Here is a 72,089-nt window from a genome sequence, read left to right as displayed (position 1 = left end):
AGTTTGAATTTGAGCCCTCCAGGTGCTGCAAAGCTATCTTTATATTCATTTCAGCAAAAATCGAGTGGATTTCTACAACCTGTTTCAATTCCTTCTTAATTTGTTACATCTACAGGGTGGGGAAGCAAAATTTACAATGAACATTTAGTTGTTTTTTCTCAGCAGGCACTAAGTCAGTTATTTTGAAACCAAACATATATTGATGTCATAATCATACCTAACACTATTATCCATACCTTTTCAGAAACTTTTGCCCATATGAGTAATCAGGAAAGCAAACATCAAAGAGTGTGTGATTTGCTGAATGCACACGTCACACCAAAGGAGATTTCAAAAATAGTTGGAGTGTCCATAAAGACTGTTTATAATAGAAAGAAGAGAATGACTATGAGCAAAACTATTACGAGAAAGTCTGGAAGATACTATTAAAGAAGAATGGGAGAAGTTGTCACTCGAATATTTGAGGAACACTTGCACAAGTTTCAGGAAGCGTGTGAAGGCAGTTATTGAGAAAGAAGGAGGACACATAGAATAAAAACATTTTCTATTATGAAAATTTTCTTGTGGCAAATAAATTCTCTTGACTTTCAATAAACTAATTGGTCATACACTGTCTTTCAATCCCTGCCTCAAAATATTGTAAATTTTGCTTCCCCACCCTGTATAACTAGTTACGTCACAACATTTGCACATATAAGATCCAGACTTCCGATGAACATTTCTCTGAGTACGCCATAATTGCAGCGGTTGTAAGTCCATACTGAAAATATGTCCAAACTTCAAGCCAGTTACCTAAAATATTCAATTGTTGGTTGACCGTGACAGAGCAGCACAGCCAACAAGCTGGAGGGGGTGGGGCCTGAAGTGGCTCATGTGCATTTAAAGGGCCAGCGCTCAAAATGACCTTTCTGGTGTCATTACTCAGAAACAGGGTTAAAGATGGACCTGTGGAGTTGAATTAATGAAGAATTCAGACCCAAGCAGAGCATTTACAGTTTATGTAGAGGTAGAGCATTTAAAGTCATAGTCATGGATAAAACACAAGACAAAATTAATGTTGAGAGAAATTAAGTAAAAACCATCTGTGAGGCATTTCAGAAGCAAAGACAACAATTTAAACCTAACTAAACAATGCAATGCAATGATATCTGTATTATAATTTATTTAAAACTGATAATTAGCTGAAATCACTGTTTTTATTTTTTGGGGGTCTATGTAATTTAAAGTCATAAAGGAAGATGTGGCTAGAAGGGATTGACTATTTGGCCTATTTTGTTCCAAACTTGAGAATATTTTTCAATTAGGTGGTAGCAGTAGAATATTTTGAGAATATTATTATATTCTATATAATAAATAAATATATCATATTGAGAATATTTTGTTGTTTACTGTAAAAACAAACTTACGATCATGTAATATAATTGAAATGTTAGTGTCTTTTAAATATGGATATTTTGTCTACAATGCACAATCAAATGAAATAAATAAGTATATAACCATATGCATGTCACTGAATACTATATATGAACAGAATAGAAGACATTGTTTTCATTTTGTCGACAGTGAGATGTGAACCCTTCCTCTTTCCTCTTCCTCTTTACTCCCATTACCATATAGTGCAGCTGTAAAGCAGGCAGGGTCTGTGAAGTCCTGTCAGTTGTCATTTTCCAGGTGTTAACAGAGCTTTTACTACCTGTAACTGTATGTAATGTGTGTCGTCCTTTGTTTGTTTGCTGACATCCTTCCTCCATATGGCTACAGTCAGACACAGTTAATCTGACCTGGGTCTGTTTGTAGATGAGATGACGACCCCCTGTTGTGGTTTGTCTGCTTCCAGGGTCGCATTTCAGGAAACTCTGAAGGTTCATCACATACCTGCAGAATGAGAAACACCAGTATCAGTAGAAGTAAGAGATGATGATTCACCATGGCAATGGGTCATCACAAGGAAGACGTTCATTCTACGGAAGTAAAAAAACAAAGTCCTTACTCATGTTTGCACGATATCTTGAAATTTGTCTAGAGGACTGTTTGCAACAAAGGAGAATAAATAACTTATTTAGCACTAATGATTCTTTTTTAAAACCATTATTTACCTCATATATTAGATTCATTCACTTTTATTCAAAAATGACAGCAACAAAACACAGGAGGCACCAAAAGGTTAAAACATAGAAAACACAGTGAAACCAAGCACTCTAATTTCAACGTCATTTAAGTTTAACTTCAAGTTTCTTTAAACCATCTTTATAATAATCTGTAAAGCTGTGTTTTCAGTCATAATAACTTTTTTATTCTATAAGGAATATCCAGTATATATATATATATTATTACACTATCACAATATGCTTAGTTTACTTCACTGTGTAAAAAAATAAAAAAAAATAATAAATGAAATAATTCAGATTCATTTTCATCACTGTTACAGTTGAGTAATTTCAGTGTATGCCTCATTATTATGATTTAGTCAGAGGCATAATCATGTAAATTCTACAAAATTATCTTAAAATAAAATATGATTTACTGAATCATTTTTTAAATATGTCTGGTATTATTTATTTTGGAAAATGCTGTGTAACAAAGTAAAAATGGTATTATACTATCTTTCAAATAATAATAATAATAATAATAATAATAATAATAATAATAATAATAACAATAATAATACACTTATTTATTTAGCTGCACTTATTTTTTATTTATTATATTTAACCTATTTCTTTTTATTTTGTATTATTTTATTATTTAATTTATTTGAGGTTTTTTTTTTTTTTTTTTTTTTTTTAATTTCTTGATACATTTGTTTCATCTCTTTTGTGATAAAATATTGATGTTACAGTTTCAGTTTATCAGTCAGCTATAGATGTTTGTGTGTTTGAGCAGATGAATGTGGATTGTGTTGATTAATTTCCATTCATTTGCAACAAATAATAAAGAAACTGCCCTTAAAAAATGCCCCAACATCTTCTGGAAATGTGGTTTGTACATAATTGACCTTGAAATATTAAAAATGAAGTGACAACTGTTTCTGATTGTTTTCTTTTCTCCCAATTATTGACATTGAATGATTTTCTCGAAAAAAGTTTCTATTTGACAATTTTGAGTTGAAATATTTCAGCTTGAGTCTAAAATGTAACTTATCCCATAAAGACCCAGTGTTACTTTTATGTCAGTCCCATTATGATTTTTTCTCTATATTTAACTTTTCTGAAGTGATTTATCACCATTTGTTCTATATTATCCTCTGTATTTTGCATTTTTAAGTGAAAATCAGGTATTTTCCTTTATTTAATTTACTGATCATGTAGATGTTCATGAAAGCTTAGATGATAATTGAGGGTTATTATATGAAAAACAGAGAAAAAGTGACTTCTAGTAAAATATGTCATTAACCAAACATAAAAGTGTCTCCATCCATTGTCATTTGTCAAACACCATGGGTTTTACTGGTGAATTAACACTGTAGAAGATGACTTTGTTTCCATGCTCGCTACGTAGCCTCGCCTGATGACCATGAAAAAACGACAAATTGCATTTTACACCAATTATTTACATGTATTGATTGGATTAATGGATCAACAGATATTAAACATTTTACATCAGTAAACAATTTTGGTCAGCAGTGGATGTTTGGGTCTTTACAGGTTACAGTTCCATTTTCAAAACAAAATCACACTGAAATTGAAAGTAATTCTCAAAAAGCACCAGAGTTACATCTTCTTCCTCTTTATCTAATAACTGGTTTCTGTCAAAAATTACCAGTCTCACTTCTTTTGTAGGTGGCTTGGTTGTTTTTCTGTGTTTTGTCCCAGTCTTGTGTCTGTGTTTTCTGTTTTAGTGTCTCCACCATAAATCACTGCAGCCCACCCAGTGTGTCGCCACTTTTCACCTCCATAAAGTGTACAATGATGTTCGTCTGTCCATTAACCCTTTATCGGGCGGGCGACTATTTTTGGTCATTTCCGCACACATTACAAGACAGTAACAGCAACAGTTAGGGACCAGCTTTGTTAGGTACCATGAGGTAATGGTACTAATGTAAGGAATGATGTTCAATGTAATAATGTGTATGTTGACAGGTGTCTGGATCAGCACTTATGTTGTTGTAATGTTCTGACAGTGATGTTCTGATGTTCTAAAATCCATGTTCCTTTCACCTTACATGTGTTTTTCCAGTATTTAAAAAAAAAAAATACACCTCTTGAATTGTTTTTTTTGTTGCCACTTACCGGTAAGGAATCAAAGGGTTGCTTCATTAACCTTGATTTTCTACATAACAATACAACATTTTGAAAGATTTCACAAAAGTAATAAGTCTCTTTATGTCCTTCAACAACACACTAAAGCTGAAATTCTGAATTTCAGAGTATTTCTATGAGTGAACTGTAGAGGCTTAAAATGAGGAAGACATAAACAAAAAATGAGACAAACGTGAAGCCTCTCGGCTCACAGTACAAACATGTCCTCCATACATGGTGTCATGAGTGGGATCATCACACACTTTTCTCCCACAGACACTTTTTGGAGTCTGTGTTCGTGGCGACACCCTGTCAGCCCCGTGGATTTGCCTATTGTGCAGCAGCTTTAATGAAAGAACAGCCAGTCACTGTGGAATGTGGAGCTGCTGTGACTCACAGTTTCATACATTTGCATCTTGCTTGAAGTGAAGAGGCCGTCACTCCTTCACGCCAACTCACCCCCCTTTCCGTTGCCTCGTGTTTAATTAAAGTTTTTTGTTATTGTGTGCAGCAGGTTGGAGTTAAGCCTGTGTAGCCGTGGGGCTGGAGCTGGAGCTGGACTCAGGGAGATGGGGGTGGGTAGGTGTGGGAGTAGGAGTGGGTTGACTGAAGCATTCATCCAGCTGCCATGGAGGCCTCCACCTACCAGAAAGATGGTGGATAAGCCTCCCAGAAGGTGGGGGTGGGTGTTGGAGCCAATGATCCTGGACTAACACTCATAATAATCCTGGGCTGGACTTAGGACTCAGAAGGACATGAAGCTAGAGTTTATTACCCACATATCCTGTACTGTCAGTATATATCTGTATATGTTGTACATGTTTCTTATCTGTAGTAGAGAGTTAGCTTTTTGTATATTTTAGAAGTTTTTTTGTGGCATTTTAGTAGTATTGGTATATTTAATATTTTATCTTGTAGTTTTTGTACAATGCCAATATTTTTCAATATTTTGTGATTCTATTCTATTCTATTCTATTCTATTCTATTCTATTCTATTCTATTCTATTCTATTCTTACATTAAAAGCTCAAGTCACCCAAATTATATAACACTTTACATATTTTGGCACTGACTTTAATTGTACTGATAACACAGAGTATGTTTTTAACTGACTATTAACTGCATATTTCTATAAGTAAGAAACCAAAAACCCACCACTTCCATGTGGAATGGGAGGACCAACATTGATTTATTCTAAAATATTTTTTAGAGATTACTTATTTTACCATTTCGTTGCATTTCTGTTGCACCGTTTTAAGCCATTTTATATTGTTTATTCTCTACTATCTGTTTTATTTACACTTTTATCTGATTTTTTTTTTTTTTTTTTTTTTCATTTTATTACACTTGTTCTGTCTTCTTATCAGCCTTTTACCTATAACACTGTGAACTGAGCTAGAAAAGATGCTATAATTTGAATTGATTGTTTAATCTTGATTTGTAAATATACCTATATGTTTTTAGACTTCTGGCTGTAAAGTCAAACACAGTAACAGATTAAATAATGGAAAGCTTTTAGTTAGAATGTTGGATTTATGATTTACGCTTATTATTATTATTATTATTATTATTATTATCATTATTATTATTATTATTATTTTTTTTTTTTTAGTTTATGTTGCTCAGATTTTGCTTGGATAAACTCTTCCTATTGTTTCTGAATCATGGGTCAAACATCATTTGATTCAATAATGTCTCGATTTCATCCAGTTCATTTAAAGCCACAATTCTGATGAAAAATAATAATTGTGTCAAAATGTGATTTCTTTAAATTTATTTATTTGCTGTACAACTGAGATGAAACCTATGTTTTTTATGTGGAAAATTGTAGACTTCCAATAAATTACAGTCTGGTCAATTTTATTGTATTTTATTTTATTTTATTTTATTTTATTTTTTAGGAAATTCTGATTAATTAGAATAAGAATCTATACACGTTCACTATACAGACTCTACATCCAAATACAAACTCCACTTCACTTAACTTTTTTGAAGCATATGCTTGGATTAGTGGCTCAAAAATTATTAAACATTTAAACAAAGAATGATGATCTCAGTCTTTTAACTGAAAATCCAATGTAGAGGTTAAACTGAGAGAGTGAGAAATGGACCTGGATGTCAAATGTAGAGCTAAATTGTTCAAAGTGGTAAATACAGTGTGAATGCCCACTTTAAGTTGCTACACCCAGAAAGATATTTCGGGTTCCTAAGATCCACAAAAATCCTCTTTCATATGAAGCTAAATGTTGAATTGGATTAATTGCCTGTAACTAAACCTAAACTCTCCATTATTTTTACTGTATTTTTTTTTTCTTCCATTCTTTGTTTATTTGGAAAAGTATGTCATACAAAACTTCCCTTTTGGGTACAATTCAATATCCACACATTGAATTTGAAATGTGAAGATGCTAATCCGAGATCTTTACTCAAAAATAGAACAAATTTTAAAAAAGAGTGGGCGGGAAGTTCATCTTCTACTTCATCTACAAGATAAAACACGCTAAGGTGTGTATGTTTACTCTAACCTAAACAGAAATGTATATCAAATAAATGCTTTCACATCTCCGATATATTCAATTCAAATCAATTACAGCTTTTACATAGTTTGTCTATTTTGACCAAACAGTGAAAAAAGATTCCCTCTGACCCTAAAACAAAATGTCAGTTTCTCCAGAATGTAAATGTCCTGTACGATATCGATCCATTCTTCAGTTGTGGGTGCTTCAGGCTTTAACCCTTTTCTAGTGATAATCTTTTTGCTTGCTGCCAAAAGCATTAACAACAGTTTTATATCTTTCAGAGTCCAGTTATCACATAAAATATCTGCTAAGTACAGGGCTTCACATTTACAAGGAATTTTTTCAGCAAAAATGGTATTTAAATGTTCACATAGCTGCTCTCAGAATGGTTTGATCACTGAACAGCTCCAGAAAATATGATATTGATTGGAGTTATTTGTCCCACAGAGTCTCCAACAGGTGTCTCCACTGCCCTGATGTTTTTCATTCTATTTTTTTTTTTTTTATTGCTGATGATGATTTTGTATTAAGTTTCTGTGTTTTTAGTTTATTCTGTTTCTCTGTGGAACCAAATCATACATATCAACCAAACTGTATATAACCTAACATTTTTCAAGATTTATCTCATCGTTCAGTGACTTTGGATTAGATATTATGCGGGTGTTCAGCTGATGTGGTTATCAGTCAACACAACATTAATAAAAAAATCAAACTATGCCCCACATGATTGGATTCTACTGATCATATTCCAATAATTTCCATAAATCTGACACAGCTGATACTCAGACCACTGTCCTGATGCCAAAAGGATAGGTCATCTGAAGCTTTGTCCATAAAAACTTATTTTAAGTCAGAACATGAGAGGCAGCAAACAGCAGTAAACAAATAAGTAAAAGAAAATGATCCATGACGTAACACAGAAGGACAATGATGTTGATCTGGATGAAAGTTCAGAGTTAATGTTAATTTAAAGCTATGATATAAAATATTTCCACAATAAAATATCCTAAAATGAATTCTGTAAAGCACTTTGGGTGCCTAGAAACACACTATAGAAATCTAATCCATTATTATTATTATTAGACCAAAGTTATACTAACATTAAATGTTTGCAACAATGACCAAATTCAGGGAAATCTGCCATTTTACTCAGTTTCATTTTCTTACTCTTCAGTGTCAAATCCCCTTCACTAATCACAAATCCCCTTCAGTTCAATGCTACTTGTGCTTTTTCGTGAGAAAGCAGCTGGAAGTGTGGAAATCTTTAAAACTACCATTGTTTAGCAATTATAAGTATGTATTTTAAACATTAGGCCTTCTTATTTTACCATTTAATTATATGCAGGGGCGATTCTAGGATCTGACCTTTGGGGGGGCTCAGCCCCCAGGAAGCAGTTGACATCTGTTCTTGACAAAGAATTATTAGGCTATTGAATTTAATCCAGTTTATAAATTTCTTAGAAAAGGCAAAGATTTTTCATAACAGCATATACAACAATAATCTGTAATAATCCAACCATGATCTATGTACAAGTTCCACTGACATCCAGTTCCACCACTATATTTCAGCAGACTCTCACCTGCCATTTCAGCAGATGAGAATCTAATATCATCTTAAACCTACGATGTATAATAGTAATGATTAAGAATGAACAATGATCAAGTTTTCTCCAACATTAGTGAATGTAAATGTGGCTCAATTCACCACAGCTGTCCCTTATATTGTGTCTCAGTTTTTTTGGCCTATTAAGGGATAAAATACCATTTTGAACTTCAGGCTATTAGGCTTTAGGCCTATTTCTAAAAGCGTATGCCTTCCAAATGTGATTTAATATGTATTGAGACATGAACTACCTTCCTCCATGCCATGGACAGCTCATAATTCCATATCATATTTACACAATACTAAATCAAACTGATTATTTTATTTATCTATTCATCTATTTTTTACATTTTATTTTATTGTCTGTAATTTGTTGCCCCCTCCAGCAGAGGGTGCCCTAGACAGCCGCCTGTATTGCCTATACCCAGAGCCAGGCTGGTCTCTAAAGTTGTATTATTAACATTCGCGTTAACATTAGGGTTATTTTCAAAGGCTTGAGCTAAATATAAGTGAAAGTTATTGTTGTTTAGTTCCATTTCTCTCACCCATTCCTCCGCTCTATTGTTTCCACTGTCAAAGCCGCAGTGAAGCTTGAAAGGAAGTGGAGGCTCCAGTTTTTGTTTTTCCAAATGATGGTTTACAGAGGTATTTTCATTCATCCTTTTTTTCTTAACCATGCTGTGCACTGTCACATCTGATTTGGGTCCGCAGTGAGTGCGGTCCGAATACACGAGTACGTGCAGATATCCGTGGAGTATATGCAGCTGACTCAGTGGGTGGTCTGCCCTACGGAGCCGTACTGCCCCTAGTGGACGGACTTATCAGTGCATGGCAATGTTTATGGACAGACGGACGGACAGACAGATGGATGGATGACCAACTGATGACGATATCGTGCGGCCAGTGTGGCCGAGGGTAAGGAGTGCAAGCAAGGTTGCAGGGAAAATGTGGACTGGATTTTCAGTGACGTGGGCGTACTCTATTTGGACAAGTGGAACTGACTGGATAATGACACACTGAAGGGTCTCTACCTTACACTATGAGGTGAAGGGAAAATGACAGATGTATGATCATATTTAAGTTAATAATGACAGTTTATACGATTATTTATTCAAACTCATACTCTGGCCACATTATATTGAATTTGTCAGAACTTTTTTGTAAAAAAAAAAAAAAATAGTAATAAAAAAAAGCACCAAATTATTTAGGGGGGGCTTAATAATATTTTAAAATAGGCCTAATGATGCCACTGATCTAATGTTATTTTAATTCATTTTTGTTTTGTCTCTATTAATTATTTTACTTACAATTTTAATTTATTTTTTTTTCTTTCTGTTACACTTGTTCTGTATAACTTTCACCTTATCCATTTATAAAACATTTGACCAACAGATTAAAGGAGTTATATGTAGGTTTGTGGCCTAAACTGGTACTGCAATTACATTCAATTACTGTAGAATGTGGTATCCCCTCCGCCTCCACCCCCAGACTAGAGGTTGTCAGATCCAGCAAGAGTGTTGACCACAAGGAGCTACTATGGCAAACAACAAGTCCTACACTATAAGTTTATCGTCTTTTAAGTATGTTTATGCTTCAAGTATGATGGTCTGCGAAGTAATTAAAGACTGATACTACTGACAAATAACTAACGTTACTAATGTTCATATTGGTCAACTTGCTCTTTACTTTCTGTGTGAATAGTCCACCAAATTCTACAGGAGAGACAGTGGGCGCATATCGAGGCACTGGCATGGACTCTGTGGCAGTCACTTGAGTACTGTGGCTACATGCCACACCCTCCGCTGTCCTTCTTCCACAGGCTACAATGCTATGCGTAAAGACTGAAAGAGGACTCATTTGATCGATGTAATGTTTCAGTAACGTTTCATTTTGCCATGCCATGCTAACAGTGTCTCAGCATAAGGCATTCCTAATGTTAGCAATAATGAGTCACTGTTTTTGTTTCTAAAACAACTTATTACCAGGTCAATTTGAAGACCCACCTGCATACGGGGTAACATATAATGAACGAACATGCATAACGTTATTCAACTGTAGAGAATATTTGAAATGTCTGCACTTACAGTAAGTAGAATTAAGTTAGCCAAACTTAGCTGAATCTTACCTGTCCAGGAGAAAATTAGCAACTTTGGCGTCAGTCTTCAAATTCTTCCCCACTTTCAGCCGTCTCCATCATTCAAAAGCATCTCCCATACATATGTATTGTTTTGTTTCTCACTTTGCCATGACATATTTGGGAACTGGGGCATCCCTGAACCATCATGTTGGGCCCTTGGTACAAGAAAGTTACTGGAAACAATCTGTCTGAGCGGGGGGCGCGGCAGTCCGTGATTGTTGTCGGGGGGTTGAAACTGAAGTGACAAGTGAAACTGAAGACTCTTTTCTATTCCTCTAACTCTCCGGGCCCACTCCACAGCTGTATGGCCCCCCCAGGAATGCTGGGCCCCATGAATTTGTCATGTTTATGGCACCCCGGTTTGGTAATCATAATGAGGCCTTTTAGGTTTAGTGTTTATTTAATATTATGACAATTATGCCTAACATCACTAATTTGCATCATAGTTACTGTATGTGCTAAATTCAAATGAACATTCTCTACTAAATTTAGGATATGCGTCAACACATATATTTTTTTTCTATAATTGTAAATAAAATAAATACAATTAGGGAGTTTAATGGGCTGACTCCTCTGAAATGACTCCTCTCAGAAACTAACTTTAAGAAGAAACACCAGACATTGTAAAAGATGACTTACAAATACATATATAGGTAAATCAAAGACTGCTTTGCCTTCTGGTATCTGGGTGAGCATATTATGCACACTTTGCACTTCATGTTATAAAAGGTCGTATTATTTTTCACAATTTGTTTTAGGTCAGAATTCAAAAGATATACATTTTTTGCATGATTTAAAAAATTCTGACCCAGACACTAAAATTAGCCCATTTTAAACAATAGAAAATTACTATACTAGCACCCTTCTCAGAGGTGAGTAAAAAATGCTCATTGACACATTGAAACTAAATAATTAACATTTGACCTAGCACAAAAAAATAATAATGCATATTAACCATTGTTGGTGTTAATCATTGACATATGCCAGGCTGCGATGATATACACTACAAAATAAATAAATAAATCATCTCATTTTTATGTAATGTATTAGGAAAAAAAATGTGTGTGTGTGTGTGTGTGTGTGGGGGGGGGTGTTGCATCAAAATATATGGTTTTGTTTACATTGCAAATGTCATTTACAGGGTTAAAAATATGACAGTTATTGAGCATTTGGTATTTTTCTTCATGGCTCACGTTCATGAAACACACAAAAAAAATGTACCAAAAAAAAAAAAAAAAAGACAAAAAGTTACAAACAAACTGTATGGGAAAAATGTGACGTTACTACAGCACCGCACAGATTACTCACTTTTGGTGGTTATGAAGGGCCTCTCTGGCCGGAATACCGGAGGGTTACAAAAGGCTTTAGGGATCTGTGAATTGTGGCTTTTGTAGTGATAATGGCAGTGAACAGTACCTTCAGCTTTGTTCTTGTTTGGAGAATCAGATGCAACCTGTGCCTGATCCCTCAGATCCAGCCCTGACTCCAATCCATGTCCCAGTCCATGTTTTCCTTCCATCACCCTCTGCTGGAGTGATTACTCCACTTTACTCCAGCCCTGCTTGGTCCCCAGAGACTCCAACACACTTCAACACACCAGCTCACACCAACTCATCCCCAGAGTCCCAGCAGTGGTCAGGCATGGAGGAGCTGGTCTTCACCCTCAGCTGAAGCCTGGCTGGCCTGGATGGAAGGAGCACTGCACTGTTATGGATGGACAAGCCGTGGACTGATAGCTTCACGCCACGCTGACCGGAAACACTTTGACATGGAGTTTGGAAGAATTTGGTCCAGATATCAGAGGACGGTGCTGATCACCATGATGATGTTCAAGCTGGGTGAGCAACAAGTGCAGCTGAATTCTGTGGAAATATATGCAGATTTCATTACCTTTAGGGTTTATAACAGAACAGCAACCCAACAATTTATGTATTAAATTTCCTTTGAAGCGCAACATCTTCTAGTTTCAAAGGTCCAGAGCAATGTTTTGGACTCTGCTTCTCCTGTATTTATTCTGTTTTTATTAGTTGGCATCAGGTGTCTGTAATACAGTTTAATATGATTCTTATCAAGTCCACATTTTGCTTTTCTTTTAGTCTAAGAATGGATAATTTGGTCAAAATATTCATAAAAATGACATCAAGAACATCAGGCTCTAGTTTTTTGAATTGAAAAAGTTGATGTTTTCAACTTCCAAATAATTTTCTTGGCAAAATCTAACCTTTACTGAGCTCATTAATTAAATCCCTCTATTGTAGTGTTATCATGGGTGTTTTTCAGGTTATTTATTTAGATTTCATTAACTAACCATGTACATGTGTCCCAAAAGAATATTATCAACTGAACAACTGCAAATAATGAAACAAGTCTGTTTTGTGAATTCTATGAGTTCATTACATAGCACAAAAAGTAGATAAACTCAATTTTATCTGACTTTACAAGGCACAGGCATATTATTACAGCTCCTCCACTTATTTTACAACCATAAAGATGTTCAGTCTGGGCTTTTAAGGGGTAACGTGGCTGAAACATAAACTGTTTTAGATCAAATGACTGAAATCTTGAATTAATATGTGAAATCCAACTATTTAGTTTTTCGTCACAGATGCAGCTTTTTGTTTGCATGTGTGTGAGCTTGTTTGTGTCCACATGTGTTACGCATGTAACATATGTACGTGTGTGTGTGTGTGTGTGTGTGTGTGTGTAAAACTACCGCAAAGCCCTACTCCTACCATCATAATGTACAGGTTTCAAAGTGTTAACTCAAAAAAGATTTACTTTAGTGACTTAAGCATCTTCTATATCAGATAAGCCGTGCTATAAAACAAAACCGGTCCTCCAAAGAGTCTGGCCCACAGCATGAATTTGCAAAATGCAAAAATTACACGGAAGACATTGACAGTCAAAGAGTGTCACTGAGTCTTGAATGTCTTCTTATAGATCCACTGTGATCTGTAAGTTGTAATGTATATCTGTAAATCATAAGCTGAGACATAATATTGTTAAAACTTAACTTATTTTTCTTAAGAAATTTGGGGTTGTTCATGGATTTACAGGTTATTCACATGTTTTGTGGAAGGATATTTTGTAAACATAAACATTTTCATGCTGTAATTTTACTTTTTTTAACAGAAAATTTTGGAATTGTCATTATTTATAAGCTATTATACTATTATTTTGCTTGCTTAAGATCAAATTGGGCTGTATGTGGCCCCTGAACTAAAATGAGTTTGACACCCGTGCCATGCTTTAAATTATACTGAACTAATATAATGCTGTCTAAGTGTGCAGTTGTATAAGTTTGGAGCCCATGTGGCTCCATTCCAGGGGCGTGTCCTTGTGGGATGGGATTGGGGGGGGCACCGTGCGACCCCTGCACCTTAAGAAACCCTGTTGACCTATTTTTCCCGCGACCTTCATTTGTGTGAAGCGTCTGAGGCTTGTTTAAAACGGTGGCGGACCCATGGCGGGGATTGGCTGGTTGGCATTGTTAAGGGTTTCCATGGTAACGAGCTGAGCGTCCGGCTGCTTGCTGCACAGATTTTTTTTTGTCTCTGTCTTGAATGGAGGGAGAGATGGGTTTTAAGGAGCATGGTAAGAGACCTGGCACTCTGAAAAGAAACTGAAAGCAAAGCTGAAGCGAGTTTGGGAGAAGTTTGCATTCAAGAGCATTTATTTAAGCCTCAACGACAGGGAACTATTTTTGTCCTGCCTCCAAAATTAATTTTTCTTTACATTTAACTATTCCTAAGTCATTCATCACCATTTATTATCCCCCACATTTTGGATTTTTCTGTGAAAGTCTGGTATTTCTGATATGTTTAATTTCCTGATGATGTAATTGTTCATAAAACCTCAAAGTAAAAACACAGGTTATTATATTAAAACACAGAAAACTGAGGAAAAGTTGCACATCTGCTATCATTTGTCAAACTCTGTGGGTTTTACTGGTAAAGCAATGTTGTAGAAGATGACAGTGTTTCCATGTTCACTATGGAACCTCTAAATGTCCAAAAGGGTCATATCTGATGCTGCTGTAAACCTGGAAAACTACATTTTACCTGAATTATTTACATGTATTAATGATTAGATAGGATTAGTGGTTAAAAAATGTATCAAACAATTTAGATCAGTCGATGTTTCTGGTCAACAGTGGTTGTTTAGGTCTTTAGGAATCAAAGAAGACCATCTTCAACAACTTAATATGAAAAAATAAGATGGATTTGAGAGAAAAAAAAATGTAAAAATGGATGACTCTTCATTTTAAATCAGCTGAACATTTGCACATTTAATACAGAGGATGATCCACAAGCACCGTTCTGCCTCTCCTCTTAAAGACTGCCACCACCAGATGTTCACAAGGAGACAAGTGCATTTTATCCTTCCAGAGGGAAACGGAGAGTGTCTGGACCTGAAAACATAGTGGATGTATGTAGCAGCTACAGCCAATCCTACAAAGTTCTGTCTTTATTTCTGAATATTTAAACACTAATAGATCATTGACAAACTATCCCAAAAGCTGTAACACTCATAGCCAATGTGCACAATCTAATTTTTCCACACTCTTTTTGAAAACTGTGCAAACAAGTAACTGCTTTTCTGAATGAGGTTGCAGTTTCAAGAAGGCTATTGTACTTGTGTATTAACAGCAAAGCTTAATATGTGGAAACCCTGTTAAATTCAGGGTAAAGAAAGAAAAGTTAAAAAAAAAAAAATAAATACTTTAACAGCTTTATTGAATAATGAATGTGGTTTTTATAGACATGTCAGTGAACAGTAAGTTCATCTGCATTCTTGTTTGGAGAAACAGATGAAACGTGCAGCAGCAACTGTGCACACAAGTCAGTGTTTCTAATTGAGATAGCAATTGCAAGAAGGCAGAAATTTGTTGTTTTTTTGGTTCGTTTCTTAGGAAATGCTCTTGTTTTCTGTGACTGTGCTTGTATTGTTGAGGTATGAAATATGACAAAACAGATTGATGATACAGTTAGATGTATTTTACAAGACTTGTTTGCTTGTTTTCCTGATTTGGGGTGAGGTTTTGTGGTTTAGTGTGTGGAGTTTTAAAAAAATATCCCCCAGTTTCAAATATAGTAAATAAAAAGAAAGAAGAATGTTAAAGTAAAGGTTTAGTTGCACACTATTCATCTATGTTTAATGACTCTGACGACTCCCACAAATCTAACTTTAAGAAGAAACACCAGACAAATAGTGTAATAGATGACGCAGCCTTTGTCGCAGCTCTAAAGCAAACAAAAGGATGTACGTCTCAGACTCACTGTGTAACTGTGACTGATTCAGGGAGGATTTGCGCATTTTTTGATACAAAGCATGGCAACCACCTGCTGCGGAGCTCCGGGAGCACAAAGCCCATCCCCGGCGGGGCTGCCAGTCGCTTGTGGTGATTCAATAAAATTCCTCTGAGCTCGACTTGTGCGTTAGCCAGGGGCTTCCCTTCACTCTGTGATTCACTGTGTCGCTGCTTCCTCTGCCCTGCAGCATGAGTTTATGTTGACTTTGTGTTGCTGTGGCTGTGACTTGGAGTAAACACTATTCCTCCTTCTACCCCCTGCACCTGCTAGGGGGTAAAAGATCTAGCCTCACTTGTAAACGTTGATTTTATGAGGTATTTGAATGCTTTCTGAAAAAATCTTTTAAAAGTTTGGACTTCCTTAGCAATGTTTGCCCTATCATCTTTACATATTTTACACAAACTATACACTGTCCTACATAAGTGGAACTATTTTAGTCTTTTGTTTGAGAGTGACAAATTTGGATGACAGAAAAAATAAACAGATTAATTTAGAGATGTTTTGTAATTTGCTAGATATGCTACTATTTAATACACGTTCTGTGTCTCATCGATGTTGCAGCACAGGAGGGTGTTTGTACGGATTTTCCTCAGCCTTCACAGACCCGATCGCTGCGAAACTCGCCAAATGAATACAAACATTACCTGACTATCTAGTAGGCAAAATTTTATGTCCATATTCAAATGTTGTGAGGTATGCTGGGCGATTTTAGCCTCTCTCTACTTTGAATTCTTCATCCCTGCCGCCATACTCCATTTTTGGAGGTAGTTATGCTGCCGTTCAATTTTGATGAAGAATGCAAATACGCAGTATTTCACTGCATACACTATAAATTGCTGGTACTGAAATAAGCAAACTGCCTAAATGCATAATTGTGTCTTGAAAACATTCCTTAAATATCCACTCCCAAATAATGTGAACAAATAACATCACAACAATTTTTTTTACAAAATTGCTGCTGCTCATCCTGTGTCCATTTACAATAATGTATAGGCACTTTCACACACAATGGCACCACGGGTACAATGCCGCTAGTATTAAGAAACCCTAAATGTCTGCTTTAATAGCCTAAATATCATTAAGTTGAGGCAATGTATTATTTTGTTTTCTCTGCAATAAAGATTTAGTTTGGGAATAAAAAGTAGCTTGGGAAACAAACTGCAGTAGTTCTTTTGACAACTTATTGAAGTATATGAATTATCAGGACTCACACACATTATAAACGAATCAATGCTAAGTATCCACAGACTGTATCACCCTGTGAATAACATATACAGCCTATTGTTTACACACATTTGTATTATGGCGTCATCAGGTTTTCTTCTTCAATCTAAAACTCATGGCCGCTTACTTTGACAGCCACTCAAAATAACACTGTCTTGTAATCTTCACGTGCAGCATCAACTGATAGTTTACATTGTAGCTCTGTTAGCTTAGCTCTGTTTTAAGACAGAAAACAGCCATACTAAAAACACAAACCACCTCTGTTTTTCTGTACAGTTTGTGTTGTCAGTAGCTGAACTAAAGATCTGTTTGGAATCGAACAAAGTCAGAACTGTCACAGTTTAGTCTAAACTGTGGCTCAACAAACTGCAATTTAGCAAAGACAATAACATGACATAACAACTTTATGCCTTCATAAGAGTCATAATCAAAATCACCTGTGGAGAAGAAATGCTGCCATTTCAGCATCAAACTCCAACCTTTTCATTTAGAGCTGTGTCCAGTGGAGAAAACAGGAGCTTCTATTTTTAGTACTTGTTTTCTTTGACTAAAAGTTGTTTCTCAGTGGTTCTCATCCCATCTGGCAACTTTCTGATGCTTTACATAAATTCATTTCATATCTGTACAATCCAATACATTAGCATCTTTGACAGAACTGCACAGCTCCATGTTCTAAATACTAATGATGAGTTTAGGCCATTTAGGGACTCCAGATGGAAATTAGCTCTGTTGCCACAATCTGGCATATTTACAGCTGCAATTGTTGTAGATGTTCATGAATATTGCACTGTCCCTAATAAAAAAAAAAGTGTGTATATACACACACACACACACACACACACACACACACACACACACACACACACATATATATATATATATATATATATATATATATATATATATATATATATATGTGTATATACAGTACAGGCCAAAAGTTTGGACACACCTTCTCATTCTTTGCATTTTCTTTATTTTCATGACTATTTACTTTGTAGATTCTCACTGAAGGCATCAAAACTATGAATGAACACATGTGGAATTATGTACTTAACAAAAAAGTGTGAAATAACTGAAAACATCTCTTATATTGTAGTTTCTTCAAAGTAGCCACCCTTAGCTCTGATGACTGTTTTGCACACTCTTGCCATTCTCTTGATGAGCTTCAAGAGGTAGTCACCTGAAATGGTTTCCTAACAGTCTTGAAGAAGTTCCCAGAGATGCTTAGCACTTGTTGGCCCTTTTGCCTTCACTCTGCGGTCCAGCTCACCCCAAACCATCTCGATTGGGTTCAGGTCCGGTGACTGTGGAGGCCAGGTCATCTGGCACAGCACTCCATCACTCTCCTTCTTGGTCAAATATCCCTCACACAGCCTGGAGGTGTGTCTGGGGTCATTGTCCTGTTGAAACATAAATGATGGTCCAACTAAACGCAAACCGGATGGAATGGCCTGTCACTTCAGGATGCTGTGGTAGCCATGCTGATTCAGGTTGCTTTCAATCTTGAATAAATCCCCAACAGTGTAACCAGCAAAGCACCCCCACACCATCACACCTCCCCCTCCATGCTTCACGGTGGGAACCAGGCATGTAGCATCCATCCGTTCACCTTTTCAGCGTCGCACAAAGACACGGCGGTTGGATCCAAAGATCTCAAATTTGGACTCATCAGACCAAAGCACAGATTTCCACTGGTCTAATGTCCATTCCTTGGGTTTCCTGGCCCAAATAAATGTCTTCTGTTTGTTGCCTCTCCTGAGCAGTGGTTTCCTAGCAGCTGTTTGACCATGAAGGCCTGATTCACGCAGTCTCCTCTTAACAGTTGTTGTAGAGATGTGTCTGCTGCTAGAGCTCTGTGTGGTATTCATCTGGTCTCTAATCTGAGCTGCTGTTAATTTGCGATTTCTGAGGCTGGTGACTCAGATGAACTTATCTTCAGCATCAGAGGTGACTCTTGGTCTTCCTTTCCTGGGGCGGTCCTCATGTGAGCCAGTTTCGTTGTAGCGCTTGATGGTTTTTGCGACTGCACTTGGGGACACATTCAAAGTTTTTGAAATTTTCTAGACTGACTGACCTTCATTTCTTAAAGTAATGATGGCCACTCGTTTGTCTTTACTTAGCTGATTGGTTCTCGCCATAATATGTATTCTAACAGTTGTCCAATAGGGCTGTCAGCTGTGCATCAACCTGACTTCTGCACAACACAACTGATGGTCCCAACCCCATCAATAAGGCAAGAAATTCCACTAAGTAACCCTGACAAGGCACAGCTATGAAGTGAAAACCATTTCAGGTGACTACCTCTTGATGCTCATCAAGAGAATGCCAAGGGTGTGCAAGGCAGTCATCAGAGCAAAGGGTGGCTACTTTGAAGAAACTAGAATATAAGAGATGTTTTCAGTTATTTCACACTTTTTTGTTAAGTACATAATTCCACATGTGTTCATTCATAGTTTTGATGCCTTCAGTGAGAATCTACAAAGTAAATAGTCATGAAAATAAAGAAAATGCGAAGAATGAGAAGGTGTGTCCAAACTTTTGGCCTGTACTATATATATATATATATATATATATATATATGTATGTATGTATGTATATATATATATATATATATATATATATATATATATATATATGTATATGTATGTATGTATGTATATATATATATATATATATATATATATATATATATATATATATATGTATATGTATATATATATGTATATATATGTGTATATATATATATATATATATATATATATATATATATATGTATATGTATGTATGTATGTATGTATGGATATATATATATATGTATGTATGAATGTATATATACACACACACACACACACACACACACACACATATATATATATATATATATATATATATATATATATTTGAAAGCAGAAATACAACAAATTGCTCCTTTAAAGTTAAAACATGCAACATCTATGAACATTTGTGAGCCAATATGGAGTTTGTGTTGGAGTTTCTAAGCTAATAATAGCTAATGTTACATATTATTTCCAGTATCAAGAAGCAGACATTACACTAAAGCAAGCATGAACATGAACTTTTGGAATTTTGTGGAAAAATGACCCGAGTTACATTGAAATGAAGCTTTTTGTCATGTATGTGATAAATGTACATTTCTTCTCATTACACATTACACATCACACATTACACACTCCATTAGATGCAAATGAACTCCCTCCTTCTTATCAAAGTCAGTAGTGGTGTATCTTCTTCTTTCAACTCTCTGAAGAGACCCAGTGCGGTCTCTGGACAGCGTTGGCGGGTTGATCTACCTGCTAACAGACAGCAGGATGAGTCACCAGCTCTGCTCAGTGTTATTGCTGCGCTGAGATGCTGGTACCAGTCAGTACCATGGATCAGCCCTGTCCAGCCTGGGCCGTGATCTAGAATTGCTCCATTACATGCGGGGGGGAAGGGTGGCGAGTGGGAGGAGCTGTTATCAGCTCCTTGGAATGTGTTCAGCGTTGATGGAGTTTGAGGTGAAAAGTGGAGGAGACTGTTTCTGTGTCTCTTAACCCACTTTTTGGATTCATGAGATGTGGGTTAGTTAATGCATCATGTTTGGCGCGCTGTGTGATATGTGGAAATACAGTCAGGGTTATGAGTTTTACAGATTCTAAAGTACTGTATCTGTTCTTATTTCTGACGCATTTACATTCACTGATAAACACTTAGACTCCGCATTCTATTAACCTGACAGCAGCTGCTGCTAATGAAATCTTATCAGTGAAGACAAGGGTTTCCCCTTTCTTTCATTTTCTATTTTAATGTTCACAACTTTATTAGAGACAGACTGTAATAGATTAGTTTAAGTTTAAAAATAAATAACAAACAAATAACAATAACAATCCCAGCAACAATAAAAAAAAAAAAACTTAACAATAAATAACACTAGCCCTCCTTTTGTAATGCAAAAATACAAAATAAATAAATACAATTATAAAAGCTGTAAGTCAGGCTGCAGGTTTCCAGCTACCTCCCTCTGGCTGAGCTGCTGTTCAGCAGCTATGTGGCCTGAGGTGTCTCTGTCTCTGAAGTGAGTAGTTCAGGTTTTGATGTTTTGTAAGATGCTTAAGTAAGATTTTAACAGTAATAGCACAAATAACAAATCTAAGAGTCTTTCCTGGGACTTGATTTATTGCCATCTTGCTGATGTTGTTTAATATTGTATCACATTTATACAGACAACTCATTGAAAGTCGTACTTATTACAATAACAAAGATATTCTATGAAACTAACATGTAACATATTTGCATAAAAAGTTGAATGTCTGAAACCAGATCAAATTAAATGAACAATGAATTGGAAGATTTACAATAGAATGGAAGGGAGCATTTGTAAATAACTAAAAGCAAACACAGAAAAATCACAAATTATGCTTTTTCCATTGGAACTTTGAGAGCTTGATAACACAAGTCTACAAGTAAAATTCCTCCAGGATAAAAGTTGTTAACTTTACTAAGTTAAAATGCTGGTTGGCTTTAGTGTCCATATAGAGTCTAGGGTCAAAATGGGAAATTGTGTGAATTAATGAGAGAATGGGTTTAATTCCAAAGAAATGTTTGTGTCAGAGCTACCAGATCTACTGCAAAACACTGTTTGCAGATGAAAATACATTCACTTTACAGGTTCTCTATACTAGAACGTTCATAAATCCATTGTATAAATGGACATAAATAAATACATTTGTGGAATATCACTTTATCATATACATAGAAAACATCAGCTAACCAGCACTTTTGTCAATTGTTTTCCAATTAATCTTTTTAAAGTATGTAAGATTTAGCACATTTAATCTCTAAGGTAGATAATTCATTAAAAAAAAAAAAAAAAATAGACCAGGTTAATTATATCTGTAAGTTGAAATCCTATCACGACCACATAACTTAGGAAACAACTTTTACCATTTAACAGAACAATTTAAATCAAAACTCAAACTCTTATCATGATGGAAAAAATGTCAGAATATTTAAAAAACAACAACAAAAAAAAAAGCTGCTTGAAGCCTGACAGCACTTCCTTTAGTTCTAACAGTGGCTGAACTTACAGTATGTTTGGGTTATAATCATTATCCTGGAGCTTGTTACCAGCAGAGGAAGTACAAACAGCACAGCCCGTCTCTGGGTTTATCAGGTATGGAAAGCATCAAGTCGAAGTGAGAGACTGATGTGAGCGGGGTGGCTCAGCATCACAGCGGATAAAGGAAGTGATAACAGATGCATGTGAGGAACTGAAGGTGTCAAAGTGGATGCAATGGGAAAAGAGGAGTGGAGGTGTTGCCAGGAAGATACAAACACATCACAGGGATGTTGATGATGACTTGGAGCACAGTTTCTGCAACCTTGCTGTAATTTCATAGCATCCTTTTGTAGGTAGGCTAGTGTAGAGTAGGGCTGCACAATAATGGAAAAAAACTGATGTGATTTTTTTTAACCTTGCGATATATATTGCAATATGATAGCTGTGTGGTGCTGTCATAAATAGTCAGACAAATTAGTTGTGCTACCTCTCGTTGTGGCAACAATTGAAAGGCACTATTGGCACAGAACACGTGTGTCAGTATCATCCTTCTCGTAGCCGAAATAATCCCAGACAACTGACGTTGCTTTTCTTTTTGGCTCAAAGTCTTCGTTTTCAGTGATTTTCTCCTGTTTGTTGCTCATTTTTCAATGTTGTTACCAGTGACTCACTCCGTGTGCAGGGGCGTGGTCCACTTCGGCAAACTGATTAAGAACGATTACAATTGGTGGATTGCTGTGACCCCAGACATTCAAAACAGAGACATTCTTTTTGCTAAAATTAATTTGTTTTTGATCACGTAATAGTTTGCTATACTATGTTGCAAATGAACATTAATTTTAGATGACATTTAGACTATATAATGTATATTATTATGGACAAAGGCAGATAAGCCAGGTTGAGATAACTGCACAAAGTGAGAATTTTATTTTCCTTGGTCAGGATATGTACAGTCAGTCCAGCTTGTATTTACAAGGCTGCAAAATAATACTGAACAAACAATAACTCAAACTATGGGCACACGGTCACATGATCGGGTCAATCAAGATATGCCCTCTCAGATACTACAGTATATTCTGCATTTTATTTGAACTTGATTTTCAGTAGGAAAAGTGTGTGGTGTTTTAATTATAATGAAATATATATTGAATCATTAAAAATATTTTTATTTGTAATTTTTGTATTTTTATTTTTATGAATTACTAGAAATTTCAGGTGACCCCATGTAGGGTCACGACCCCAAGGTTGAAAAACACTGAGAACACGTTGAGCTCGATTTGCCTCCTACATTGCAGGATCTGCGATGTGACTATTGCGCACACATACATCTTGATGACAAGGATATATTGTGCAGCTCTAGTGTAGTGGGATTACTTGTGCTCAGAGATGTTGGAAAAAGAAGAATACCAACAATGACAGGGTTATCTTAATTTTAGTTTATTTAAAACACGCAGTTGTGGATGATAGTAAGACTGCTTTGCGTAACATGTGCCTGTATGTACAATACTGTGCAACAGTCTTATTCCACCTTTATCTGTTGATTTTTTGAGGGTTGAAATGATAATATATATTTATTTCTCATTGTGTTTTCTTCAAATACAACAAGAAAATACAGGAAATATGTGTGTACAACCTTTTAAGAGACACATAGAAAACTGAACTAAATGTGTTGTAAAGGTTAAAGCCACTTTTTGTGACTATTGACCCCATGACAAGAAGCAGCACAAACAATTAGAAACATCTGACATGTGTTGAATGAAACCTGGTATAAAACATCAGAAAATGAATGCAATAAATCTCATATTGTCTGAACAAAAGGGTTAAAGAAGTGTTAAATGCTAAGGAAGGTCACACTAAATATGACCACTTTGGTTTATAAAAGCTGTTTTTTCCCTGAAACTTTTGTTTTTCCTGCTGTTCATACTTCACATATATCAGATTGGATCTAAATACAGAGACTGAGACACAGATATGTGTGGTCATCAAAATTTTACTTAACCAACAAACATCAATGATGGACCAGGACTGTTCCACAGCACTGTATATCTGGAAGTTTTGTTGGTTTACACAAAAAACAAGATGGAGCATGAAGTGTGAACTTTCAGCTTTAATTCAAGACATTTAACAAAAAATCTTACATTAGCATATGTGTGGTCATTAGAACTTTACACCTTTACAAACCTAACACTGGACTACGAATTTTGCACTGTAGTGTATAGTTTTCAGTTCAGTTTTGGAGATACTAGAGCAGGGGTGTCAAATTCATTTTAGTTCAGGGGCCACATTCAGCTAAATTTGATCTGAAGTGGGCCGGACCAGTAAAATAATAACGTAAAAATATATAAATAATGTCAACTCCAAAATTGAAAAAATAAGTGTAATTTTAACAGTATTCTGCCTCAGTTTATCATTTACACATGTACATTTTAACTTACAGATCACAGTCTACAAACACACAAAACATTTAATAACAGGCAGAATCTTGTTAAAATTGTACTTCTCTTTCAGGTTTCATGTTCATATTTGTTTAGGTTATTCACATTTTTTGCGAAATTATACTTTGTTTTAGTGTAAATACATGAAAATATTTATATTCACAAAGAGAAAAATTTGGAGTTGTCATTATTTATATGTTATAATAGTATTTGACTGGTCCTGCCCACTGGAGATTGAATTGTTCTGAATGTGGAACCTGAAATAAAAGGATTTTTAATATCTTAGTGTAATTTTTGCATTTCACAAATTCATCCCAAGGGCTGGACTGGACCCTTTGGCGGGCCAGATTTGGCCCCCGGGCTGCATGTTTGACACATGTGTACTAGAGGGTTGAATAACACAAAATACAATTAATTAATTCTTCAAATTTCACATTTTAACCCAAGACTGTATCTTGGAAACTACAACCAACCAGCATTTTTTTTTTTTTTTTAAACTTAATTTTCCTTTATTAGTGACTTAAACTTAAAGTTGCAGTACTTTTATTTTGTAGACTTGTACCCCAGTGTAATGGGCTGAAATTATAATATATAATAATATAATTATAATAATAATAACTGCTCATCTACTGTGATTGTACTCAGTAGCATCATGGTAACATGCTGAATTTACCAGATCAACAAATGGTAACAAAAGCACATTTAATTCAGTATCTGTGTTGAATCAACAGCTGGTGTCATGATACATCCATGGCTGGTAATCTGGGCTACATCTTCTAGAATTCTGGAACCGGTCACATGACAGAGGCTCAATGAATCAGGGAGGATTATGTAGTGACCAGTCAGGCAGCCAATGTGTGTTTTGTTCTAAACTAAATAGGGTCAGCTACAAAAAAACAGAACTAGTGTGGACATCAGGTGTAAATGCAGCAAAAAAAAGGACTTAATATTGTTGAATATTTTGTATCGAACTCCATCGGCTTGTTTAACAAATGCTGTGGCCTATGACCTTTGAGAAACGACTTGAGGAAATACTGTCACAATAGTAGTGAGTGGTAATTTCATTGACAACATTGACATCTGCAAGCATGGTCGTCTAAGAAGTTTACTTTCAACACCATCTGCTGTGACCTTAAGTCCAGAGGAAAGGGCTTTCTACTCCTCGTTACTAGATTGGTTTCTGTTTCTAAGCATGTCTAAAGGTCAGAGTTAGAGATAGACCACTATATAAGCCACAGGTAATGCAGCTAAAGCTCACAGCAGAAGATGTGCACTGTGTCAGCCAAGATATATTCAGTTCTTAGAGGGTTTACCAGTGTTTTTCAACGTTGGGGTCGGGACCCTACATGGCGTCACCTGGAATTCAAATGGGGTCGCCTCAAAATTTCTAGTAATTGATAAAAATTAAAAAATATATGGTGAGTTGAGAGAGACAATTACAATACATGACATGACAAACTCTGAAGCTGAAACTGAAGCACTGTGGTACTGTTTATCTTTCAAATGTTCATTGTGGACAGTTTAAGATGCTGCAGCTCTTTCATAATTCATAGTTTGAGTTATTGTTTATTCAGTATTAATTTGCAGCCTGGTAAATACAAGCTGGACTGACTGTACATATCCTGACCAAGGAAATTTGAGCCAGATGACACATAGATGTAGGGGGTTAATTTGCACAAATCCAATGCAAATGAGGTTTTATATAGGGACTTTTAACAAGAAATTCAAGTAGATAATATTTAGAATGGATGTTTAGATATAGTATTCCTGGTAAAACGTTGCCATGCACAGCTTTGACCCTTGAAGACTGAGATTTATTTTAGTGGCAACTTCCAAATTTGATTTTCCTCTATGTTTAACATTTCATAAGTGATTTATCACCATTTACTGCAATTACAATAATGTTGTTATCTTCTGCATTTTGCATTTTTCCATTGTAAATCAGGTACTTTCCTACATATAAAATATGCTAATAATGAAGATGTTCATACAAACTCAGAATAAATACAAATGTTATTTTATGAAAACAGGAAAAACTGAAAGAAAAGTGAAATATATCACTGACTGAACAAAAAAACAACAAAGTGTTGGATGACGTGGGTTTCATAAAAACTCAGAATAAATACAAATGTTATTTTATGAACACAGGAAAAACTGAAAGAAAATTGAAATATATCACTGAGTGAACAAAAAAACAAAGTGTTGGACAACGTGGGTTTTACTGGTGAATCAGTGTTGAAGATGACAGTGTTTCCATGTTCACTACAGAGCCTCAGAACATCCAAAAAAGGTGGATCTAGTACTGGTGAAAAGCTGAGGAACTGCATTTTACCTGGATTATTCACATACATTGATAGGATTAGTGGTTCAGAAGTCCTTGAACATTTTAGATGAGTAGATGCTTTTGGGTGTTCAGGTGTTTATGAGTTAATAACAGTGGTGTGTTGTGTTCCAGGCCTACTGTGCACGGCGGCAGCAGATAAGTGTCTGTCGTCTCCCTGCAACAATGGCGCCACTTGTCTCGATCATCTGGGTGAGTATGTGTGTATATGCCCGAAAGGACCTGTGTGGTTCATGGGCAAACACTGCGATGACCTGTTTGATCCCTGCCTGGAAGCCCCGTGCGCCAACTGCAGCGGCATTCTCGGGACCGACAACTTCACTTGTCACTGCCCAGATGGCTTCACTGGCCTCAACTGCACCCAGGACATAGATGAATGTCATTACAACCCCTGCACAGGGGTCCGGTCCCTTTGTGTCAACAGAGTCAATGGTTATACATGTCACTGTCCCGTTGGATCTGGAGGAGACGACTGCCAGGAAAACGTAACCACATGCTCGGAGGAAACCTGCCGGAATGGTGGCACCTGTGTGGACGACCTGGACATGGGACACCGGTGCCAATGCCCTGCTGGTTTCCAGGGGAGGGACTGCGAGGAGGACATTGATGAATGCCGGTCCGAGCCCTGTCAGAACGGAGCCATCTGTAAAGACGGGGTCAATGCCTACCAGTGTTTCTGCGTGCCTGGGTTTCAAGGATACCACTGTGACTTAGACATCAACGAGTGTGCCTCCAGACCCTGTCAGAACAACGGCACATGTCTGGATGAGGTGGACCACTACAGGTGTGACTGTGCTCCAGGATTTAAAGGTTTGGTCACTGTTTTATTGTCTTTACTGCTTTGGTTTGTGTTTTTGACTCAGCTCATTTTTGTAATTATCCAAGTTCTTTGCTCAGATCTTTTTTATATTTCAGATTTGTTATGCACAGTGTTTGTGTGTAGTATCTGTCTGTCTGTCCGTATTCATATTCATATACGATAAAAAGCCAGGTTTATCAGAAAAAGACTTAAACCTGAAGATATAACTTTAACCTTATAACGCCAAACGTATCATATTTGATACATGAGTTTTGAAGCCCTCTACGTGATCAGTGTGATAATTTTTTCTTGAAAAACCTGATGTATACAATTAGATACATGCAATAGACAGATAATCCACCAGGGGGTAGGAATTTGTTCACCAGAGGCCTTTCCAGTGACACGACAAGATTATCATTAACAAGAAAAGCACTCAGAGAGCGCAGACCTCCGCCAAGACAGATCTGTGTCATTGTGTGTCGTCCCCTCCCCGATCCCCACCAAAATTTAATAATTTCTCGCTTGTGCCAGTATCAACATTTCCTGAAAATTTCATGAAAATCCATCCATAACTTTTTGAGTTATCTTGCTAACAAACAAACAAACAAACAAACAAACAAACAAACAAACAAACAAACAAACACACTAAACACACAAACACACAAAGCAAAGTGATCACAATACCTTCTGGTGGAGGTAATGAGGAAGGAGGCAGAACTTTGCCAGTTTTGAAAAAAAAAAAAAATACTGTCATGTTTGTGTTATATTGTGTTTTGTTTGTTCAAAAATAATAATGTTTTAGCATTGTGACCTAATCTACCAAATATGATACAAAACTGAAAATCATACATTGAAATTGATATTTAGTCAGGTACTTATTATGTTCCCTGTAACAATTATCCAAAACATACATTGAAGTATATTTGTACACCAGAAAATGTGGAGGTCAGGGTTCATAATGCTCACATTGTCTGATCTTAGATCTGTTTTTTTTTTTAGTGAAACTGAACAGATCTAGAATATTTGAGCTCAGGCATCCATATGAAAATGCCACTCCACCGCCACTTCTACCAGTTTTGATATTGTTACCTCCGCCAGGAGGTATTGTGATCACTTTGCTTTGTGTGTTTACGTGTTTGCGTGCGTGTTTGTTAGTAAGATAACTCAAAAAGTTAAGGACAGATTTTCAGGAAATTTTCAGGAAATGTTGATATGTGCACAAGGAAGAAATGATTAAATTTTAGTGGTGATCGGGGAGGAGGCAGATCTGTCTTGGTGGAGGTCTGCGCTCTCTGAGTGCTTTTCTTGTTTTCTGTTTGTTCTCACTGTCTCCTCTATCTTCGTTTGACTAAATATTGGTTGGATCAAATCTATGTTCCCTTCATCATGTCATCCTTCCAGGGCATCTTTTAATCTTATATGCCTGTCCTTAATGAATAACTGTGTACTCAGATAACCATAAATCAACTTCTTGACAGTAAACACCTTGTATTTACCTTTTAAGAATTACTGCACAGAGGCTGTGTCTGTTTAAGTAGCATTAGTCTGAGTTGCTGTTGTCCATCTTGGCAGCTCTGTTCTCATTGTGTTGCATCTGTATGTGTGCTAAGATAATTAGCTGTGTAGCCAATCTCACTCTTTGGCTGGCCGCCATCACTGCACTGTCCCCTGCAGGGATTAACTGTGAAGTGGAGATAGATGAGTGTGAGGTCCAGCCCTGTCAGAACGGCGCCACCTGCCGAGACTACGTTGCCATGTACAGGTGCGAGTGCATGGCTGGTTTCCAGGGCCAGGACTGCGAGGTCAACATTGATGAATGTGCCAGTTTGCCCTGCTTGAACGAGGGCAGGTGCATAGATGGGGTCAACAGGTAGGACATAAACCAACATACACACACTTAGAAGTCTACTATATGAACAAAAGTACTGGGACATGTTGAATTCAGGTGTTTCTTTTCTAACAGGGGTCTGGGATACAAAAACAATAATGACAAATGTCATAATATAGTTTTATATTATGATAAATATTATTGCATTGGTTAGTTTTGTATAAATTGTTATCTTTGCTTCCAAAATGCCTCAGAGGTGGTTTTGACTATATTTCTCTCAACATTGATTTTTTTATTTTTATTTTTTATCCTGACTATGGTTTTAACTGTTTTACCCCTAACGTTCTAAAATATTTTTCATGCTCTGACTGTAAGTGATAATTTTGTACCTCAGCTGAACAAAGTGAAGAAAGTACATGTGAAGAAAGTAGATGGTTATCTACTTTCTTCACATCTCATTTAGGAATAAAAATTTCCCATTAAACTGAAAGGAAGTATTGATGTTTATAAACTATATGGACAAAAATATTGGGACACATCATGGCTACAACTTGTAGGCGTCCTGTTCATGTTGATTTGAGATATAAACATCAATATTTCCTTCAAGTTTAATGGGAAATTTTTTTTCCTTACTGAGATATGAAGAAAGTAGATGGTTAGTTGTGGTAGAATGTTATTATTTAGTGTATCTGTAGTTATAGTGTATCTTGACTCATAGGTGAGGTTTGTCTGATTTAGAGGTTAAGTTGCTTGTACTTACATTTGAATGCATGTCTCTGCTGTAGATTGTTTTGTTTGTGTTTACTACCGTCATGCTGAGCCTCGTAAGGCCCATGTGTCACCCAGCCATGTGTTTTGGCAGACATTAAAGTTGACCAGGGATAAGAATTAATCCACTTACAGCCAGTCATTGCGATGAGTCATTAGACGGATGGAGGTGCTGGGAATACCTGGTGGGAATACTGGACGGCAGGGAACGGGAACAAACCCAACACACATTAAGTAAAGTTCAAGTGTAATAGTACATTTTGAGTACACAACTAGATTATATCAAGTCCAGTTCTTTATTAGTTTTATTTCCAGCTGCTGTGTTTCCCAAACTTTGGTTCGGGATTAAAAAATGGGTCATAGGACAGTTTTTTCTGGGATGCCAATTGGTAGAGGAAATTTCAGTTAGAGGAAAATGGAGGGACAGTGTTTAAAGTGGTTGGAGTTCCTTAATAGTTATTGTAATATTTTTGTTAAATGCAAACTAACAAAACTTCCAGCTACACAGAACTGTGCAGAAGTCCTATGCCAACATTATGTTTGTTGGTTTAGTAAAATTCTAATGACCAAACATATGCATTAGTCAGTCTCTGTATGTGAAGTATGTACAGTGGGAAAAACTAAAAGCACTTGGAGCGCACAGACCTCCACCAAGGCAGATAAGTCTCCCTCCCCCCGATCACCACCAAAATGTAATCATTTGTTCCTTGTGCCAGTATCAACAATTCCTGAAAATTTCATCCAAATCCCTCCATAACTTTTTGAGTTATCTTGCTAACAGACAGACAAACAGACATAGACAAACCCCGATGAAAACATAACCTCTGCTGTTCCTTGGCGGAGGTAACAAAAGTTTCAGGATAAAAACAGCTTCTATAAATCAAAGTGGTTGTATTTAGTGTGACCTCCCTTTGCACATGTCTAAAACCCTTTTGTTCAGACAATGTGAGATTTATTGCATTAATTTTGTTTAATTTATTTATTTTTGTTATATCTGAAGGAAAGAGAATTAGAAATAAATATGTATGCTCATTTCAAACCTGCAAAAACAAAAAAGATAAAGGTGGCCTAAGACTTAAACATAGTACTGTTCTAAATAAAATATTTACTAAATAACATTCACTTGGCGGTGCAGTGGTTAGCACTCGTGCCTCACAGCAAGAAGGTCCTGGGTTCGATTCCAACACCAGTCGATGGGGGGTGGGACCTTTCTGTGTGGAGTTTGCATGTTCTTCCCGTGTCTGTGTGGGTTCTCTCCGGGTCCTCCGGCTTCCTCCCACCATCCAAAGACATGCACTGATAGGTTAATTGGTTAATCTAAATTGCCCATAGGTGTGAATGTGATAGTGATTGTTTCTCTCTATATGTCAGCCCTGCGATGAACTGGCAAAATGTCCAGGGTGTACCCTGCCTTCGCCCGTAAGTAGCTGGGATAGGCTTCAAGCAACCCCCGTGACCCTAGTGAGGATAAAGCGGGTTCAGGTAATGGATGAATGAACATTCACCTGAGTATTACCCCTTATTTTCCTTCTTTCCCAGCTACCAATGTGCCTGTGAAGGCACAGGGTTTGTAGGAGTCCACTGTGAAGAGGATATTCCTGAATGTGCCTCCGACCCCTGTCAAAATGGAGCCACATGTTTGGAGGGAGTCAACCAGTACAAGTGCCTCTGTTGGGCAGGTACACCACAAACATACAAACCAGATGCTCAGTAGAAATTATACATGTTCATCAAGTATTACACAACAACAGTCTAGCAGTTCTTATGTTGTCAGTAAATTGCTGTGGTTCTTTCTTGCATTTATGTCAAAGTTTTAAGGAAAATAAGAGGAATTTGCAAGAGCTCATATAATAAATCATGACCTCTTGAGGTACAATGGTTTGCTAAGTTGCTGTTTGTTGATCCATGATTCAGACTAAACTGTGACTGTTCTGACCTTGTTTGTTTGATTCCAAACAGATCTTTAGTGCAACTACTGACAACACACACAGTACAGAAAATGAAGGTGATGTGGCAGTTTTACTGTGGCGTTTTCTGTTTTAAAACAGAGCTAACCTAACAGACCTATAATGTAAACTATCAGTTGATGCAGCATGTGAAGATTATAAGACATAATATTGTTTTGAATAACTGTCAAAATAAACATCTATGAGTTTTAGTTTGAAGAAGAAAATCTGATGATACCATAATACAATGACAATGGGCTGTATACTTTATTCACTGGGAGATACAGTCTGTGGATACATAGCATTGATTCGTTTACAATGTGTGTGAGTCCCGATAATTCAAATAATTCAAAAAGTTGTCAAAAGAACTACTGCAGTTTGTGTTTCCCAAACTACTTTTTATATCCAAAGAAAATCTTTATCAGAGAGAAAACAAAATAATACAATGCCTCAAGTCAATGATATTTAAGTTATTAAAGCAGACATTTAGGTTTTCTAAATATATCTAGCAAACTACAAAACAGAACCCTTACTCTGAGATCTTCTTCCACTGCTGTTGACCTCGGAAGGCCAGAGGTTTCCCACACATAAATTCAACTGAACAAAAGGGTTGTATATTCTGACCCTTGAGTTAAAAGAGAGAGACAGGACTAAAAAGCTGGTCTTTGCACTATTCACTATTTATGGTGGAGCTTTGTAAAACAGCTGAGTGGCACTATTTAAGTCAATACAGTCTGTGTTACATTATGAAAAGTGATGCATGAGAACATCACCACATGGAAAAGATGCAGACATGCAGATTTCTTGTAGTTTTTGCTGTGTTCTATGTTTGCATCATATGTTGTATGTTTGTTTTCTGCATAGCCTGCAGTGAAATTCATTCCTCATACACACATTCTATTCTATTCTGTTCTATTCTATTCTATTCTATTCTATTCTATTCTATTCTATTCTATTCTATTCTAGTGATATCCTACAGGCTATTGTAAAAGTTTCGGCAGTGATACAAATCTTGTGGATTTAGTGATTTTGCTGATTTAGTTCTTTTTGATATTTTTCTACATGTTTCCCAGATACATTGAAAAAGAGTTGTAAGCATTTTAGAAGTTTCAAAACTTCTGTTTGGAAATGAATCACTTACACAAGTTATGACTGTAGTCTTGACATAAAATCCTGAGTCGTCTTTGTCTGAAACTGGGAGAAGACCAAGACCCCTTAGAAAGTGGTTTTAGGACTGATCTCAAAACCAGCACAAGTTTTGACAGCTACTGACCTCATTGAAGTATAATACAAAAAGCCTGTGGCTCTGGTAGAGTAGGTCGTCCAATGACTGGAAGGTTCATGGTTCAAATCCTGTTCTTTCCTAGTTGTGTGGTGTTGTGTCCTTGGGCAAGACTTCCTCCAGTGTCACTCACACTGGTGTATGAATGGTTGGTGGTCGAAGGGGCTGTTTGGCACAGATTGGCAGTCATGCTTCCGTCAGCTTGCCCCAGGGCAGCTGTGGCTACAAACCTGTAGTTTACCACCACCAGTGTGTGAGTGGCATGTACAGTGCTTTGGGTGCCTTGAAAAGCGCTATAGAAATCCAATCCATTATTATTATTATTATTATTATTATTATTATTATTATTATTATTATTATTATTATTATTATTATTATTATTATTATCAAGTATTAAAAAACAAGCAGGAACTTTAATGTAGGTGCATTTTTATGAGAAACCCTACTGTGAAAAACATTTTTCAGCGAACATAAGTACATGTATCCTAATGCACACTGAAAGTTTAGGGAGTTTTTTCTGTCTACATTAGGATTGTGGTTCTCATCTGGTCTCACCTTGTTACCCAAATGTTCCCACATTAATCAAATCATGATCCATTTTCATAGAATTTAAACCAAGCACGTGTTTTTCAAAAACAGACCTGTAAACACATGTTGTTATAGTTTCTAATAGAAAATATACCCATATTTTCATCATTGCACTCTGGGCACATGACTCTAATAATAAACTGAGTGAACATCACAACTCCAATTGCACACAAAATAAGTAAGGCTAACAAAACCTAACACTGCTAGGTGTTCCATTTCTAAATGACCCCTATTCTGCCATATCACACACCTGGATTGTAGTGACTTTATATTATCAGTGCTTGTAAAACCATATTTAACTCAGTCATCATTAACATTTTTGTACAATGTCCTGCCTATAATGACAAATGTCTGCATTACCATGGCAATAGTCAATTGTACAACATGTTTTTGATGCATCAGCAAGCAAAGGAATAAAAACTTCATGATTCACTTAGAACGAGTCCAACCCACCAGTTGAGAATGTTGGCATGAGGACACATAAGGATAGTTCATGTGTGTGCATTTACCTGTGCAGGTTATGAAGGAGAGAACTGCCAGGTGGATGTGGATGAGTGTGAAAAGCAGCCCTGTGACAATGACGGACAGTGTTTCCAGCGCTCAGATGACTTGCTGTATGGGACGCTCCCTGAACTCAGCACAGCCACCTTCAGCTATGAAGAGGCAGCGGGATTCATCTGCCGCTGCCTGCCAGGATTCACTGGTAAGATCATAAACACAGATGATAGATTAAATGAAACCTGGTGAGACACTTTAATCTGTTGAATCAATGATTGTATTGTGTTATAGGAGATAACTGTTCAGTTAACATGGACGAGTGTGGGTCTGCTCCATGTCAGCATGGTGGAAGCTGCCAGGATCTGATCAACTCTTATCAGTGTGTGTGTCCAGACGGTTTCACAGGTAGGAGAACTGTCTCATCTGAACAAAACACCATCAGGAAACTGCTCTTTTTAACCAACACATTTTTACAGGACTATTCACCCTTTACGTCAGTGACTCCCAATTTTTTGAAATCCAAACCAGAAATCTGGTGTCTTTTCTTACACGTTTTAATCTTTTACACCATTAACTCTTTAAGTGCCAGACAGTTAAGGGGCTAATAAGCCTTAAAAGTGCCACAGAATTTGGCCGTTTTTCAGTATTTCGCGTCGTTTTTATAATATTTGAAGAATCCTGCAGGAAACCGCTCGGTAACATCTGACCGATTGCTAATTAGATTCAAAACGCACCGGACGCAGCCGATTCATTATTGATCGTAATTTGCATAATTCATAATAATAATAATAATAATAATAATAATCTTTATTTATATAGCGCTTTTCATACATTAAAAACTGTAGCACAAAGTGCTTTACATATCAGTTTAAAAATCAGTACCGCCCCCCACCCACACCCACCCACTCACCCGCACACACACACACACATACACATGCAAACCCACAAGCTCACACATACTTAAGAAGACTGACTGAGCACGGGTAGACCAGAACAAAAATGTACAAGTAAAAGTAAAACATCAATTTAGGAGGCGCTGTCTCAGGGAGCCATCCGCACCAGGATGCAGCCGCCGACCCCGGCGACCAGGCACCAGCAACACAGCCCCGCATCCCAACTAGTGGGAGAGGGCCAACTGGGACCCCCACCCACCAGAAAGGAGCGGACCCCAGTGAGAGAAGGCGCCACAGCCCCCGGAGTCCACAGCCGCCCCCCGGCATGGAGGGCTCCCTCTGATGAAACACCGGAGAATAAGAAACATTAAAAAGATATAAAAAATATTATTCGGTCGCGTGACCTCAAATTCCCGTCTGCTTGGTCTCAAAAGGGGGACACAGAAAGAATGTCATCGAAATATGAGAAAGAAATGGGGGTGGATGGTTTGTTTGTACACAAATATGGCGTGTTCTCCAAAGCCGATCTGATCGGCCTGTGGCACTTTACAGGTTGTTTTCGTAAAGCCGATTTAATTGGCCCATGGCACTGAAAGTGTTAAAAAAACCCAAAACAAAACATTACATCCTCATTATGTCACGTCTTGGACATAATTTTTCTTTTTTTTATATAATTTGATGTAACGTCTCATGTAAAGCCTATACTGCACAGTCCACATGACTTTGTTGACATCAAAACTTGTATACCATTTCAATTATTAACAGTAATTCTATTATCATATAGTTGCCATGCATTTTTTTGTACTCTGTCTACATTACCGACCAGAATTCTACTTTTAAAATGTAAATTTTGTATTTATTTGTTTTATTTTTTACAGATTTTGGTCAGCTTTACAAGCATAAAAGTAGTTTTAGTTTTACTTTTCAATCACTTCATTTAGCTTCAGAGTGAGTTTAATTCTTTATTTACACTCTTTATTTAAGGTCCCAGATGGTGCAAATTTCATTTAACTTTATTCATTGTTTTCTTGCATTTCATTTTTATTTTTGACTGAATTATTTTTTCCCTATCAGTTTTAATTTTAGTCCTAGATTTTGGTACAAGAACTAGCAAGCGATAAAGGAAATGTGATTCTAGGGCACAGTTGTTGACTGGTTTACAATGTTTGTTCTGAAACTTTCTTAAATACATTACATCATATAGAATGCATTACAAAGTGCACATAAAAGACCTTTAAACACATTTTTACATTTGATTGGATCTGATTAAGCTGTTGTATCTTTGATTGCTCTAATACATTCTACTTTACCTTTACCTCCTGTTTGTTTTTACTTGTTAAATGATTTAGTTGTTGCGTAACTTCCTTGTCCTCCTTAGGCAGGACAATAGATCTGAGATGAACTCTCTGTATGAGTCTGTGGCCAAACAATAAAGGGTTAATCTTCTTCCTGCTGATCATTCCTCTTGACCAGCCAACGTATTAATTCCTAATTAGTGGAGATTTGCCTCTGCATCACTCAAAACAGAAGGAACTGCACCAAAAAGTCACTCTTTACATGTGGAATCTGGACACAGGAGTGAAGAATTCAGCCTCGGTCTACACTCAATGTGACCACAAGCTAATTTGCTAACGGCGTTACAGACCTGGGATGTGAAGGCCTCAACAGGGCATGGGACAGGAGGGAATAAGAGGGCATATGGTATGGAGTAACAAAGCAGAAAACAAAGCCAATAACAAGTGCCATATGTCAGTCGACCACTATGGGCATTAAACTGGGGGTCTCCTAAGAAATTTGTCATGGGGGAGGGGAGATTACAGGAAAGCTGCTTAGGAGCCTAATTAACGCCCAATGAAAGAAACACAATATATAACATTGTGAGCAAATCGCTGGCTTTTTTTCCTGCAAATGATCTTCACTAAACTCTCCCAGAGTGAAGCGCTTATATGTGCAATAACAAGCAGAAGCCATGAAAAACTCAGAAGTGAGTAAAAATATGATCCTATTAACACTGGCACGTGTCCATGACGTTGAATCTCCACGTGCGTTAGGTGGTCGCTGCTCGGTTGATGAACCCCTTGCATTAACCTTGTTCCTCTGCCATGGTACAATAAGCTGCCACGAGAAGCAGCAGAGTTTGTCTGACATGAGGTTTAAAGTGTGATGCATTTAGTCAAAGGAAAATAAATAGTACACATATTAAATACAACGCAGACGTAAGTTTATTTGTTTAGCTGTAAATAAGCCAGATTGATTAAATCACTCTTTGCATGTTCAGCAACAGGTGTGATTTTCATACTATAAATTGCACATAATCCATACATTTAGTAGGTTTTTTTTTTGGTTTTTTTTTGCCATTGAAATTTTTTTGTGGAAAAAAAAAGTATGTAGAATAAAAATATAACAGACAAAAGATGACGTAAAAGCAGATGCTAAGATTCCTCATAAAAAATAAGATTTAGGCAATAAATTAAGATTTTTAGAAAAAAAAAAATATGAAAAATGTTAGATGGGGTTACATAAGGTGCTTATGATTTTGAGGTCTGAACAATGACTTAAATGTTTTGATCACATTTCTGTCTGAATAGTTGCAATAAAAGTGTAATTCATCGACTAATTTTTGTATTGATAAATTTAGCATTTCAAAGATTTTCACCTAATAATAGCACTTTCTCAAGTCAAACACATTTTTTTTTTTTACTTAATCATCTCTCTCCATACCATCATATCTTCATAAATGTAATATCTAATTGGGATATCTGTATTTATTCCACTAAACAACTGAACAAATGAACATTGGAAAAAGAAACTGAAACAAGTGACTCATTAATTTATGAATTTCAAACACATTGTCAGTACCATTCCATTCTCATAATATTAATATTTAACTGATAATTATGCATCATGTCCTGATAGACAGACATATTTATGCAATTAAACATACAAATCTTCCATATTTGGGCTGTTTTTGAGTGTCTGAAGAAAATATTTTATTATTAGGTCAGGTTTATGTCTCCTAAGACATATTAGTACTAATTGGATATTTAAAAAAAAAAACAAAAAAAAAAAAACACAGTGAATGAGACTAATAAAAGTTCCAGAAGTAGTAGTACATATTTGCCACAAGGTGTGGGGACCTAAAAAAATGAAGAAATATGGCGCTATGTTGTAGTGTAATACCGGCAATGGGCACTAGATGCTGCTCCAAAAGCCTCAGCTCACATAGTCTTACACTGAACTTTTCTCTCAAAGTCAGTGGTGTTTTTGTAGGAGTCATTTTGGGCATTTTATTTGGACCCTCTAATAAATGGTCTGATCCATCTTTTAAAAATTTCCTCTATATATGGGATTTCAAGGCGAATAGATGATTTGATGTCTGCCGTGTTGGACTTTGATTGACAGATCGTTATGTCAGCTTGAGAGATTTTAAGAGTTTTGGTTTAAGTGAAACAAAAAATTATTTTTCTTAACACGCAGCTCCACTGTAGTTGTGGTGAATAGGTTTCACTCATAAGACTGTAATGTTAGCGCTTAGCATTAGCTCACCTCTGACCCCTCAGGCTCAAACATGGTCCAAATATGGTCACTTCTGGCACCAAAATGCCAACACAGTGACTGCCCAGAAAACACTAGGTGATGTCACGGTTCCTCTGTCCATTAATTACATGCAGTCTGTGAACGGGCAGCCGGCTCAGGCCTGACCCACCTGGAACCCTGAACCTCCAGCGCCTCCTGTGGGTTAATTCCAGCAGCTCCTGCCAGCATGTGGAGCAGGGAGGGGACTGCAGCACTGCATTCCTCTTGTCAACACTGACAGGAGCCAGCTGGAGGCTGGAGGCTTACTGCTCTGCTCCGGCTGGGCTGCAGACAGGAGAGGAGGAGGGGGAGTGTTGGAGGGGAGGGGAGGGGAGGGGAGGAGAGGAGAGGGTAGGGGAGGGAAAGAAAAGGTGGGCAGGGCTGGTGTATAATCACTCCTGCCTGAATGCCTGGTACAGTGTGGAGGAGTGGAGCTACTTCTGCTGTGTAAGCCATAGACAGAGGGCGAGAGAGGACTTGGACGTGTCACTTCTGTCATAGCGCAGTGTGAGGAGTGTGTTGGCTGTTGACTCGGTGGATCATGGGGGGAGGCAGGTTGGTGCTGCTGCTGTGCTGCTGCTGCTGCTGCTGTGGGCCCTGGTGGCTGACAGGTACAGTATGGTACAACACTTTTTAATGCTACATTAACAATGAACAAAGTTGTGTAGTTGTGTTTGTGCATGAGGGTGGAGTCCTGGCACAGAGGAGATGAACAGCTTTAGGGTTCTTTGGGTGTAGACTTTTTTAAAGGACTATGTTAATGCAACTTGACTGCTGCTGCCAGGGCTTAATGTTGAATGCGGTTTGATGAGGCGGATACCATGCAGTGTTTGTGGCACTGGGTTTTGTAGGAAATATTGTGCAATATATCACTGTCTAGTTGATGCAATTAATTTGACATGACTGGTTTAATTGTATTAGGGAAGACTTCAAATCTAATTCACCTGGAACTGTACGACTGTACAAATGGCCATTTCCTTCAGTCATTTCCACTGCTGCAAATGACACTGATGGAAAATGTTTCCTCCTAATCTGCCCCTGCTTGTGTTAATGTGTTCTTTGTATCTATTACATAGTTTAGTTTGACTTGCAGGCATCAAATACTGACACTGATTTGATTGAATTCTTTGTTTAAAATATGACGTATGTCCACAACAATCTATTGAGCAACAGTGAAAAAATGGATGGATTAATGTGGTTAAAGTAGCTGAAGCAGTAGAGTTTTCTGCAGTGCTAAACTGTGCCTAACCTTTCAGGTGTGCACTGTGAGGTGGATATCAATGAGTGTGACAGCAACCCCTGCCAAAACGGTGCCATGTGCGAAGACGCTGCCAACTCCTATAGGTGTCATTGTCCTGTGCCAGAGCCTGGCTACGAGCCCTGGGGTGGGCGAGACTGTGACGTCCTTTTGGTTGGCTGCCAACAGCACCAGTGTCAACACGAAGCGTCCTGCGTCCCTGTGCTGACCAACGATGGCGAGCATGGCTATACCTGCTTATGTCAGGCCGGCTGGTCCGGAGAGCACTGCAACACTTCCACCACATTCTCTTTTAACTCTGATGGCTATGTCCACATGCAGCTGCCCATTTTCAGCAACAGAACAAAGCGAGAGGCTGATGAACAGTACTATGGTCTCCAGATGAAGCTCAGGTTCAGAAGCACCCTGCCTGACATGGTGCTGTTCTTCCGGGGCTCTGTGGAACGCTATGTGTCTTTGGAGTTGGTTGGAGGGTCGGTGCAGGCCAGGGTGAAGTCTGGGAAACTTCTGCAGGCTTTCTACCCTGTGTCAGTAAACGATGGGGAGTGGCATGAGGTCACGGTGACCATGGATGAGAGGCTGGTCCTGGTTGTAAAAGGACCAGGGTGTTTGGAAGGATGCCAGGTGAAGAACGAGGGCTACAACCATCTGATCTTCCTCCAGCCCAGCTCCTTTCAGCAGCTCTACATAGGAGGGGCGCCGCCGGAGTATCTGACCCATACATCCAGCAGGAGGGGCTTCATCGGCTGCATGGAAGACCTTCAGGTTGATTCTAAGCTGCTGCTGCCTAAGGACCTCATCAGAGAGGAGAACAAGGGCTTGGAGCTGGGATGTACCAAGCTTGATTGGTGTCAAGATGACCCATGCCGCCAGAGGGGGGATTGCATGGACATGTGGGTTCATGCCAGTTGTCAATGTCGTCGGCCTTACTTTGGAGAGCGATGTGAGCAAGGTGAGTGTACCTACAACATACCTCCAGAAGAATACAGTGTAGATAGTACAGTACACTTAACTCCCATCAGTGCACAAGCAGTATTTGGATTCTGTACATGATACCACTTACAGCATATTGCTTTAAGTTTTTATTTAATCTTTAAACATCCACTTAGTGACAGATTCCCAGTTTTAGATGAACTGGTGTAATTTAGGTTGTGGTTTAGTCACAGTCTAAACATATAAACTACAGTATATTTGCTTTAAATCAAATGTAATACATTTAATACATGACCCACATTTGCTAACTTTCACCTTCAAGTGAAACTAGATGGTTCCTGCCAGTCTTTCATTATCATATATGATGTTTTAGGTTCATATCACCGCACCATTAATGCAAATATTGTGTAGGGGCAGCCATGGCCTAGATGGCTGGAGAGTTGGCTTGTGACCAAAAGGTCACTGGTTTGATTTCCTGGACTGGTGGAGAGTTGTTGGCTGATGTGCCCTTGAGCAAGACACTTAAACACCCCCCCCCCCAATTTTGCTGCCCGGGTGCCTGACATAGCGAGCCCACTGCTCGTAGCATGCAGTGTGTGTGATGCATGATCTAGTGATAGATTAAAGGCAGAAGACAAACTTCGGTGTGTGGTGTGTTTTTACGTGTGTGACAAACTGCTACTGACAAAATAATGATTCTACTTCTGATTCTAATTCCATATACATATATTGTTGAGCTCATTTTACTTACTTTATATACTTATGGTAGTGGGTATTTTTTTTGGTTGTATTATCTTCAGCAATGCATCATATTCTATAAGATCAACATATATTTGTTGCATCATTGTCCCATGAGAACCATTTAATCAGAAAATCAGGTCTGTTTCCAGCTTTGTAAAGTGCATTTTGTACTAAATTCAAGAGGTCTTAAATCATTTTAAAAAGGAGGAGAATTCCCTCAACCCATGAATTAACACATCCTTAAATATCACGAGCGGTCAGATCAACACATGTGAGGATGAAACATCTGAAAACAAATAGTAACTGAAGCTGTCAGACAAATGTATGGAGTGAAAAGTACAAGATTTACTTCTCATTTATACTAAGGGGAAGCATAAAACTGCACAAAATAAAATGGTCATGAAGAACTAGTACTTATAAGTACCTATAATCTGAAGTTTAAATCAGTGTGCTGTGTTGTGTTCTCTGCTTTCACTAATAAATCTGTAAACACTTTGTCAGGACGGAGCTGTCAGATCCAGGTTACATTGTGATTTAATTGTCTCGTGTTGTTTGACACTGAGATGTCAGGAAGTGATGATCTGAAGGATTTCTGTAGTGTAGTGCAGATGATAATGGCATTTCAGAGACTCTAAACAACACATCTGATGCTGCTGAAAAGCTGAGGAACTGCATTTTACCTGAATTACTTAAATGTATTGATAGGATTTGTGGCTCAAGAGTTATAACATTTTTGATCAGCTTTGGGTCACATGCAGCTGTTCAGGTCTTTATGAGCTAACTAATGAACTGCAGAACAGACATTATCATGTACATTAGTGACATTACAACTTCAGCAGGAATATCAGGCACAATAACAATAATACTGGTGTTGCATGTGTGAGTGTATTTAAGATACTGACTGTTCTGTTCTCCCCACCTCCACCTCAGAACACCCATCCTGGACCTTTGGTCATGAGAACACCACTAGCTATGCACTTTTCAGCATCACAGAAAACCATGGAGAAAACTTCACCATCTCCTTTCTCATGCGTTCACTCAAACACAACGGCCTCCTCCTGCAGCTCCGTCGAGAGGGGAAGCCTTACCTGACTATCTATTTAAAGGAAGGCACTGTCGCCGTCTACAGCCCCCACACCACGCTGCTATCCGAAGCCAAGTTTGTCACCGATGGCAACAACAATCTGGTGACCCTAAAGGTGCATTACGGCCATGTGGTGTTCCCTAAAGCAGGGAATCATCGCGCCTTGGGGAACGTAAGCATTGAGGCAGGTGATGAGGCGTATGTGGGAGGACTCCCCCCAGGGAAGAATATGAATGCATGGGGTGGAAACTTCAAGGGCTGCCTGCAGGACGTACGGGTGGACCACAGGCATCTGTGGTCTAGTCAGAAAACCACTGTGGATTCTTCAGACAGGACTGAAGTTTATCTCGCCAACACTGAGGAGAATGTGCTGCCAGGATGCCAAAGTGATAACACATGCAAGGTAAAAAATGTGAATATTAATAGCCTCACATACAGTATTCAATTCTAAACCAACAAATGTAATGTTGGACCAGGACTTTTTCATAGTATATTGAGTAAAATCCCATTTTTTAGACAAATAGTGTAAATATGACATCAGAGCACTATACTGTAAGACAGGCTGGTTGGGAACTAAATTAAAGGTATTTTTCTCAGCTGTAGATGATCTCAGTTGCATTTTGCCAACCTCCACTGGTGCATTACTTTTATTTGAGGTTGAACAGTTTAAAGAAATCATTGAAATAAGTGAATTTGGACCAAAGTGTTGGTCTGGAGAATGAAGACGTTATCTTTTATTAAGCTTTAATGAAACAAACATTCAGGTGCTTCTGCCAGTTTATGGATCCCACACTGTATCAATGATAATCGTGTTAGCTTCCCCAAGTACTGTCTGATAGCTCGACTGTGCGGTATGGCCTCAACCCTATTAACATTGATCTGACTGAATCCCTTTGATCTGCAAGTTACCGCTCAATCCTCTCTGCAGCTTTTACCTCTGTGGTTGTATCAGGTGAGAGATTTCACAAGTGATCAACTAATCCATCCATCTGTGCTTGTCTGTATGCAGGAGGAGCCTTGTTTCAATGGCGGCCATTGTCAGATCACCTGGAATGACTTCAGGTGTGACTGTCCGAGCAACTACTCAGGCCGGCTCTGCGAGACGCGTTTGTGGTGCGTGGAGAATCCTTGTTTTGACGGCGTGCGCTGCGTAGACCTGCAGGACGGATATGAGTGTAAGTAATCCTTTGGTGAGTCAAGCCAGGTCATGTCATGTTTGTTTGTTTAGCTCTTAATTAGACTTACAGATCTGAAATGTGAGGGCCTTAAAATGGAGAGGACGACTTTCCAACATTAAACCCTCACTGAGATCATGTGGAAGAAACTCCATGACCTCAACAGTCAGACTGAAGGGTTGGACATTCATCCAACAGGGTGTCCACAAAGTCTCTTTTCAATTAAAAAAAAATATTACAGAAGCAATTGATGAGATATGTTAATCAGATTTGTTCTATGTACTCAGGGGTTATCAAAGTTTTTAATTACATTGTGGATAATGTGCAGTCGAATCATTGGTTCATTTTTCTTCAACGAGCAATCAGTTCCTGCAAATGTTTACCTTGACCTTTTGACTGAATATGTGGCACCACAACTGGATGACCTTCAACCAGCCATCATTTTGGAATAAGATGGTTACCACATTGGGGACTGCATGGTGGTGGGTTCCTGAATCAAACATTTCCACACCGGTGGATTGGAAAGAATGGTCCAAGTCCCTGGACACCTGGTTCACCAGATATCACTGCTCTGGACTTCTTTCTAGGAGGTTATGTTAAAGATATTGTGTATCAGACAAAGATACAGGACATCATGGATGATGACTGAAAAAACATAAACCTGAACCTGAGCATCAACGACCTGAAGCAAAAGATCACTGAAGCCATTGCTAACATTTATGAGGTGATAATACGGCCAGGATGGCAAGAAATCCAGTACCTTCTTGTTGTACTTCATGCAATTAATGGTGCCCATATAGAGATGGATTAAATGAAGCAAAAAAACTTCAATATCTACTTTTCATTTTGGAAAATTTTCCACAGATTTGTCTATTCATTTGTTTTTGTAAGAAGTTTGTTGAAATGTAAAGAGACTTTATGGACACCGTGTATAACAAATTGAAACATAATAACAGATACGGAAGAAATTAAATGGGAAACGTGACACAAGTAAAAAACAATCAATTGTGACAAAAAATACCACAATCATTTATTTATTTTAATACTCAATCAGATTTGTAAACCACAGGTAAAACAGTAAAATGACTTTATATTGTGTTTGCATTATTTATTAAAAAAAACAAGCTGAATATGCAGTAGCAACGGAGCAGGACAAAGAGGTGCGAAGCAGGATTATGGGGTAAATGAGGTAATGTCAGGTTTGACCGAAGGCTTTCACTGTCATAACCATTGTTCAGGTTTTATCAGGACAGGCATCCATAGTAACTTGTACTGAACATGTAACCTGGTCCAGAGCAGGGTAATTATTAGAAGGCTCTTCTGTGCACAAATAAAAAAACAGCAACTTGTGTATGAATAGTGGGAGGGGTTACTTGGAAATGCAAGACTTATTAAAGACCAGCTAAACCCCTTGGTTTACCTTTGTATAGGTATATAATCCTAATGCCTTGTACACGTTGTCCTTAACAGATTTAACAGTCGGTCTAATAAGCAGAATAATTTTTTTTCATTTGTCGTTTTCAGTGTCAGGCTGTGTATTTCACACTTAAGCCTTCAAGGACTGAATCCACCTTTTAATATCCATTCTATACCATCGATATTATACAAAAAACATAATATAACAGTGCATTGCATCCATGACAGGTATCTCACCAAGAGAATGAATGTCATTACCAAACACAACTCAGCAGGTTTCTTTTCACTACAGCCACATCTGCACCACATACATCATCTCAACCACAATCAGCAATATTTACTGAATAAAATCACACAAACATACAAATGTTCATGAAATACATTATACTCACCAAAACTAGTGCTTTTTTTTTAGTCTGTCTGAACCAAATCCATTTCCTCTCCTCTGTCTGTGATTGTGTGTTGAAAATAGATACTCAGTCTAAACCAATATGTTTTACTTTATCCAAGTCACTACAGATGTGGTTTATAGCTAAGTTTGATCTGAGTAGTCGTATTTGACTCTCCCATCAAATGATGTGAAAATGTTATGTACAACTGTTAGAACGCCCCCATGTGGCCAACATGGACTCTGATTGGTTCACAGGTTCATTCCATTTATTTGAAGCTCCAGAGACTGCAGCTGTTGATTCTGAGCCTCAAAGGCCGATTTCTTTTACCCAGCAACAGATGATGGCTTAATTATAATCGGACAAATGCTCTTACATATACATATAATACTGGAAGCAGTGCAAAAAAAAAAATCTACACAATAAAAAGAGTAGACTATTGGGAATAATTTAATACATCTTCATGGAACAAATATAAAAATGCAGGCTGTAAATGTAGGTCAGGGATTCTGATTCTTTAGGCCAGAAGAGAAGGACTTGCTGGACCTTATGGACCAACACTGGTTGATTTTATTCAGGCTGTTTAACACCACTGTGGTTGCAGATGATTGAAAAAATGTAAACACTGTCATACAATTGTTTTACATGCATAATTTATATTCATAACTGGTTGATAATCACCATTTTGACATCACTTTCCATCATTATGAAATGATATCTTGCCTTTATAGGGCTTGTGAGAAAAACAAAGTACTTCCTCTTTGAATTCTTTGGTTTTACACATCAGGAATCAGGATATAATAAAAAAAAATGTCTTCCCAGTCCTTGCTAGGTTCTAGATGATGTGAATAGTTGCACATTAATATTTAACTGTTACACTATGTTCCTTCCACAGGTTTAACTGAGGCCATTTTCCAGGACAATGCCTTACACTATGTTGCCAACAACTCCCTACTGAGTCCTGTAACCACCATCACTATGGAGTTAAGAACACGGGATGAGAATGGTATCCTGTTTCGGGCCACCAGTGAATCCCAGGTCTTTTGCCTGGGCCTCCTTAACTCCACTCTACTGGTCAAACTGGACAGCGGTGCCGGTTCAGAGCTGGTGGCCTTCACAAGTGACAGGACCATCGCCGACGGAGCCTGGCACCACATCCAGCTTTTTATGGCCGACCCCACACAGCCGGTGTCCCGCTGGCGTCTGGTGGTGGACCGGCAGAGAGCGGGGAGCAGCTTCAGTAATGCCGGCAACCTCAACTTCCTCAATGATACCAAGATCTGGTTGGCTGAGAAGTACACCGGATGTTTAGGTGAGGTGAGGGTTGGTGGAGTCTACTTGCCACTCATTAATGTTCCAGAAGCCCCCCAGCTGAGCCACTTCTCCAGACTGGGTGGGCACGAGCCAATCATAGGATGCCAAGGAGCCCCGATTTGTGATTCCCAGCCCTGTCTGAACCAGGGTGTGTGTTTGGACCAGTTTAATGAGTTCAATTGCAGCTGTAGCCCAGGATGGGAGGGGGAGCTGTGCGAGAAGGAAATAAATGAGTGTTTGTCAGGTCCCTGTGTCTACGGTGCATGTACCGACCTTCTGGCAGACTACAGGTGCAACTGTGAGCCCGGGTACACGGGGAAGGACTGTCAGGACGAGGTGGATAACTGCCTTGAGTTCAGCTGTGTGCATGGGGGAACCTGTGTGGAGACGATGGGGACTCACACCTGTTCGTGTCCTCCGGGCTACGTTGGCAAACGCTGCCAGTGAGTACGCGATTCTGTTTCTCAGCAGCACGTGTTTGGTTCTGTTAGCAAAATCTTGTGATAAATTGCAAAATAAAATGAACTACATCAAAAGCAGAAAGGATGCGCATATGTTTCTATTCAGCTGAGTTTAATGACTTTAATAATTCTGGAAACTATGTTACTTTTGTTTAACCCTAAACAGCCACCAAAAGCATCTCCTGATCTAAAATGTGCAATAACTATTGATCTACTTATCCTATCAATACATGTAAACAATTCAAGGAAAATGCTATTTCTCATCCTTTCATGGTCATCAGATTTGACCTATTTAGATGGTCAGACGCTCCCTAGTGAATGTGGAAATACTGTCACCTTCTACAACATTGACTCACCAATAAAATCTGTACAGTTTGACAAAAGACAGTGGTTGTAGATGCCATATTTTTACAATGAATTAATGACATATTTTGATGAGAAAGTAAATTTTTCTTCAGTTTTCTCTGTTCTGGTATGATAACTGTTGAATTTACTCTGAGCTTTTTTGGAACATCTACATAATTACAAACTTAAATATGGGGAAAAAAATGATTTCCACTGAAATGCAGAATGTAGGGGATAATAACGTTAACCCTTGAAGACCTAAACAGCCTTCAGTGACAAAAAGCGTCTACTGATGTAAAATATGCAATAACTGGGAAATACAGTCATTTTGACAAAGATGCTATCGTAATACATTATTGGAAAGGTGAGGTATTTAGAAAATTGTTGCCCAAAAAGTTGGAATATTTTGTTTTCAGATGCGTTCCTGTTTTATTCCTATTTATACACATCACAATCACCTTTGACTGGGTTTAGTGATTCCATACTGAGTCCCAGTTACACTTTATCCATCAAAAATAAAACATAGTGTCACAATCATTTCATAAAAAGAAGTAAAAATATTTTATTCCAGCTTCATGGGCAACAGTGCATTTGACTTCAGCTTTATGAAAACCAAATGCTACATTCCTCTGAGTACTCCTTTAGGAGACGTATTGGACATTGTGATCAGGTTTGATCAGGTTGAACTTTAGCTACCTTTTCTAGAAACAGGATGAGAGCAGGACAGCAGAGCGTTCACCACAAGATCAGCCAATGACTGTCAGCAGAATCTGTGACTTCCACATGAAATAACCTATAATAAAAGTTAAGCAGGTGCAGCAATGTCAGCGGTTTTAGTATGATGAACTTCAATAATTTTGTAAAATATGGGAATTCGGCTAAAAAATTAACTACACAAATAACTCAAATGCATCAACAGTTATGATCAAACAAATGTAAAACTAAAGCACTAGGTCACAAAGAAACAAAGTTCTGCAAGTCGTAACATTTCTTACATGCAGAATCATGCACCATGATGACATAACATGTAAAGTTATGCAAGAGTATTTAACTGACTGTGCACTTGCTGAATAATTATCAGTGGCATTAATCACATCCTTTGTCTTTTTAATGAAAAACCTTGAACCTGCATTTTCAGAATATAGTGTGTTTGTAGAGTCTAGTGAATGGCCAGCTCTGTATAGATTTGTCAAAGATTTAATCTGAAATCTGATTAACTTGGTGTTGATGTGTAAATCCTAACTCTAAAATGATTGTCATACAATGTACTGTGTATTCCTTCCTTGTATATTCCAGTTAAATGCAAGTGAAATAAATGCCATAGGTTGAATAAAATATGCTTTTTGTGTGCGTCAGGTGGCGTTTCCCTCCAGTGGCTTGCGATGCAAACACTGAATGTCTTAACGGAGGGATTTGTATGGGAGGTGAGTCTGGAGGCAACTGCACCTGCAAACCAGGATACACTGGAGCCAGGTGAGGACAGCGCACCAAACATTCCTCAGCGCACACCTGCTGCTCAGGTGGAAGTGTGTCTGAGTACAAGTGCAAAGGTCAGGAGCGTGTGTTTGCTCTGTCAGTCAGCGTTGTGTTAAAGCCCTGCTGATGTGTTTCAGGTGCGAGACAGAAATAGACGAGTGTGAGTCCAGCCCTTGTCTAAACGGAGCCTCCTGTCTGGACAGACTCAACCACTACCAGTGTGTGTGTGTGCCAGGCTTTAGTGGAACACACTGTGAGAGCAATGTAAGTATAAGACACTAGTTGCTTTTCCATTGGACATATGTGCAAAACTTTACCAATATTTACTAAATGTCGACAAAACAGAAATGTATAATGTCAGTTTTTCCATTAAATCACAAATGCAATGATTTATTTATTATCGCGAGATGACACGAGAAGTCATTCCATAAACGTGGCAACGAACGTAAATATTGTGTTGATTTACAGATATATATTCATCAATATTATATATTACCACTCTCTCCTGTACTAAATTTAGAAAATAATTGGGTTTCCTGGTGTGTCCATGGCATGTTTCTTTTAAAACTCTTCTTCACTTGTTGTAACATCCGTCAACATCCGTGTTTTTTTTTTTTTTTGTTCAGGCGACTAGTTGTGTAAAAAGGTCTTTCCATTGCAGTTTTGCATGATATACCAATTGCGCTATGCCTGAAAAACCACCTCTTGCAAGTGCAAAAACTTTTAATCGAAAAATGAGAGTTTTGGCGCAATTGTTGTTTTTCCATTTGGCAAATTTTGATGTGCAAGTTATATTTGTGCAATTTGAAGGTCAATGAAAAAGCAAGTACTGTCAACTTACTTTATGTCCTTTGCACTTATTCTGTACATTTATCCATGGCACTTACATCTGCTTATATTATACCCATTGTACATAGTGTAAATATTGTTAATACTGTACTGCCTAGGTTGTTGCTATTGCACTTCTAACTAGATGCTACATTTCGTATTTCATTGCCATGTATTTGTACATGTGTAATGACAATAAATACAATCTGAACCTGAACAGACACATCTTTATACCAGCATGAGACTTCACTTACTTCATTTTCAGCATGCACACTAAAAATGTAATTTGAATTAAAAATCCAGCCCTTAAATCTATGTTCCTATTTTCTGCTCTTAGGGATAGTTTCAAAAATAAAACAGATGAAAAAAAAAACACCAAAACCACAATAAAAAAAGTGAAATATATATGGAACCTCCTGGTAATGCACGAGTTAAAGACACTGATGATAAATTGCAACATTGTCCATTGAATTCCAGGTTCTTTGTTTGATTAAATTTCACCCTCTACTGTCCAGTAAAGGCTCAAATGTCCAAAAAAAATGAACAGAAACAAAAAAAAAAAACTTTCAGTACTGTGCAAAAATCTGTCTTATTATCTATTTATGTCTTATTACACCCTCTAACAGTGCTGTCAATATTATAACTTTTCTGATTACAACCACAATTTTAACCCATAAAGACCCAAACAGCCACTGGCAACCAAAACCATCTAATGATGTAAACTGTTTAATATCTGTTGATTCAGTAATCCTATCAATACATATAAATAATTGGTGTAAAATGCAGTTTGTCATCTTTTCATGGTCATCAGATATGACCCATTTGGATGTTCAGGGGCTCCATAGTGAACATGGAAACACCATCATCTTCTATAACATTGATCCACCAATAAAAGCCATAAAGTTGGATCAATGACAGTGGATGGAGACCCATGTTTTATGTTTAGTTATTGATAGATTTGACTAAAAAAGTGACTTTTTCTTCAGTTTTCTCTGTTTCTGATATAATATCCCTCAACTTTCATCTAAGCTTTTATGAACATCTATCTGGTTAGTAAATTAAATACAGGAAAATACCTAGTTTTCACTGAAAAAATGCAAAAATAGAGGATAATATTATTAAAACTAGAAGCACTCGGAGAGCGCAGACCTCCGCCAAGGCTGATCAGTGGCCCCCCCACGCCAAGGAGGTTATGTTTTTGCCAGGGTTTGTTTGTCTGTCTGTCTGTTTGTCTGTCCGTTAGTGTGCAACATAACTCCAAAAGTTATGGACAGATTTTGATGAAATTTTCTGGTCTGCCCCCCCCCCCGATCACCACCAAAATTTAATCATTTCTTCCTTATCCCATTTCCAACAAACCCTGAAAATTTCATCAAAATCTGTCCATAACTTTTTGAGTTATGTTGCACACTAACGGACAGACAGACAAACAAACAAACAAACAAACAAACCCTGGCAAAAACATAACCTCCTTGGCGGAGGTAAAAATGGAGTAACACTGGCTCTTTACGGGTTAAGTTAAGTATAATCAGCGATATGGCAATACATTCCTGGATTAATGCCACGACAGTATACTGCAAAACAGTATATTGTATATACTGTATAAAAAACCTGGATTGGTTCTAATTTGGAGATATTATGTCTAACGTGTAAAAAGACAAACAACAAAAGATTCTGAGATCTGCGAAAGACTAAAGTTGAGAATTGCATAACATGTTTTTGTTACTAGTAGCAGAATTTAGCTTGTACTGAATAGAAACAAATGTTTTTTTCTTCAATAAGTTATTAGTTCTCAATTTCCAAATATCCTTGATCCATGTTTGGATGTAATCTTTTTTGGAAGTCATAAGAAGCAACAAAATGAAACTGACATGAAAGATGCAAAAGCACATACTGAAGTAAAAGATGTAACAAAATGGAGATGGAAGAAGATAAAAAAATATAGTCAAAATGAGGTCAAAGATGGAAAGAGACAAAAAGAATGCAAGAGAAAACTTTCAGACTGTTGTGATAGTGGAGTCTGTAGAAATGTAGACATCGTAGCAATTCATGATGAATTTGTAGTAAATTTGGATCGTTTTTGAGAAATACAGTTTTGTGTGTGTTTTGAACTGAAAAAGTTTGGGAAGCACTACAACAGAGGGATATAAAAATACTCCATTACAAGTAAAAATCTTTAGTATCAGCAGCGAAATGTAATGTTTGAGTAAACTTGTGAGTATTTGTGTGTATTTATAGAAAGAAGAGCAGAGGGAGCGTGTCCCCTGGCTCGCCGTCACCATCCCTCTGACTACCCTGTGTGCGCTGCTGGCCATCCTGGTGGTGTTTTTCCTCGTCATGACGGCCCGGAAGAAGCGTCAGTCAGAGGGCACATACAGCCCTAGCTCTCAGGAGGTGGCTGGAGCCCGGCTGGAGATGGGCAGCGTCCTCAAAGTGCCACCGGAAGAGAGGCTGATCTGAGGCCTGCAGCCCTGCCTCACCCAGCGCCTTACATCCAGAGGATGTGTCTAATTAAAGGGCTGAGAGAACATATGCTTGGCAGTGTCATGCTGCTGGTCCATGCTGCCCTGCAGGGAGGTGATGGAGGAGGATAAATCAGTGATTGGTCCTCTACCTGGGAAACTACTGAAGCCTCAGAGATGGACAGGCTAAAGAGCAGAGGCTGAGAGAGACTGTCCTGCAGGGAGGCATGTCAACGAAGCTCCTCCTGCTGAAAAGAAGAGTCCTGAAGATGCTTTATCGCATGCAATCAATATTATTTAACAATTATTTCTTCCCAAATCTCTGGATATTATGAAGTACATCCACAGAGGCTGAAAATCACTAAAACTGTAATTCTCAATGCCCTGGGTGCAGTAGTATGAGGGCAAGTAATTCATCATTTTATGGTTTTGCAAAACTGGGCCCTATTTGCATTCAGGACCTTTCACTGCAGACTCCACTACTGACTCCGTTTGCACGTCAGAAGAAACGGCAAGAAGGAAGAATATATATCTGAAGAAAATTCTGTCAAATTAGATTTTAATTTGTAAATTATAAAACACTCCTTTACTTGTACTAGACTTTAACTTACACTGGATGAAAACAAAGGGTTTGTGACTTCAGTCAGAATATAATTTATCAGATTTTCTCATCATTTTTCCCACTTAATGTGTTATTTCTCTACTCTTGCTGTCTGGAAAATAGATCAGGCAGTTGTAAAATCCGTACGAGAAGCTGTGTGTTTTTGATCAAAGTATTAAGCTTTTTTTTCACCATGCAATTTTGTCTCGGTCACCGGTGATTTGGGGAAGATGAGAGCTGATTCATATCTTCAATAACTCCAATGGGTAAAGCTGAGTCATCGGGAAGGATGACTCTCTAATTGAAAGCAGGTTTCTTTCGTCGCTTTTCTGCAGGTTTTTCATTCAGCCAAACACTGCACCAGCCTCTGCCTCTGAACTGTTTTTAGTGTGAAAATAATGGACATCACTGCAGCTTCTGCAAAGGACACAAACTGATGTTAATAATCACTGTAATATCATCAACATGCACTGTATGACTACAGGCAGACCACGCTGCCCATTCTTTATTACTATGTTTACTGTGAGTGTTTCATCTCTTGTCTTTGTGTTGTGTATAATGTGTTTAAAAAGTTCAAGTCACTGTATTTTTTTTTTTTTTGAATTGTTGTTGATCAGTATTTAATATCCCATTGCTGTGATTTGAGACACTCACATCAGTAGTTGCAGATACAGGTGTCAGAAAAAAGGAACACTTTTTCTTTTTTTGCTTCTTTGTGACATATATGACATCTTACAGGAATTTAGTGTTTTGTTGTCTTTCCTACAGTGTTATTAGAAGGTTGAGTCTTTATGAATGGAGCTGGGTTCAGGATGCAATTAGCCTTAAAGGTCCTGTACAGACTTCCTGCGTGATCTTGAAAAAGTCTCATTTTTATATATATGCCTGATCGTAGACTGCAATTTAAAATGAGATTATCAGCACCAAAATAGGTTATTTCCAAATGCTATTTCCAGCTTCCCTGGTTGTGTCGAACAACACTGGACGGATTTACGGCAGACTTACGTCACTATAACAACACCACACCAACCGGCAGAGTTAAGTAGTGAAAAGTAAGCTGAACGAGTGAGGAGTAAGATCTGTCCTTTTTTCCTAAAGAAAGGGCATTCTTGGATTTATTTTGTTGTAAAGATGGACACTGGAACTGGAGCTGGACTGGCAGAAAGAAAAATAAAGTTAAACGGGAGAGTGATTGAGCACACACTAAAACACCGGTAAACCTCTGCATTGAACCGATGGATAGAACTAAGGGAGTTAAAAGGAATGAAAACAGACCTGGAGTTGTCCCTCTTCCTTCTACATAGGTATAAAACGCTTCTGTTCTGCTTCTGTGAATGCAGAAAGGTGAAGCAGCTAGCGCTGAACTGCAAATGCAGAATGATGAAGATGTTGAATGACTAAAGTCATTTATGAAAATGACTGAATACTTTGTGGAAAAGCTAGTGCAAATATATATTATTGGGACATGTCTTAAACACTGGTCTGTGTGTAACACTCTGGAGCTCTGGAGTAAAAGAGACATAGAAGCAGGAATTGGACTTCCAGTTTGGTTTCACTTTCGTTTTCACACCAGTTACTAAACTACGCTACAAACTGACTTCATGAAGTTTGCTTGTTGTCTCGTTTCAAACATCACTTTGCACCTGCAAGTTACTGTCTGGAAAAAAGAAATGCAGAGTTGTAAAGAGGATCCGCTCTTCAGTCATTAGCTTCATAACGCCTTGGCGAGAGTTATGCCCTTATGACAGTAGATGCTAGTGCTCATGGGAAGTGGAGTCTTTGTCCCTTAAAAACACCACCGATTCTAACCAAAGGTGTCGCTGCCGTCCACTTTAAAGGAATTCTCTGTACAGGACCTTTAAAGCAAGAACACAAACACATGCAGACCACATTGAGACTCAGCGAGTAGTGATTTGTAGATCTCTAATTAATACACAAGCCCATACATCAGCCATAAAATTCTGACCGCTAACAGGAAAAGTGATGTAAATTTGGATTGTCTCATTACAATGAGACATGTCAGTGGGTGGTATATATTAGGCAGACCTTGAAGTTGATGTATTAGAAAGAGCAAAATGGGCAAAGAGTGAAATTGTGATGTCCAAATCACTGCGTCAGAACATCTCCAGATGTTGTTGGGCATTTCCAGTGTAAAGTGATTAATACCTACCAATTGTTCTGAGATTGGGATGTCCCTCCTTAGTCCAATTTGGTAGGTACTAACCACTACAGACCAGGATCACCCAACAACACCTGCAATTGTGGAGATGCTTTGACCCAGTCATCACCATCACAGTATGGACCTGGTCAAAGTCACTCAGTTCCTTATGTTGCTAATTTTGCTGCTTCCAATACATTAGCTTCGACAACTACGTGTTCACTCACTCCCTAATATATCCAACCCAGTGAAAGGAACCACTTTAGTGAAATAATCAAATATTATTAACACTTCTTATGATGTTATGGCTGATTGATATACAGTCATGGAAAAACTTATTAGACCACCCCTTATTTTCTTCAATTTGTTGTTCATTTTAATGCCTGGTACAACTAAAAGTACATTTGTTTGGACAAATATAATGATAACAACAAAAATAGCTCAGAAGAGTTTAATTTCAGAGCTGATATCTAGCCATTTTCCATGTTTTCTTGATAATAACCAAAATCACTTAAGTTAAGCATCAATAGCTATGGCATTGTACTGCCAGAAACAATGCTTTCTTTTCTGTCTGTTTTAGTCACATGATACACACAGGAGTTAGTACTTGACTGCATAACCATTGTTTTTGATGACTTTTGATGGTCTAATATTTTTTCCGCGACTGTATGTCACAGATATTTCATGAAGGTAATATTTGTGTGCATTTTGACTAAGATTCACCCAGTTACATAAATTTAAAGGTACTAGTAAACAGAGTCAGATCTTTATGCTAAATGAGGTTAATCTCCACCAGACTCCACCTCTACATTTAACAGACATTAATGTTCCCATGTTGTTCTGATTATGTATCATAATCTGAGCAAATTAGACCTGTTATTTTTTGCAGTGGGACAAAGTTACCATAAATACTGACTTTGGGAGCAACTGAGAGACTTCTCAGAGGGGCATCTTTACCTCTTGAGTTGTGATGACACTGTATTCTGTATTCATATCTCTGATCCACGAAATTCCACTTGCCTTTCACTCTGTGCTCACCAGTGCTGCTAACATAACTAAACCGTTTAACCAGGATGCTTTAACAGTTAACTAAAGGTGCTGTGGCAAGATATATACCTAACTCTGGGGACTGGCACATTGAACCAGAAAGAAAGTGAAGTGAAATGCAAGTTACAGCTGAAGATGAATAATGGATGAGTGTGCAGTAGTGACTGTCATTTTAAAGGAGTAATAAGTAGCAATTGATCATGATGTGTGGAGCCCAATTACTCCGTTGCTCTCTTATACTTTGACCTAGCACCAATTAGATGTGACCAAAGTATGTGAACACTCCCATTTTTGTGTACTTTTTGTTTGGTTCTCCCTAATTTCAGTCAAGGAATTTATCGCTGCTACAACAAAAATTATATTTTAGAGGAGAAACATTCTTCTCACTCTGTGCTGATGGTCTGTGTTTGGTTCATCTTTGGGATGAATTGGAAAAATCTCTAATGCAGCCAAAACAGCTAAGACGCCAATTGTCAGTTACTTAATGTATATATGCCATATTTTCATGTGCATACTTTTAACACAAGAACTGCCAGAAGTTGTTGACTACCTAAAATGGCCAACTGGGTCAAATTTACCCACAGACCATTTCTAGCCCACAAACATGTTTTCAGTGAGGAATATTTCATTAACATTAATTTGTTTCATCATCCCTTGTGTTTTGCTCTGGTTTTCTAATTATAGTACCTTTCAGAACACAAATCACTTTGGTCAAATGCCAGGCCAAATTGTGATATCTGTATAAATGAAGTAGCAGTATTAGGAGAGTAAAGTTATGCAGATATCACAGTTTGGCCAATAATACGACAGGAAATTATGCTACGAAGCTAACAATATTTCTAAGTCTATTATCCATTGTAAACTATCATAAATGACAAGATATGTCTTTCAAATCACACAGGAACAAATGCTGTCGCCTAAAATCCTGAATGTTTGAACATAAATGCGCGAACATTAATGCATTTCTGTAAAGTAAAATTTTACCCTATGCTCATATTCATGTCCAACAATATGTAATGCTATGCAACACAGTTCTGGGAAAAATCAAAAACTGACGCTTCAACATTTTATTAAAACAGAGTAATACAACCATGGGTAAGTCTGACCCATTGGTGGTTCTTGTGTTAACCATGAGGTGTATGTATTATTAATTTTGTCTCCAGTGTTTTGAGATACACGTGCTTGTGATTTGACTATATGTCTTTTTATTATTGCATGCAGTTTTATTGAAAATGTCCAAAGCTGATATGATTTAAAATGGAGAGCAGACAAATATTGTAAATGCCAGATGAATAATCAACAACACTGAAGAAAAGTTTTATGTGAGGCTCAAAAAAAACAGGCATGGTCAAATTCAAATACATGCTTCAGTTGCCACCTGCTTTCAAAACTACTTACTGGCCCTTTAAAATGACTGCAGGGATATACACAGGTATATGCATGCCATGATAATATGTGCCTTTATGGTCTCCTGCATCCATATGACAGGCATCCTGGGATTGTTTTCACGTTGTTGTTCAGACAGTGATTCTGTTTGTCGACTGCTCCGTTGGATGGAGATGTCACAAACATGAATCTGACTGATAAAGGGTGAAAGGACGCTTTGTTAAAATCCTAAAATGTTGATGGACGTATAGTGGTGTTATACATATAGGAAAGATCCTGTGAGTGTCCACTGTGTACATAATGGTAGTGACTTTACACTGGATGTTTTTTTGGTTTTTTTTGCTGTACCATGTACAGTACATTGAAGTAAACGAGGAGTTCTTTTCCAACATTTAGATTTAGGTCACTTCACATATGACCAGAATGTATACACTCCCATTTCCACAATTCAAGGCATTTTTACAGATATAGGACTAAGCTGTAACTGACTTTGAGTGTGACTTCGAATTTTGGAATGAAACTCTTAATTTCTTTTAAAGTGTGTCTTTATGTGAGGAAGATTTCATGCTTTGTGAAATATTTTTAAACAGTACCAACAGTAGTTACATTTTGTGTAAATAGCTGTAAAGTTATGTATTTTTTTAACACTGTGTATTAAGGATGTCTTATACAGTGTTCATTCAGTAATAAAAAAAGAATGATGTAAAAAGTGTTTTTTATCTTAATGTAAAATTACAGGTATCATATATTAGTTCAATGTATTCATTCCCATTTAAATATAATGAAAAGGAGTATAAAACACAAGTAAAAGCTCAAGAAGTCATCTATATCTGCCTTCAAAAACACATCAGCTGAACTGTTGAACCCCTTCCACATCCTTCCTTCTGCAGAAAAAAAAAAAACAAAAACATTTTTTTCTGCTTTTGCACTGCTCACCCTCCCAACCTTGCTCCGTCTCTCTCTTTGAAGCTATAATGGTGCATTCCTTTGTGTCTCTGAGCGACTCCCACCCACAGTGGCTCCGAGCTTGGTCAGTGCTTCTCCTCCTAATGATGGCAAGTGAGAGCAGGACAAGCATCCTCCTCCTCTTCCCACAGTGTGGGGGTGGAAGAGCTGGGAATGCTGGATTAGTATCATTGCTTTACCAGAGAAAAATGTCAGAAAATGCTGAGGAGTTGTTTGGAAAACTAAAGAAACAATGATTAGATAGACTTAAAAGGAAGGCCTGACTTCTGTGATATGTGTCAAACTGAAATTGGAAACAACTGTCTATATGTAGTATTTCTTCTTTCAATCGCTTTAGTATAATGTCTGCTTCTTAATATAGGAAATAATGATCAACACTAGCTAGCATTAGCTTGGAAACTCTAACACAAACTCCATGCTAGCTCACAAATGTTCATAGATGTTGCATGTTATAACTTTAAAGGGGCAATATGTTGTATTTCTCCTTTCAAATATTTAAAAAATGGCCTAAAGTTATCATTAGTGTTTAGAATAAAGAACTGTGCAGTTCTGCCAAAGATGCCAATGTATTGGATTGTAGCAATATGAACTGGATTTATTTACAGTGATGGGCTGTGGGATTTATGTGACCCCTAGATGGAGTAGTGAGTCTGGTTGATGAGACACAACTAAGAAACAGCTTAGAGTCAAAGAAAGACTGATAAAAAGCTAGAAGCACTGTTGTTGTTTTCACCCCTGGACACAGCTCTAAATGAAAAGAATGGAGTTTGATGCTGAAACAGCAGCATCTGTTCTACACAGGTGAGTTTGATTATGAGGTTTATGAAGGTATAAAGTTATTACCCTGGCCCCACAAGGGGTTTTGTTTTTGGTTCGGTTTATTTGTTTGTTTGTTAACACTCTGGCAGCAAAACTATTAGTTGAATTCATACCAAATTTGGTTTTTGATTGCCAGTGACCCAGAATAGATCTGATTGTATTTTGGGAACAGTAGGCCAAAGTAAAATTTTTTTATGAATAAAAAAAAAATCTCATTCACTTATAATGATCGAAATTTGAAATGTCTCTAGCAGCAACACTATTGGTTGAATTCACACCAAATTGGATTTAAAAAAAATGCCAGTGACCCTGAATAGATGTGATTACATTTTGTGAAAAGTAGGTCAAAGTTCAAATTTCTTATGATTTTTTAAATTCTTTTTTCATCTCCCTTTTACTTATAACAGGCGAAAATTCAAATGTCTATAAAAACATCAATTTGTTTCAGTTTACTTCAAACTTGGCACATATGTAGAGGCAACTGATATGCTGACATCAGCACACACGTAGACATGATGACATCAGCTGGATCAATGCCAAAATAAGCAACAATACATGCAAGGGGCGGGGTTTGTTGTGCCTGGAACCACTTGTTATGTGATGTTATTATCCTAAGTTGATCTACAGTTCAGACTAAACTGTGACGGCTCTGACCTTGTTTATTCGATTTTAAACAGATCTTTAGTTCAGCTATTGACAACACAAACCAAACAGAAAATGGAGTTGATTTGTGGTTTTACTGTGGCTGTTTCCTGTCTCACAACAGAGTTAAGCTAACAGAGGAATAATGTAAACTATAAGCTGATGCAGCATGTGAAGATTTTTGGATGCAGTGTTATTTTGACACTACTGTGAAAATAAGTAGCTACGAGTTTTAGTTAGAAGAAGACAGCTTGTGTGTAAAGATTGTTTTGGTCATATGTGTGTTCTGGTACAAGGCTTCCCCCTACTGGTGAGGTTGGAGTATCATTACTACATATATTGAACACCTTTAATAATAAAGGGTGCAAATGTTTCCATTTTATCTATATTAAAGATTAGCCCCTCTTTATAATCTAGAAAATTATTCCAATTCCACTAAGAAATTTTGTCTTCTTTCCACTTCTCTGTTTTCAATTTACATTTGAAGTAATCAAATATCTAGATAACACAACAAAGAAAAAAACAAATATGAGTCTAGATGCAAAATTATTGTTTCTCCTACAAATGTCTGTTAATATCTGTTGATAGTGACAACTTGAAGCATGTTAAAAACCTAAATGCCTGTAGGGGGATACGTGGTGTTCAGGTTCAAAACAGAGCGAATTTGAGCAAAGTCGAGGTGAATTGAGGTGATATCATCTGTAGCACAGCAGCATTAGCTCCATCAAAATGACACCCTCTACATTCAATGACAAGGGGCCTCCTGAGTCTAATTATGATCCCCAGAGGATGAATCCTAATAGTAGTCCCATTGCTTTATTTTAGCAGAAATGTCTGCTTGAGCCACTTAACAGCATTTGCTTCCATGAAAGTTTTGGAACATGTTCATGCTACCCAGAGCATGTTAAATGTTCCATGGTTCCACTTATAAGAAGAATATCAACCCTGTAAAGCCTGAACCATTAAATCATTGACACAAAATTCCAGTTCTTTGACACTGGAGCCTTTATTGGTCCTTCTGAACAACCAAAAACATTTTTTTCAAATATCAATTTCCATGTATGAGTTTCAATTTTGTATCATATTTAATACATTGCGTCTCAATGCTCAAATATTATTATTTTTTGAACAAACAAAACCATAATATAACACAAACATGTCTAACAAATTGGTGGTTCCTTTTCAAAATTGGCAAAGTTCTGCTTCCTTCCTCATTAATGACAGTCTTGTAGTGTTACTGGAAAAGCCTCTGGTGAATGAATTCCTCCCCCTGGTGGATTATCCGTGTATTGCATGTATCTAATTGTATACATCAGGTTTTTCAAGAAAAAAAAATATCACACTGATCATGTAGAGGACTTCAAAACTCCTGTATCAAATATGATACGTTTGGCATTATGGGTTAAAGGTGAAATGTGGCTAGGTACCAACTACTGAATTAGATTATGGTATTAGAAGATTCACCAGAAGAAAACAAAAAAAGTAGTCACTGAACATTTTTGCAAACTAATCATAAATGTAATCTGGATGTTTGGAAACCAAGATACATTTAATGTCAGAACTTATAGATAGATATATTTTAACTGTCAGTGACCAAAACAGCCACTGGTGACCAAATTCATCTACTGATCTAAAATTATCAATAAATGTTGGTCCACTAATCCTGTCAGTACATGTGAATAATTCAGGTAAAATGTAATTTCTCAGCTTTTCAGCGCTATCAGATATGACCCATTTGGATGATCATAGGCTCCATAGTGAACATAACACCATCATCTTTTACAACATTGATTCACTAATAAATGACAGTGGTTGTAGATGATGATGCTATTCAGTTATTGGCATATTTTGCTGAAAAAAGTCACTTATTCTTCAGTTTTATCTATATTGATATAATAACCTGTGAATTTAAGTTGAACTTTCATGCATATTTACATGGCCATAAGTTGATTTTCACTGAAAAATGAAAAATTCAGAGGATAATATTATGATAAATGGTAATGAATAACTTAGGAAAGGTTAGATGTAGATCAAAAATTATGTGAAAGTCACCAGAAGAAAGTAGTAAAAAATAGTTCTAGATCTTTAAGGGTTAATATAATAATGTTTTTACTGTTGCATGACTCTTCCAGGAGAGTTGAAATGTCACAAGTCACATAAATGTCTATGTTTAGGCTTTTATAGTGGTTTTGCTGTTGTCTTAAATAGTAATCAACATGCTCTGACTATTTTGTAATCACATCGTTTCATATGTTTTCTGTGTCAGACTAGGCTGTTGTATTTATCATCTCCAACCAAGTGCTGCCAATACCTGCATTTCACCAAAATAACTATAATAATGCTGTTATTTTTGAAAGACTCGGCTGTTTTTTCCTGGCCTCAGAAATGACGAGTGGTTGAAATGCAATAAATGTTGATACACACATATCAAATGTCTGAACAGCCTCCACTGTGGAGTGTTTTAAGTCTCGTCTGAAGACCCACTTTTATTCTCTGGCTTTTAACTCTGTGTGTGTTGTGTGGTCCTCTGTGTCTTTTAATTATTTATTTATTACCTCCGCCAAGGAGGTTATGTTTTTACCAGCGTTGGTTTGTCTGTCTGTCTGTCTGTCCAGATGCAAGATAACTCAAAAAGTTATGGACGGATTTGGATGAAAATTTCAGGAAATGTTACTGGCACAAGGAACAAATGATTAAATTTTGGTGGTGATGGGGGGGCTGATCTGCCTTTGCGGAGGTCTCCAAATGCTTTTCTAGTTTTCTATTGATTTTATTACTTTTAACTATTTGATTCAATTGTTTTATTTAGAGCATTGTTATAGTTCTATGCACTTATTTATTATTTTTAGCATTTCTTTGAATAGTTTTATTTTATGATATGCAGCACTTTGGAAATGTTCTTGTTTAAATTTGCTATATAAATAAAGTGGATTGGATCAAGAAATACTCTTGGTGCAGAGATGTATCAATGGTTTGCAGAAATATACAACATTTTATCATGGCATATTTTCATTTCAGCGCAGCATTTCTATCTGTTCTAGTCTGTGTGTGTGTGCAGCTTGTGTGCAGCTTGTATTTAAAAGCTTTTTTAGAACAATTTACAGTTTGCTGTCACTACATTAAAATGTCAGCTGCAGAGCGCATGTCCTTCACACAATCTGACATATATTGACATTGTGCTATACAAATAAACTTCATTACAGTGTGGGCCCTCAGAGTAGGGTGCACGGTGCATCCTCCAGCTCTGCCTCCCACCCAGCCTCCTCCTCCACCCATCTGCCCCTCGCTCTCCCTGACTGGATGGCTGGCTGGCAAGTGACAGGACTGACAGACGAGGCCTGTTCCTGGGTTAGTATCATGTCGGCAGGGAGCGAAGCCTCCCGGCGGTGTCAGCCATCATGGTGCCAGCTCCAGGTCTAATGAGGGAGACTGCTGCCTCGGCATTCCCTCCTCAGTGTCAGGAATCGGCCGACAAATCAGCAGTGCATCACGGGCCCAGCACAAATGATATGTTGACAAATGCAGATATTTCACTTTTAATTGACACTAAGAGACGGAGATGATCCGGCTGCCAGAGCTTCTGAGGAGACAAGGACAAGACAAGATGGGAGAAAGATATGGAGAGGGAGAGAGAATGGGGGGAAGGGGGCGAGAGAAGGAGGGGTAAAACAGTGTTAGAGAAAAGAAGATGTTGGAATAGGCCTTGGAAGATGTTTAATATTTGCGCAGGGTGTCATTTTTTCCCTGTGTGTTATGGTTGAGGGGGAGAAGAAAGGGGGGTTGAGATTAGAGGTGTGTGTTTCTGAGACTTGTCAGCACTGACAGCCGCTGTATTATACGGCAGGTTCACAGCCGACTGACTCTTCTAAACCCTGACAACATTGCCTATTCATTTAGCCAGGTGGGCTTTCTCTCTAAAGTCCCCCATCTCAACTCTGCCTGACAAAGGCTGCATTAGGGAACACTTCATATTCTTGTGTTTTGCTTTCATTATCTGCTTGCAATTTCGTTTTTTGGGGGGCTAAGGAGTCCTGTGTTTAATAAAGTCCCACTGTATTCTCTCTTCTGTTAGGGAAACAAAGGCAATGTTATAAAATGACTAAATATTATACCCTGTTAGTATCAGCACTTGATGATTTTTTTGTTACTGTCATACTAATATAAATAGATGAAATTGCAGCCAAAGCTTTAGAAAATATTTACAATTTAAAAAATGTAAGAATATCGCCTCAGATTAGGTATATCTATAGAGTTAAAGCATAATGAGACCTACTAGGACGTCTTTTTGATTTCCAGAGTCAAGATGCACAAAAACAAAAAAACAAGCGTATTTTGTTGCTTTCCTTCATTTCATTTCTTTTTCATTCTTTGCTTTTTGGGTACTTCTGCTTAGAAATCATACTGATAGGTACAAAATGTAGTATTCATGAGTTCTTACGAGGATTGTTTATGCTTATACTTGCTTTTATTTGCTCTATCTTTGATGAATATTGTACATTCTTACATCATGAATACATTGTTACTTTTACATTATTATAACATAAAAAAATCGCTAACTAAAATAAATGTTGATTTTTGCCTGTAAAGTACATCATTCTGTCATACTATGTACTTTAAAATACAATAATAACAAAACATAGAATTCACTTTCATATTACAGATGATGTTTCTCTGCAGGAATATTATTCAGATTGCAAGAAGTTGAAAAATAGGTTATTAACAATGTAAATAAAATGTTTGGAGTCAGGATAAGGGAGATGGATCAGGGCCATATTTATCTAACATTTATATGGATTCAGGTTTATACAAGTTATATTTCCTGGCCATCTTAGTCTATTAAAAGCTGGGGTTTTTTGCAATGATATTGAAGCAAAATCCAGGGAAACTTTGTCATTATTTCTCAGTCTTAACCTGTGGCATAAGATTAATATTTAAAGGAAAAAAGACATTACAAACTTAGAACACACTGTTCTCTGTTGCTGTGATTTTTACAGTAAAATACAGTAAAATTTTCAGTAATGCTGCCCCAAAATGTTTTTACGGTTAATTACTGTAATTAACCAAAACCCTACAAGCTATTTGGAAATTGTCTGAGATTTACAATAACTTCCTATATTGTTAGACATTGCGGTAGTTTACTATTTACACATTGAAATCGTTGCATTCTGATTGTTTACTGATTTCTTAATATATTTAGTGTCATATTTTTCATATTTTTGTGTTTTATTTTCTGCTCTTATATAAAGACTTGACAGTTTACCTGGTTTATCCTGATATTTTTACATTTATTAAGATAGACTTAGATTTTTGTCAGCTGATCTATAGTGCTTAGTATTTGATCACTAAGGGGTGTTTCCAGATGTAATTAATCTCTTTAAACTCAGAGAAAAAAAACATACAACTGTAAATTATTATTCTCAAAACACTGCTATTGTTGGGTTTGTAAGAAAGTGCAAAGACAGAACTCAGGTACACTGTTAAGGTTAAATAAAAGTTACTAAAATATAAAGTTATGAAACTTAACTTTGCCTTCAAGTAATTTCATTTATTTATTTGTTTTGAGAAGAAAAAAAATGTGTACAAGGAACTAATATCAGAGCAAATACATTAATAAATAAAGGTGATCAAGACAAAATAGCAATTGCCATGTACACTAGTAATGACAAATAAATGCAATAAGTATTGCTCAAAAAGGAGTGGGAAGAAAAAAACTTATTAAATCCCACCTCCACCTCTCATTTATACAACATAACACATTACTTTTGTTTTCTTAATGATATAGTAACATCTGTTTAGTCCTAATAATGTAAATACCAGATAGTAAACAGATTAGGAAAACTGATGTATATTACACATAATAACTATCTAAATGATAGTGTGCATAACTTATAATACAATTTATTTCAACAATAATCACATACCAACAATGGTAATGGAAGTGACACATACTGACATGGTAAACAACGACAAGCACATACCAACAAAGGTAAGAAGGAGCCAAGGATGGAATAAGCCCCGCCCTCCCTTTACTGTGACCAATCAAAGTGACCTGCAGATGAACAAATTATAGAAAATAAATTTTGAATTTTGACCAAAGAATGCCCAGTAGATAAATGAAACGCTGAAAAAATTTACACTGGACTGCATATCTCTTTTAAACTGCATTATAGGAAATATAGGTTCCAAATTAGAATACATCAAATGTGAAAGTCTTAAAACCAAATCTTGTGTTTGATACTACTTTTTTTTTCAGTACAGCATCTAATATATGTTCTTGTGTTATTATACCATTTCTTGAACCTTAGTTTGATGAAGCATTCCTCTAAATGGAATGATACTGGAAGGGTTTTAATCATTTTTGCGTTAACACCATCACATCATTTTGCACAGTTCCCTGATGAAATAAACAGACACAGTTTGTTTGAGTGACAACACATAGCCTTCAGTGTCCACATTTTACTGAGTCATTTTACACACACTTTATATGCTGTATATGCCAGAACAGATGGGGATTCGTGTTTCTTCCACTTCTAACTCTGGGGTCCGTTAAAATGGGCCTGACAGCAAACAGCCTGGACCTCTTGTTCCTTGTCCACGAGGATCCTGTCGATCCAGTCTGACAGGCAGTTGCTCAACACCTCTTTCATGTCATTCAGTGTTACTATGAATGGACAGCTGCTTTTTCTCCACGTGCATCCTAAACGGTTTCCAACATATTGGATCATTTAGGTTTATGATTGGACTCGTCATATTTAGCCATAAATTAGCCCAATAGGCACTGATAACTACAATACTAAACACATAAATAATAAAATACTATGTTGTAGGATCACTATTCAAAGGCCAAATTTCTAAATATATCTGTACCTACAGATTTTTTAGTTTGGAATTTTTGTCAGTTGTGTCAAAACTCAGAGGACTTATTGAGGGAACATTACATTTTTAGACATTGAAACATATTTAACTTTTTAAACATCAATGACACTGCAAAGCACAGCTCTTTCCTTTCCTAAAACATCATTTATTATAATAATGGCTTTATTTCTTTGAATTACATGTTTAATTTTTGTATTTTCTATCATCAAATATATGTAAAACTTAAATTGGAGCTGCAAAAGCAATGTTTTCTTTTCTTTTTTCTTTTCTTTTCTTTTCTTTTCTTTTCTTAAGCAACAACCACAAGGTTTCTAATGTTCTCCATCTTTTTCTGGATAATATTCGCTGTCCTCAACATATGCATCTGATGAAACTATTATGAAACTATTTATTTTATGTATTTAACCTTTATTTAAGGTCAGTTGAGATCCAGATCTCATTTACAATGGTATATATATATATATATATATATATATATATATATATATATATATATATATATATATATATATATATATATATATATATAAAGAGTACTTCTTAACAGTACGATTTTAAAAACAAATAATACAGTTTTACATATTGTACCAGTGCTAAAAGAAACAGTCTAACTAAAAACTAGTATCTCAGTCTGTAATATTTAATAATATTAGAATTTTCACACCATAAGTCTACTGAAAAGTTAAGGTGCTGTTGATTTGTATTTCATTATCCAGAGCATGTGATTAAAAAGAGCAATAAAACATCAGATAAAACTTCATCAGGATTCATTTATCAGAACTGACAGATCTCCTTCTCACTTACAGATGACTAATGAACTGACTTTTAAGGTGTTACTCAGAACCTATTAATCAAACTGGGATAATGTGAAAATGTTCTATCTTGGTCCTTGTTTATTTCATGTGTATCAGAATTGTGAATCTTAAATGTGTAAATGCTTAAAATATTTTCATTTTTCATGTAAACCTTTCCAAAACTGTGCTTTTGCAGTTGTGGCTCTACAACTTTCTCACTTTTCCCCTTTTAATTTCATTAGCTGAATCAGTTTTACAAACAACCTTTTTACAGTCTTTCTGCATTTTCAGTTTTCAGACTGTTTTGTTGCCTTTGTTTCTTGTGTTTGATTTTATGTTTTAAAGTATGTATATGTGGACATCATGCACTCGAGCATGCATTTCTACCCTATTTGTGAAACACTTTAACTGTACTGCTATATAAATAAAATTATTACTACACTGCTGCCCATAAAGTTGGAATAATTTTATTTTCAGGCACATTACTCTTTTTATTTCTATTTATACACATCAGTAATCACCTTTTACCAGGTTCAGTGATTACATACTGAGTCCTAGTTACACTTTATTTATCTATAAGTCACATTGTCACAGTCATTTCACAAGAAGAGGTAAAAATATTTTATTTGAACTTTATGGACAACATGTGGGGCATTATCATTGTGTTAGAGTGGACTTCACTGTGCAATAACCATTTTACTGGGAAGGAAACATGAGTATGCTTCATCAAAAGTGACTTTACTAATAACAATAATAATAATAATAATAATAATAATAATAATAACGCGTATTGAGGATTTTTAAAAAAGATTTTACAAAACAAAATAAAAGGAGAGATAATGATTAAAAACAAGTTAACACAGTTTAGATGCTGTAGAATGTAACGGAAAGCCTGCAAATGAAATAGATGAAGATATACAGGGTGGGGAAGCAAAATTTACAATATTTTGAGGCAGGGATTGAAAGACAGTGTATGACCAATTAGTTTATTGAAAGTCATGAGAATTTATTTGCCACAAGAAAATTTACATAATAGAAAAGGTTTTTATTCTATGTGTCTTCCTTCTTTCTCAATAACTGCCTTCACACGCTTCCTGAAACTTGTGCAAGTGTTCCTCAAATATTCGGGTGACAACTTCTCCCATTCTTCTTTAATAGTATCTTCCAGACTTTTTCGTAATAGTTTTGCTCATAGTCATTCTCTTCTTTCCATTATAAACAGTCTTTATGGACACTCCAACTATTTTTGAAATCTCCTTTGGTGTGACGAGTGCATTCAGCAAATCACACACTCTTTGACGTTTGCTTTCCTGATTACTCATGTGGGCAAAAGTTTCTGAAAAGGTATGGATAATAGTGTTAGGTATGATTATGACATCAATATATGTTTGGTTTCAAAACAATTGACGTAGTGCCTGCTGAGAAAAAGCAACTAAATGTTCATTGTAAATTTTGCTTCCCCACCCTGTAAAGCATAAAAATAGGCGATAAAACATAAAACTAGTTCAGTTTAACGAGTTAATTTATTTCAGTGTCCATTCAATTAATACAAACAGCAACAACAACAACGCACCAAACTGAATGGAAAAACAAATGAAATGCCCAACTAAACACATGCAGAGTGAAATCACCTGCATGGAAGATGTTTGGTGAGAGGCTTCAGGTATTTCTCATGCAACCTGACGCAGCTCTGCTATTTGACCACTAGAGGGCAGACACAAGCTACAGCTCCAGACTAGGCCTACAGTGCCTACAAGAAGAAGGATCACATCCAAGTTTGGACGTGTTTATTTCACATCCTTGGGCTTTGCTCATCAGATCAGTTTAAATAACTAACCCTCCCAGCTTCCATATCTCTCTCATGAATAAAGCTGTGGCCCTTAGTGGTGCCTGCACTGTCTCTTGGCAACGCTAGACTGCTCTCTGAAGCTTAATACACAGTCACTCACACGGACTCACACATGAAAACCCACAAACACACACTCAGACGGCACGGGTAATAGTTGCGGGTCACAACAGAAACATCATTAGATACCCAGCTGTCAGCCACTTTCTTGGATTCTAAATTGGACGAGTGGGTGAGAGTGATACAGCACAGCTGAATAATGACTCAATTGCATATTGTCTGATCTGTTTAAAAAAGGAAAAACCCCGGTGTCTTCTCACCTTTAAGTCGTTTACTGGAAGTGAAGGCAGACAGACTTAAAGTAGCCCAGGAATCAAGTTGAGAATGGGCTGAATCGCTTGACTCAAGAGGTGAGTGTGTGTGTGTGTGTGTGTGTGGGGGGGGGGGGGGGGGGGGGCTTGCTTTCTCACGGAAGTAAGAGTTTAGAAGAGGAGTAAGTTTCACACAGAGGCAAGAGAATATTTGCTCACACAGAGGCAAGAGAGTATTTGCTCTGCTGATGAATTTGTGGTTAATTGTGAGTGTTGGTGTGTATGACTATGTGGGGGGAATGTTAATGTGTACCCTTGGGTTGGGCTGATAGAGAGGGAGACATCCCTCATTAAAGTAATTAGACCTGCAGGAGAGGATCCCCCGGCCCAGGAATAGACATCCATATCCACAATCCACAAAGGTACACAATCATGCAACCATGCACACACAAATGTAAGGACCTCTCACACGGCTCATGTCCACAAATGCATTCACGCAAACATGCAAATATAACCACCATTCCTCCAATACAACTGCCCTAAAAATGCATCCTAGCACCTTTACACATGTCCTGAAGCAATATGGATTTTCTGGGGGAAAAAAAAAAAAAGTCAGACAATAATATATTATATGCTAGTGTTATTATTACTCCTACTTGTGTCTAAAAGTCAGCATGCTCATGTTTCTCTGACCTTCTGCTGCTCAGAATATTACTGAATAGTTTTTATCATAAGCTGCAATATCAAATGTCTGCAAAATTTGAGACAACAGGGCACAAATAAAAACAGAAAAAGTAAAACAATATGAATCATTCTCTAATGGCGCGATGATAAGGTGTAGTCCCATAGAAGGAGAAGCTGCAGAGTTGAGATGTATCCTCATTTATATTTTCGACAGTTGTGGGAAAAGCAGTCACAATCTGCGCCAAAATCTTTATTTTATTCTTTTTTTTTTTTTTTTTCCTTTTTGGGGCCTGATTTTAACAAGGACTCACAGAGTGGCAGTAACAAGGGTAATGCTTATCTTTTAGGCTGACACTTTAGACTTTTTATACTGACATTTATTCCTACAGTATTTATTTAAAATCATCCAGTTTATTCACATGTTTTACACAAATTGTACTCAATATTCTTTAGATTTTCTGATGAAGACTATTTGTATAAAAATTTGTTGTTGGTAGCAGAATTTTCATGATGGTTTCTGTGTATTGGATGTGAAAATGCATAGAAAACAATAAATATTTGATATCTGATTAAAAAAAAAAAAAAAAAAAATATATATATATATATATATACATATATATATATATATATATATATATATATATATATATATACATATATATATATATATATATATATATATATATATATATATATATATATATATATACACAGGGTGGGGAAGCAAAATTTACAATATTTTGAAGCAGGGATTGAAAGACAGTGTATGACCAATTAGTTTATTGAAAGTCATGAGAATTTATTTGCCACAAGAAAATTTACATAATAGAAAATGTTTTTATTCTATGTGTCCTCCTTCTTTCTCAATAACTGCCTTCACACGCTTCCTGAAACTTGCGCAAGTGTTCCTCAAATATTCGGGTGACAACTTCTCCCATTCTTCTTCAATAGTATCTTCCAGACTTTCTCGTAATAGTTTTGCTCATAGTCATTCTCTTCTTTACATTATAAACAGTCTTTATGGACATT

The 72,089-nt window shown here is 37.1% G+C and overlaps 1 protein-coding gene across 1 annotated transcript; it reads left to right on the top strand.

The window, feature by feature from the left end:
- Positions 1-12,073: 12,073 nt before the first annotated feature.
- On the top strand, positions 12,074-53,501 carry LOC115426420 (protein crumbs homolog 1). The gene is made up of 13 exons (XM_030144542.1): positions 12,074-12,334; positions 26,985-27,680; positions 29,344-29,539; positions 31,805-31,944; positions 34,599-34,784; positions 34,871-34,984; positions 40,305-41,258; positions 42,911-43,467; positions 44,074-44,239; positions 46,940-47,801; positions 49,521-49,637; positions 49,778-49,904; positions 52,707-53,501. Exons 1-13 carry the CDS (start codon positions 12,184-12,186, stop codon positions 52,926-52,928), a joined length of 4,488 nt encoding a protein of 1,495 aa, XP_030000402.1. The 5' UTR covers positions 12,074-12,183; the 3' UTR covers positions 52,929-53,501.
- Positions 53,502-72,089: the final 18,588 nt, after the last annotated feature.

Source organism: Sphaeramia orbicularis, chromosome 9 (genome assembly GCF_902148855.1).
Source record: "Sphaeramia orbicularis chromosome 9, fSphaOr1.1, whole genome shotgun sequence".
Taxonomy (NCBI): domain Eukaryota; kingdom Metazoa; phylum Chordata; class Actinopteri; order Kurtiformes; family Apogonidae; genus Sphaeramia; species Sphaeramia orbicularis.
This window is presented reverse-complemented; position numbering and strand designations above follow the sequence as displayed.

Coding starts and splice junctions, on each gene's coding strand:
- LOC115426420 (XM_030144542.1), top strand. CDS start 12,184: ATGGAAGGAGCACTGCACTGTTATGGATGGACAAGCCGTGGACTGATA. Junction 27,681..29,343: donor CTGTGCTCCAGGATTTAAAG/GTTTGGTCACTG, acceptor TGTCCCCTGCAG/GGATTAACTGTGAAGTGGAG. Junction 29,540..31,804: donor TGCATAGATGGGGTCAACAG/GTAGGACATAAA, acceptor CTTCTTTCCCAG/CTACCAATGTGCCTGTGAAG.